This window comes from Protobothrops mucrosquamatus, unplaced genomic scaffold, assembly GCF_001527695.2.
Source record: "Protobothrops mucrosquamatus isolate PMUCROS unplaced genomic scaffold, P.Mucros_1.0 scaffold1885, whole genome shotgun sequence".
Classification (NCBI taxonomy): Eukaryota; Metazoa; Chordata; class Lepidosauria; order Squamata; family Viperidae; genus Protobothrops; species Protobothrops mucrosquamatus.
In genome coordinates this window covers 69,354-123,186 of record NW_015388011.1, presented here as the reverse complement: position 1 = coordinate 123,186, position 53,833 = coordinate 69,354, and the positions used below count along the sequence as shown (strand labels likewise).

At 35.5% G+C, this 53,833-nt stretch overlaps 4 protein-coding genes across 4 annotated transcripts in view; 2 read left to right on the top strand and 2 right to left on the bottom strand.

Annotated features, from left to right (window-relative positions):
• The window catches only part of GRIA4 (glutamate ionotropic receptor AMPA type subunit 4), a gene marked incomplete at its 5' end in the record, with an annotated part of 70,656 nt that extends 68,013 nt beyond the window's left edge, over positions 1-2,643 (top strand). Inside the window, 2 exons of the mRNA XM_029285582.1 lie at positions 1,493-1,633; positions 2,566-2,643. Of these exons, the coding sequence (XP_029141415.1) occupies positions 1,493-1,633; positions 2,566-2,643 (219 nt within the window). The remainder of the gene's footprint in view (positions 1-1,492; positions 1,634-2,565) is intronic.
• A 9,919-nt stretch (positions 2,644-12,562) lies between these two features.
• Positions 12,563-24,075, bottom strand: MSANTD4 (Myb/SANT DNA binding domain containing 4 with coiled-coils). The gene is made up of 4 exons (XM_015823489.1): positions 24,056-24,075; positions 22,955-23,012; positions 15,886-16,374; positions 12,563-13,979 (listed from the first exon to the last, which is right to left on the bottom strand). Exons 3-4 carry the CDS (start codon positions 16,345-16,347, stop codon positions 13,404-13,406), a joined length of 1,038 nt encoding a protein of 345 aa, XP_015678975.1. The 5' UTR covers positions 16,348-16,374; positions 22,955-23,012; positions 24,056-24,075; the 3' UTR covers positions 12,563-13,403.
• Positions 24,076-27,122: 3,047 nt separating this feature from the next.
• KBTBD3 (kelch repeat and BTB domain containing 3) lies at positions 27,123-33,338 on the bottom strand. The gene is made up of 4 exons (XM_015823488.1): positions 33,280-33,338; positions 32,277-32,379; positions 29,390-29,631; positions 27,123-28,937 (listed from the first exon to the last, which is right to left on the bottom strand). The coding sequence occupies exons 3-4, from the start codon at positions 29,611-29,613 to the stop codon at positions 27,317-27,319; spliced, it is 1,845 nt and encodes a 614-aa protein (XP_015678974.1). The 5' UTR covers positions 29,614-29,631; positions 32,277-32,379; positions 33,280-33,338; the 3' UTR covers positions 27,123-27,316.
• A 2,195-nt stretch (positions 33,339-35,533) lies between these two features.
• AASDHPPT (aminoadipate-semialdehyde dehydrogenase-phosphopantetheinyl transferase) lies at positions 35,534-52,156 on the top strand. The gene is made up of 6 exons (XM_015823487.1): positions 35,534-35,729; positions 38,096-38,321; positions 44,639-44,760; positions 46,058-46,219; positions 47,286-47,363; positions 51,991-52,156. Exons 1-6 carry the CDS (start codon positions 35,586-35,588, stop codon positions 52,141-52,143), a joined length of 885 nt encoding a protein of 294 aa, XP_015678973.1. The 5' UTR covers positions 35,534-35,585; the 3' UTR covers positions 52,144-52,156.
• The last annotated feature ends 1,677 nt before the right edge of the window (positions 52,157-53,833 follow it).

Sequence of the window (53,833 nt, the reverse complement as noted above, 5' to 3'; positions counted from 1 at the left end):
GGCTGGCGACCCCAAGGGGGAGGGCCTTCTCTGTGGGAGCACCCACCCTCTGGAACGAACTGCCCCCAGAGATCAGGGTGATCCCTGATCTCCCTTCCTTCCGCCGCGCCCTCAAGACGTGGTTGTTCCAGCTCGCGGGACTGGCCTAAGGGATTTTAAAGGGGTTTTAATTACTTTTAAATTTGACGTATTTAAATATCTCTTTTTAACCAATTTTTAATTAGATGTATATGTTAGTATTTTAATCATTGTCAGCCGCCCTGAGTCCGCAAGGAGAAGGGCGGGATATAAATGCAATTATAAATAAATAAATAAATAAATACATAAATATTTTTCACTGTTGTATGTTATGCACTTGCTCTTTTGCATGTAATAAGCATCCTTGACCAAGATTACCAAGTCAGTGTGTTTTAATAGCTTGGTTCAAGTCTTCTGTTAATATTCCTTTACAATTCAGTTGCAGCCACAACTTTTAAAACATCTCAATACTAACTACCCTTTCTTAGAAGAAAGACTCATCAAACTTAATAGAACTTTTGTTCAAAGAAAAGCAAGTATCACTCCAACCTTATAAAAAAAATCTATATTTGATTAGAAATAACCACTGTTGAATTTGACACTCAACTTACACCCAACGTACACCCAACTAAACAGAATCCTAGCATTCCAAAGTTAGGAAAAGCAATGTTATTTGAGATGGGCTTTAAATTAGTTATTTACAATGGATTGAAATCAGGCTTAGCTTTAAAATAGATTGTGGGAGTTACTGGGACAAGTTATTGATGATTAACTCTAAGTTCCAAAGATTTAATAGATGTATTATTGTAGGATCGTCATTCATAATTTATAGTAGCTGTTATTTTTAAAGAGTTACATTTTTCGTACTTTTGTGAGTCTTAACCAAATGAAAAGTAGAATAAGGGAGAAAATGAAAGATTAACTCCCAATGGCTTCATTGAGAGAAGTAGGGCTATATTTAATTCTTCCTTTAAACAGATGGAGCTGAAAAGAGCTTTGGCTGAAACTTTGTCACTGAAATACACAGAAAATGTGAATATTTTCAAAAGAACCTGGGCCTCTGTAGACAGTAACAGTTTAATACTATACCCACATTCACAAGCTAATTTTTAAGCAAGTGTTTATCTCATATTCTTATTGATTTTACATTTTTAGAAATATAGTAAACAAAAGTATAAGGACTGATTGCTTTAGGAAACTGGGCAACAGAGACACATTTTGCATTTACTAGAGTCTTTTATTAAATTTTATTATAAATCAAATTCCCAGGTTGACATTTGAGAGCTTTATTTGTTTTTAAAAAGACAAATTGCATTATTACTTTTATTATTACTATTACCACATAGTACAATAATGCAGATGTCTACCTACAGAAATTTTTGGTGTTTGCTGTGTATTATCTTCCTGAGGAATAGATTCATTGTAACACTTCCTTTTCTTCCTCTTTTCCTGTTTTTTTTTTCTTGCTTCCCAGCTGACCTTTTCTGAAGCCATACGAAACAAAGCCAGATTATCAATCACAGGAAGCATGGGAGAAAACGGTCGCGTTCTCACTCCAGATTGCCCAAAGGCCGTACACGCTGGAACTGCAATTAGACAAAGTTCAGGATTGGCGGTAATTGAATCAGATCTACCATAAAAACCAAAAAAATAATCGAGTGCCTTAATTAACCTGTGTCAGTGACTGACGGGAATACAGCACGGACTGTAACATGACACGGGAAATGTCCTTGATGAACTTAGAAACAGGCTGAGTATGGGAAGGGCATCAAAACGTGTCGTCAGCAGCCAATGCGTGCATGGTCTCAGTTCGGAAACCCAAACTCAGATTTTATATCAGGAAAAAGTTTGTGTGTATGTATGTCTGTATGTATGTATAGATATGTGATATATATATGTATGCATATTTGTGCATATATATATATATGTGTGTGTGTATACATTTATATGCATATATATACACACATACACACATACATATATACATCTATATAGATATAGATATATATATATAATTCATAATTTAGTTTTGTGGGGGGGAGGGGTTGGGACAGAAATATGAAGAGCAAGAGATTTCTCTCACAAGGACTTGCCAATTTAGCGCATTAAAACTATGAGGAACAGACTTGAGGAAAGACCGTGTGTCTTTCTGTCAGCAAAGTGGGCAGCCAGTGGCTGTAGAAATCAATGAACATGTTAACCTGTGTCTCCAGATGAACAACATTATACAATGGGAAGAATATCCAGCTGTGGAAACAAGTTACTAAACTGTGAGAAGGAAAAAAAACATGTAAATCCTGTGAAAAAAAATTAAAAATACATTTTTTTCTTTGGGAACAAAAGAGGAATATTGAAACATGCTTGCTTTTTAATGGATGTAAATTCAGTAGTGGAGAACACAATTCTTTTTTCTAACCATCTTAGGGAACAATTCATTGCAATAACTGATATAAAATGGCATCACTGTAATAAATTTCAAAGACTTTTTTTTTACATTGTTGGCCCTCCTCTCATTTGCTGTTACCGTCATTCTGTTCCATCATTCAGTGTTCGACGGATTTGCATCTGTCTAACTACAAGAAACCAACAAATACGTTTAGAGAACACCATCAGTCTGCTGTGTAGAATCAAAGAGACTACGGGTCACTCATGTTACCGATATTATTTATAATCTTGTTCTGTGTAAAAAAAACTGTGGTTTTTGTACCCACCAAAAAGGAATAAAATAACAACTGTTCTTTTAATACCTGGAGTGATTTTTCTGACACGAGGAACGCAGTTTGCAATTAAGACAAGTTATATTAACACGAACTTGTGTACTAATGACATGAAGTATGATGAGTATTTTTTTTAAGGATGGAAAAAAAGTAACTTCTTTGAACTTTGCCATTGATTCAGTCCATCACAAGTAAACATACTGAGAAAAGCAATGCTACCAAATATGAACTTTAAGGCATGTATATATGTAGATTGCTCAAGAGAACCTAAGCTGTGACAAGCAAAATATAATTTTATACCTTGCATTCATTATAAAAATTAAACAGATGTTATTCTGCATTTTATTTTACCCATGGCATCCCATTGTTTATTGAGAGAACTGCAAGGAGCTTTGTTTAGTTTTAAAATTCCACTATGAGCAGGAAAAGGCATATTCAGCTATTTCTTTGACTACTGAGCTTTCACTAGACCATAGTTTTGTAATCAGTTTGTTTTAAAACCATTTTTCAGTGTTTCTTGCAATTTTTGCAGCATTCAAGTATGTGAATGGAGGGTTATCAGTCAGAAAGTAAGAAATGTATAAATACTTATTGTTAACAGTTGGGAGCTATTGTGAATCTGGGTCTGGATTTATGTGACATATTCATAATTCAATTCCTTTATTGCTTTCTCACCAAAGCTCCAGAAAATAATCATTATCACTTGAACAACTGTTAAATTAAAATGTGGAATCTGAATTTTAAAAAAGGGACAAAGCTTAGTGATATCATTCATTGCTAGCCAACCAATATCCTATTTACAATTATATTCTGGAATCACTGACCTAGTTTTCCTTATTCTTACTGAATCCAACTGCACATTTATGTATATTTGTATGCATACAATTTTTGTTTTACATTTATGGTAATTTTCTCCTTCTCAACAGAGGCCTAGATAAAGCTTTCCAAAACAAAATTCAAAAATAATCTATATCTTGCTTCTCTTTTTTCTTCTTCTTCAAGTTAAGGATTTTTATTTTATTTATTTACAACTTTTGTAAACTGACTCAGTTCTAAAAGATAGTTTACAACAAAACAGAAGTAAACAAATTTATGAATCAGACTAAGATAACAGTGATACCTATGATGATGCCCACAATCAAATTCAGGTGAAAAGCACACTGAAACAGCAATTTCTACTGCCTTGCAAAATGCAGGAAGAGATACCAAACTAAATCCAGAGGCAGGGTGTTCCATAGCGTCAGTCTTCAACTAAAAAATCCTTTTGCCTAACTTGGACATCATGCACTCTATAAGAACAAAGGAGATGCTCACTCTCCTCTAATAATGAATTATTAGTTTAACTCATTAATATGGCCACCCATTTCATGGATGTGACTCTGAGCATATTAATAGCATATTAAATGCTATTAAATAGCATTTAATAGCATATTAAAGACAATATGAAGAAAGCATATCATCCAAAACAGATGTTCAAACTAGATAGAATTTTTGACATGGCAATACCAAATGTTTCCCAGAATTGTACTCTATAGCAGGGGTCCCCAACCCCCGGTCCATGGACCGGTACCGGGTCACAGCATGCCAGCAACCGGTTCACACAAACAAGCAAAGCCCCATCCGTGGGATGAAAGCAGCACACAAAACCACGCCCCCTCTGGTCCGCGGAAAAATCTCTCTCCATGGAACCAATCCCTGGTGCCCAAAAGGTTGGGGACCTCTGCCCTATAGGACTTGAAAGATAATAAACAGGTCTCGCATTCAGCCTAGAAGGCAAAGAGTGCAATAACCATAAAATTAAGTTTTGGTGAAGTTATCCTGACAATAATATGGCCACCACATTCTGCACCTGCTGCAGCTTCCCAGTCATTTCCAAAGAGCCCCACATGGAATGCATTATGGTTGTTCAACCAATGTGGGAGATGGGATGGAGGTTCTTGCACTTGAAAGAAGATTGATTAAAAGGACTCAGTATCCTTTCAGTCACAAAGAAAGTACTGTTAAGTTAAGGGGTTCCAAATTAAACTTCCTGTGAAAGGAAAGGTAAAATGTGTTTAGCGCTTTTACTAAACAGGGCAAGAAATTAGAAACTGACCTGCCAAAATAATGGAAGTTGACATCTGAATTCTGGCACCTAGCTTAAAATCTTTAACTGAGAATCATGAACCAAAATTTCCACAAGATATACCCCATGCTCCTTAGCCAAATTGGGGAGGGGGGGGAGTATCTCACTTGTTCTTAAAATGGATCCCAATCAAGTACACATCCATTTCTGCAATAAAGTGTCAAATATATAGCAGAAAGACTCATTCAGCAAACTATACCATGCTGTTTTCAGTGATATCTTCATTTTTCTCATGATGTGGGGAGTTTCTCCTGGAAATACCTAATATTCCCAATTATTGTGGGAATTTTACTAATACAATTTTCTTTATGTGAAATCAGTGCTGAGTCAACAACAAAAACTCTTGGAAGCAGAAATGTAAAATTAAAAGGGTAGTAATAAAGTTATGAAGATGATATCCACACAACAGCAAACACTAATGTTTATTGATTTATTCCTCTTTGTAGAACTTGGCTGCTACAACACTCTTTTAAGTATTTTTTTCTACCTAATTTAAGAGATAGATTTTCCAGACATGCTCTGCATTGGGAAAAATATTCAGGGGAGGAATAAAAAAAATCTTCCTAAATATTTAAGGAAGGGGAAATGCTGCAAGCAGAATAAATAATTAGGCAGCTCATCCTCCATTATTTCCCCACATATGCAATGCAGTGAATTATTATATTCCCTCTTACTCTCTGAGGTGCTTGCACTGCAAAGCCGATCATTAATAGTTGTATATTAGCAAGCACCAAGAAAGTTTGAAACCAGAAGCAAACAGATGCTCCATGATTTTATATTTCTGCCTTGCAAAAATATATCTACACTGTCATCTTCCTTGTGTTATATCTTCCTTATATATGCCATTCCTGAGAAGGTTTCCCATATTTTCTATAGTGCAACTTTATACCTGTAGATAGCCCAAAGGTGTTTTTTCAAAAGGCAACTGGACTTTGTTTTTTCCTTGACGATATTTCGCTTCTCATCCAAGAAGCTTCTTCTTCAGAACTGAAGCTTCTTGGATGAGAAGTAAAATATCTTCAAGGAAAAAACAAAGTCCAGTTGCCTTTTGAAAAAACACCTTTAGGACAACCATGACCTGGATGACTGAGAATCTCCAGAGACCCTTGTAGTTAGCAATTACAAAGTTAACTTCGATACAATATTAATAGTGCTCTGAGACTCTCCATAGCACAAGCCTGTCCTTGCTTAGAGAGATTAATTTGTCCATTAAGTCAACTTAAAAAAACATTAATTCAGTAATTGAACAATGCAATCAATGAGAGAGATGTTACAAAATTTGAACGGTGAACTAATACATTTACTGTATGTATCAATCACTGAAAGATTTTTTGTTCTGCTATGATAAACTTCCTTTCCTGCCTACTTGCTACAACATAACTGGTCTTTATCTGTGTATTTTATGTTCTGAGTTTTCCAATCTTTTCTCCACACAGTTTTCATATATGCATTAATTTACTGCATGTCATGTGTTAAGTCCTCATAATGGATTTGATCGAGGAGTGGCATTTTTCACCAGCTTCCCTCTAGCACATAGATAGGCAACCCATGATATGCTAGTTTCCTGCCTTTAAAAACCATTTAACATATGTAGATATAAATAAAATTGTTGGGCCAGATTTTGAAGTTAAAGTATTATGGAGTTTAATGCCCAAATGTTTCTTAAAACCATCAAACCTGTCACTGAGCTTAAAGTCATGTTTCAAAACCAAAAATAAATACCCAGAAGAGCAAAAAACTTTGGGCTCTGCCTATTCCAAATGAAATTTAAAAATGCAGCCCCCAACCACACCTTCTGTATTACAGAGACATGTTGTAGAGAAGATTAGCCGTGCAGGATAAAGGACAGTGATTCAATATAAGTGTTACCATGGAAGTGAGCAGATGTCTTTTTACAACATTTCTGGAGAGATATGAAACATTTTAGGACAAACAGATAAAAACTTAATTACAGTCACAGGCTAAAATACAAGGGAATAACTGGCCCCAATTTACAAAACAAATACACTAAAACAAGATTGTGAGCATCTGGTATAAGCACAGCCATAGTTCAGTTTAGTGATAAATTTGGGCTTACAGTGGTAATCATTATTTGTTTTCAACAGGAAACTTTCCCATAAGGAATAATGTAGTGAGTCACAAGGCACCCAACACCACATTTTAGCTTGTGCATTGAGTACCAAACAAACTGTGAGTACTGGGACAAAATTTTCACAACAAAATGTGTTGAGTACCAAAATGTGGTGAGTTTCAAAGTAGTTGAGTACCAAGGTGTCACCGTATTAGGATAACCAAGGCTTTTTTTTGTCATAGAACGCCCAGAACAGAGTTCCGGCACGTTTTTTAGATGGAACCTTGTAGGGTAGGCAAGGTGGGTTGTATGACATGTGTGAGTTCGGGCACCTTTTTTTTTTTGTTGTTTACAAAAAAAGCACTGAGGATAACTATAACAATACAATGTAAAATTGCTTCTGATTAGGGATATTCTGAAGGCCCTGGTAATTTCCAAGCTTTTATGTTTTGCTATTCTGTATGAAAGAGAGTAGTAAAATTTAGAAACTTAGAAATCTCTTAAGTTTATCCATAATCAAAAGCAATATTACACTGTTATAATTACCGTAATAAAAGGTACCATAAAGCAGGATATGTGCCAAACTACACTTTGCACTCAAACTACAAAGATAAATTCATTCTGTTCCTGAACCTGCCTTCCAATCTCACTTATCAAAGAATATTTAAAGCAAGTGAGTGTAAACATTCTGTAGTATTTAGGAAGTTGCTTAATGTATATTGCTACCTTAGAATTAGAACAACTACCTTAGAATAGTTGTTAACTCGTAACTTGGGGAACAGAAAGCAAACTGATTAACTTCTAACAATCTTTCCTTGAGTGTAATCTTTGTTTACATAGTTAACTGAACAACAGTGGAGGTAATTCATATTAAAATATTTTCTCTTTGATATCACCTTTCAAAATGGATACAAAACTTTCACCAAGATGATTTTTACAGAAAGTCACCTTCAGCCATAAATTGAAGACATTGATCCATGCCCGGGTCTCTACCTGTAATAAACCAGTTTTTATATTATGACACAATGGCCCTGGAAAAAATGTTTTCAAGACATTTACTTGAATGGCTAATACAGAACCCCAGGAATGCACCAAATAAAATTTAAGATTGGGATTTAGCAACGAAAAAGTTTAAATACAAACAGAATGCAATATAATGCAGTATAGAGCAATGAAACATGGAGAAATACAGAAAAATGACATGATTCCTGCAATTGGGCATTCTGAATGTAAGTAGTAGGTGCTAATAAAAAAACACCTACATATAATTAAAACATGCTACCTACTCTATATGTTGTTCATGAACAATCCAGGTAAATCTTTTTGAACATTTAAAGAAAAGCATATTTTTGTTCTGTCAAAATGTCTTTGTAACTATTGTTGTCTATGACAAAAAATCAGGGTTCATAATAATCTATGTAGACCTACTATATTGAGAAAGTTATTTATTTGTTTGTTTATCAAATTTATAGGCTGTCCATCTTACCTCAAGGGAACTCTGGGTGGCTTACAATTCTACTTCATCACTGTATAACAGTTACATTTTGCTTTCACTTGACAGAAACTATATATATGGTAGACCGTGGTACATTTCTTCATATGAATTAATATTAGAGTGACCCATTGTTCTTACAACCAATTCTAAGCAGGCGTACACAGAATACACAGTAATACAGCCACCTGCAGTATTCTTGTAGCATGCTTCTTTATAATTCTAGGTTAGCAAATTTGTCCAGTTGTTCCAGTCCTCCAGATATATCAAGGACGACACTAAAGAGTCTCTTACTTATACCATTTAATTTAAACTGCACATCATGAAACAACATTAAGCCAAACAAAAATTTGAAGTTACACTATTCCTAGTGATTTCATTTCTGTCAGCCACTAGCTATTTTGGAAAAATTTCCCATCAAAACATTTGCCTCTGTCTTGACAACTGTAGCATCAGTTGCCTTCCTAATTTGTGTTTGCTAGGTTTATCTTCTCCACTTGACATTCCCATTGTGTACCATATGGTAATTTCAAAATCAGGGAGTATACTTCAAAATTTGCCATCTCTGGATGAGTCACTGGAGAGAAAAATACAAACTTGCTTTGAGTTACATTAAAGCATTAACTGATTTCTTTGGAAGTTGATGCATAATCATTGACTAGCATTTTCAGTGAATAAGAACTATAAAAAACAATAATCGGTGTCTGTTTTCACCTTTTATACTGGCATCAATATCCTAGCCCTGACCTCTCAATATCAACTACTGCATAAGAATTACTGTATCTTTCAGCTTTTTAAGAAGTATGTGCTTGTACTAGCCCCTAGAACACGGGTGTCAAACTCGCCACGTCATGTGATGTGTTGCGACGTATCGTGACTTTTTTTTCATTGCCAGAGCTGAGGTGGATGTGGCCTCCGTATGACACCAGTTTGACACCTCTGTCCTAGAGCATGTCAATAGATTTAGAAACTGCTGTCTGACAGTCATAATTGCAGGAACATTTTCAATACATTCCATTTTCTTTCAAAATGGACCTGCTTTGTCAATTTTTCAAACATATATATTTTGGTGTACATGCTGCACAAATTGTTCTACTGCCAGAATTAGTAGAAATGTTATCTCTGTTCTTTGAACCTGGCCAGTGGGTGACTTATAAATATGATAAGTAAGCAAATGAATACATGTGCAATCTGCACAAATTTGCAACTGCAGATGCAAGCATACAGTTCCAGGAGCATTGGTGCAATATGTCACTCAAGCAATGGGAAATTGCATTATAAATGATAACAATTAATATATTTTCTATTTTTCTATTTATGTAAATCGCCTTGAGTCGCCGTGTGCAAGTAAGCGGCAATACAAATTTTCTAAATAAATAAATATATTATTACACTCAGGGTGGTCTAGTGGTTAAGGTACCAGGCTAGAAACCAGGAAACTGTTGAGTTCTACTCCTGCCTTAGACATGAAAGCCGGCTGGGTGAGTTTGGGCCAGTCACTCTCTCTCAGTCCAACTAACCCAGGGGTAGGCAATCTTGGCTCTTTTATGACTCGTGGACTTCAACTCCCAGAATTCCTGAGCCAGCATGGCTCAGCATGGAAACCTCTCCCTTTCCCCTCAGCATGGCTGGCTCAGGAATTCTGGGAGTTGAAGTCCACGAGTCATAAAAGAGCCAAGGTTGCCTACCCTTGAACTAACCTCACAGGGTTGTTGTGATGGTGAAAATAGGGAGTGGAAGGAGTATTAGGTATGTTCACTGCCTTGAATTATTTATAAAATTAATAAAGGCAGGATTTTAAAAAAAATCAATAAAATGGCTGATGAACAATATGAACATAAAATGAAGTCCATTTCTAATACATCTTTCCTTTTCCAAAGCAATATTTTCTATAAATTCAATAGTATTTTCTGTAAGGTTTCTCACCAGTATTTTGTTGTCATCTGGATCTTTGAAGTCCAGATATAATAGGCCAAGGATACCCATGCTACTTGTTAACATTTTCTTATTCCACAGATAAGCAGCAAGTTTTTTTCTTTCAGTCTAGAACTATATATATATATATTTCGTTGGAAAATAAAATTTGAGTTCTTTTCAACAAAGGAACTAAGATAACTGGATGCCGGTCTGCTTCTGGGTGCAATTCAAGGAGTCGGTCATCACCTTTAAAGCCCTGCATGACGTGGGTCCACCCTACCTGATGAACCATCTCAACCCAATGGACTGGTCCACACCACTCGCATCGGGGGGGGGGTACACTGCGGGTCTCTTCAACCAAGGAATTTTGGCTGCCAGGTTCCAGAAGAGACTTCTCTCTTATGGCTCCTGCCCTCTGGAACATCTTACCCACTGAGGTAAGATGGCTCCCACCCTTTTGACTTTTCATAAAAGCCTTAAGACATGACTCTGCCAGACGGCTTGGGAACCCAGTGGGAGAGCTTCATACTGGAGGTACTTGGTTAATTAAAGTCAACCCCACCTCCCCATCCCTGTGTGTCTGACTCCCTTCTTTGCCATCTTGTGTCCATGATTTTATATGTTAAATGTTTTTTATCTGCTGTTTTTTTTACAATGGATGATTTTAATGTTTTTCAATATTTCTATGCTGTAAGCAACCCAGAGCCATTGGACACGAGATGGGTGGCAAATAAATTGTACAAATAAATAAAACCACTATCTTTTGACTGAAAATAGATGTATCAGGGCCAAATTATTGACTCAGAAGACATAGAATTTAAACCCTAGAATAGACTGGCATGCCTCTTTCTCTCTTAATTCCTGAATTCTATATGTAGTGCTTTAGGAGCAGCTTGTTAAATTAAGATACTGCGTGGCTGTCAATGTCTTTTTGGATTAATAATTTAATTTAGACTGTAGGAAGTACATCTTATGCATCAAATGTTAACATTCAAAATGTTAAAAAGAGAAAAGAGAAATGCTGTTTCAGGAGGAAGTATTTCATTAAGAAAAGCCATCTCAGTTACAACAGCATTGAAAAAAGGGACCTATGACCAATTTTCAAATTTATGATCGCTGCAACATCCCCATGGTCACATAATCGTAATTTGGACACTTGACAATTGGCTCATGTTTATGAAGATTGCCATGTCCCATTGTCACACGATCACCTTTTGCAACCGTCTGACAAGCAAAGTCAATGAGGAAGCCAGATTCATTTTACAACCATGTTGCTAACTGCAGTGATTCATTTAACATCTGTTGCAAAAAAGGTTGTAAAATGGGGCGAAACTCACTGAACGACTGTCCTGCTTAGCAACAGAAATTTTGAACTCAATTATGATCCTAAGTCCTAACGTTCATGACTGAAATGCTGAAAGTGGTAAATACATGAAGTTCTGATAACAATGGCAAAGAGATGCAAAAATTTGGAAAATCTGAAAGAAAAGCATACTTTTAACCTAACAATAAGTAATTGAGCAGTAAATTTCAGGAGGGAGAGCATTCCAGATTGAAGGGACCACCATTAAGAAGTGTCATCTACTAAGGAATCACAAGAGAATACTCTGGTTTCTGGCTCGTGCAATTTTACCACTCAATCCCATAAAAGTCAAAGCAAACTCTAAACTCTGTTCATTACCTAGTTTTAAATTTTAAACAAATATCCTGAGAAGATTCATCTTATTTTCTTTCAACTTAATGTCCAATGAAATTGGCTTAAGAACATTTTTCTTCACAAAGCAGAACGTTTAAATTCAACCAGTGAGACTTGGGTTAAGGTCTTGATGCTATAAAATCTTTTCCAAATGCAGAAGAGTAAGTGGGTAAGAGTTAGGGATGTGGAAAACATTATGCATGCAGAACAACTGATTGGAAGTGGTCCATGCTCATGCCTGTTTTGGATGCTTTGGGTTTTTAAATCATGATCAATCCAATTTGTCTACTTTGGTTCAAATCAAAACACAATTTTCCATTTTATGACTACTCTAGTAATATTAAATAGAGGGAAACAACAAATCAGAAGTAAAAATTCTATGCTGTCCATTCTCCATTGCAAGATTTGTTTACAGATCAATATTACAAAGATCAGGCAGATTATTTTTTTGTGCAATTGAGTAAGATTGAGTGTTCATTCTTTATTTTTTTAAAAAAAAAATAGTTTACAGGGAATAAATTAATCTGCATCAGACCATTTTATTTCACACTATGAAATAACACTTCTTTCAATAATAAAATAACACTTTATTTGCAAAATAAGAATAATTACATATGATGTAAATAAACTGATAAATCCAAATAATCTATTTAAATCCCAAGAAATATATTCCAACTCAAACACTTGAATATCAAACTGGCTTCCAAAATTATATACTAAAGCTGTAGGTTTGGTCAAGCTTAGACATAAATGTGAAATCTCTTATAATACACTTGAAACTTTTTTTCTCTTTTGCTACAAATGTACTGAGAACAAAAACATTAAGAGCTTTAACCTCTGGCCTTAATTTTTTTAAAGAACATGCCTTACATTAAAGGCATAACTTTTGAAATTAACTTTATTTTTTGTGTAAGGCCTATTTCAAACTCACTTCTTCACTCAGACACAAATTTACATTAAAGGCTCCTATGGGTTTAGAATAACCTTCTCAAAATGACAAGACACAGCCAAGCCTTGATTCTTAATGTGGATGTAAAGTTACACAACAGAGAGTACAAGAAGATATTCACACTTCTTCTGTTTCACCAAAATGTAATTTCACAAATAGCTTCTATTTATACAGGCACAACAACTTACTGAGCACCAATTCCCAGCTTTTTTTAAAAAAAAATGAATACATTAATGCTCAATTATGGCCAAAACAAAAGTACTCTCAAAGTGTAATTACCACAGTAGCAAAGCGGTATCATTGGTAGTGAAATGCTTTGAAGACCAGACTATCCAACACTTTTAACGAAACAAAACAACAATTCTGTTTTTTAAAAAAAAGTACAAACAACACAACATTGGTAATATTTCCTCCAAGTTCACTGCAAATGCCCTTCTCTCTGAATTCGAAGCCGCTCTTTCTCCACTTGCAAGCGTTCTTTTTCAATTTGCAGCTTTTCTGATTCAAACTTCAGGAATTGCAGCCTCTCCTTCTCAAGCTGCAAACGCTCTTTCTCAATTTTCAGTTTTTCCGTTTCTAAATCAAAAGGTTGTAGGACAGGCTTTTCTGCCTGATTTGGATCATTCTCCAAGATAGGTTTTTCACCATGCTGAGCTTCAAGCCTCAGTTTCTCCCGCTCAATTTGTAACCGCTCTTTCTCCAGTTGAAGCCTCTCATGTTCCAGGTCAATGTGCCTCAACCGCTCTTTTTCAATCTGCAGACGCTCCTTCTCAACTTGCAGTCGCTCCGCTTCAATATCCAGGCGTTGTTTTTCCAGCTCTAGCTTCTGCTTCTCCAAGCTAATCAGTAAGTGGGAATCTTCATAAGCCAGCCTAGCTTGAGCAGAACTTAGATTTCCAAATTCTTCAATATGGGTGAAATCAGGAAGGTCACTTTCCTTTTTGGAATCTGGCAAAACGGAGGACAAAATCTCCTCTTCTTCCTCAATAGGAAACTAAGGAAAATAATCAGAAATTTTAATGTGTGAAGCTAAATAGCTATGTCTCTCACTCTAAATAAAGTACATCTACAACTCCCCACTTAAAAGTATTAACTACCTGTGCCTCATAACACCTTGTAAATAAAAGTACATAACCTGTTCAGCCCTGCCTTTTTTTAAAAAAAAAAAATTGATTTTTTTTTCATACATTCAATAGTATTTGCTCAACAAACGTGCTGTCTGAGTTTATATTCGCTAATATCAGCCCTGCCTCCTCTGTTAACATCACCATGTCACTGTACAGACACTGTAGTCATTTGTTTAGCAGTGGCCAAGCCACAGGAAAAAAAAAGACCCATCCCTGTCAGAACATTATACCAAGCAATAAAATGTGATGAATGAAATCTCCAATTAAAAATAAGGTAAATACATTCTGACAGTTCAATCCTAAATATGTCTACATCAATTAGGCAGCTTTAAGAAATTTTCAAAAGAAAAAGGACTTTTTATAAAAAGAGCCAATCATACATTTATTCAGAAAATATCAATTATTCATTTGGAAGGCAGAAAATAGCTGCTGAGTAATAAAGAATTCCTCTATTTAAGAGATTACACAGTTGTTTCTACAGATTGGTGTTGCTCACACAATGAACATCCTAAAACACATGCTGAAACAGGTATGTACTAAGGACTTAATCTCTCCCCAATAGCAAAAGTTTTAAGAGACCAAACAAATCAAAGGGATAAAATTAAAGTAGCTTGTAAGGCAACAAAGAGTCAAAATATATGTGAAATTGGCAATCTGTACCACCAGCAAATTCACCATTAATGTTATCAAAAGGTGGATCACATATTGAAAAAATGTTGAAAAATCACGCTAGAAAAAGTTGTAATAAACAAAGAATATCAGAAAAAATGGGCTAAGTTTTCAGAAAACATGGATATCCAGTGAATCTACATTCTATCTAGGTCATGATAGCTTTCCTGCAAATAAAGCAGCTGATTGATTCACATAAGAAATAGCTAGAAAATTGCCAGCTCAGCATTTAATTATGAAAATACCCCAGGGAGTTTAGGGGCAAAGAGGATTAAGGCAATTTCAGGTTAATTTTGCTTCTTCCTCCAAATATTTTATAATAATAGATACAAAGATTTGGCGTAGTGAAGAATTCCAGTACTTTTAAAAGTTTATGCGTGTATAACCAGAGCACATCCTCCATTTTTCAATTCTGTATGTAAGAGTATTTACACCCTATTATGTAAAACTAGCAATTTTAAAAAGTTAAAAAAGTATATATTGAAAAAATTTACTGTTTGCTTGGATAACAGCATTTTCCCCCTCCTAATTTTTTCATATTAGGACAGGTCTGTTTCTCTTCTTTCCCACATCGAGTGATCCATTGGTTGTAATAGGGAATAACCGACTGATTTGTTGCCCAAGCCAGACATTTCAAGCCTAAAGCAGGACTAGAATTCAGTCTCCTGGTTTTTAGCCTGGTGTCTTGATCACTAGACCAATGGCTCTTGTTTGGACAACAACATATTCTTTCCTCTTGACTGATTGAGAGGGGCAGCTGTTTGCATTAAAAAATTAGAATTAGTGAAGCTTATGGTCAAATAAGATAGTAAGTAATTGGACTTACAGTAGCCTCTTTTAGTTAAAAAATGCACACACCCCCGGATGTTTTATTTTGCTTTTAGCCAAATATTCCTGGGCTTTGATGAATTTGTGAATAAAAAAGGTAACTGTATAATAAATATAAATATTTTTATACATTCTGTCAAACTTGGTACACAAACAGAATAATTAACACAGCTTTCTCATTAAACCGCAGATAAATTGTACTTACAGTGGATATAAAAATCTACACACCCTTAATTAAAATGCCAGGTTTTTGAGACGTATTATAGAATTACTTACTTCAAAACTTTGTGGATCTTCCTCTTCTTCTTCTACTTTCACTTCGGTTAATGACCCCCCTGCTTCTCTGAAGTCTGTGATATTTTGCCATTCAAAATTAGATTCATTTGGAAAACTTATTTTCTCATCAATATCTTCGTTGAGAGAATCATCCAGATCAGAGGAAGGGAGATGAAAGCCAGCTCCAACCAGCTTTATGTTAGTATTCAGTCGCTTTCGTTTCATGAGGGCTCTCCAGTCAAGGTATCGCCTTTTGACTTCTGTCCCGGTCCTTTGTTCTCCTTCACCTACAGCATTCACACATTCTGCAATTTCTTCCCAAGCCTTCCGCTTCATCTCGTTAATAGTCGTATTTAGCTGTTTGGAAAAAAGCACCTCTCTTCTTTTTCGGATTTCTTTAAGCAATGTTTGAGTCTCCTGAACACTGAAATTGCTTTTTCTTTTCCTTTTTAGTTGTTTCATCTTTTCCAGATTTCAATGTACTTCTTTCTGTAGTAAAGGGATTAATACTTAATCATCCTGGAATTCCATTTGCTTATGCATAGTAATTTCTTTCAACTTTTTAGTTTTCTCCCTTTAAATATGAGTAGCAGGAATCAATTTAAATGCTGAAGTATACAGGTACTATATTTACTCAAAAGAAATTTGATTCTAAAATCAGAACCATTAAACAATTGTCATGAATCAAGAGCTCCTTAATTTATTGGAAAAATGCATTTTTAAAAAGAGTATATGATGCCAATAATTAATTTTATATGGCATACTTTCCCTGGAAGACAAAAACAAAAACATTTTTAAAAGTATTGTGCTTCTTATCAAGCACATATTATCAAAGCCAGCAAACTTCAAAACAAAAATATTTTAGGCAATATCAGATGCTTCCTTAAACTTTATTGGCAAACATAATTAAGAATTGAACATTCTAATTTTGTAATTTAATATTGACAATTTTTAAAAACTGAACAACATATTACTATCTCCAGAACAACTGCAATAAAACTGAATTCACAAAATTCTGGAAATGATCTGATTACCTGATTTTAAACAGAATTTGTCATTAATTTATGAAGGCAAATTTATTGGAGCAGATGTTACTGCTTACGGATATATATGTTAATATGACTTCAATAATTTAGTTTTTCAGGATTACTTAAGTAATCATAGAATATTATAACCATAAGAAATCAAATCCACATCAGGAAAAACTTCAATCGCCAAATAAGTCCAACTATACTTTTGAAGCAACAAAATGCAATTATAAAAGCCCAGATCAGCACAATACCACTGAAAAAGAAAAATAAGAAACCAGCATGGCTGCACAAAAATCTCTGACTAACTGAAAGACAAAAAGGACAAATTCAAAAAATGGAAAGAGGAGCCCATAACTAAGGCCGATTATCAGCAGACAGCCAAAACATGCAAAGATGAAGTCAGAAAAGCAAAGGCTCAGAACAAACAAAGACTTGCAACAGAAATCAAGGACAATAAAAAAGTGTCTTTCAACATATAAACAAGAAAAAAGTCAAGGAAACTGTAGGCCCACTAAAGCAGGGGTCCCCAACTCCCAGTCCGTGGACTGGCACTGGTCCATGGCATGCCAGAAGCCAGTCCGTGCAAACAAGCAAAGCCCCATCCGCGGGATGCAGGCAGCACACAAAACCACACCCCTCAGGTCTGCAGAAAAACCTTTCTCCACGGAACTGGTCCCTAGTGCTCAAAAGGTTGGGGACCTCTGCACTAAAGAGAAAAGATGGCAAGAAAATAACAGGCAATGGAGAAAGCAGAACTGCTTAACTCATACTTTGCATCAGTCTTCACACAAAAAGAAACCATAGCCCAACATACCAAAAAACCACTGCAAATACAAACTAGAAACAAAAATTAAAAAAGCAAGAAAATGGTAAAAGAACACCTATCCGACCTTGACGAATATAAATCACCGGGACCTGACAGATTACATCCCAGTTCTGAAGGAACTGACAGATGTTATCTCGAATCCTTGCATCATATCTTTCAAAAATCCTGGAGCACTGGGGAAATACCTGAGGATTGGAAAAGGGCTGATGTGGTTCCCATCTTCAAGAAAGGGGAAAAAAACAGACCCAGGAAACTACAGACCAATCAGTTTAACATCAATACCTGGAAAGATCCTGGAAAAGATAATAAAAAACAGATCTGCAAACAACTAGAAGCAAACAAAGTTATAACCAGTAGCCAGCACAGGTTTGTCAAAAACAGATCATGCCAAACCTATCTTAATTCATTCTTCGATAAAGTGACTAAACTAATAGACCAGCGAAGTACTGGGACGTCTTATACTTAGACTTCAGTAAGGCATTTGATAAGGTAGACCACAATCTACTCCTTGGTAAGCTAGAAAAAGGTGGAATAGACAACATCACCACCAGATGGATCTGTAGCTGGCTGGCAAACCGTACTCAATGAGTAGTTCTCAATAGCATTACATCCACACGGAGAGAAGTAAGCAGCGGGGTACCACAAGGTTCCGTCTTAGGCCCAGTACTCTTCACTATCTTCATAAATGACTGAGATGAGGGAATTGAAAGGGAACTCATCAAATTTGCAGATGAGACCAAACTGATAGGAGTAACCAACACCCCAGAAGACAAACTCAGGATTGAAAAAGATCTTGACAAACTTGAACAATGGGCCCTATCCAACAAAATGAGTTTCAATGTGGAGAAAAGCAAAGTTTTACATTTAGGCAGGAAAAATCAAAGGTACAAGTTCAGATTGGGCGAGACCTGGCTCAAAAAAAAGGAACTGTGAGAGGGACCTTGGAGTCCTAGTGGATGATCACTTGACTATGAGCCAGTAGTGTGCAGCAGCAACCAAAAAAAGCTAATACAATCCTGGGTTGTATAAACAGAAGCATAGAATCAAGATCAGCGAAGTATTAGTACCGCTTTATAAAACCCAGGTAAGATCACACCTGGAATACTGCAGCCAATTTTGGTCACCATATCACAAAAAAGATGTTGAGAGTTTGGAAAAAATTCAGAGAAGAGCAACTAAGATGATTAACGGCCTGGAGACTAAAACATACGAAGAATGGCTATGAGACTTGGGTTTGGTTAGTCTAAAGAAAACAAATAGGGGAGATGTGATAGCAGTATTCTAGTATTTGAGGGGCTGCCACAAAGAAGAGGGGGTCATGTTAATTCACCAAAGCACCAGAGGGAAGGATGAGAAACAATGATTGGAAACTGATCAAAGAGAGAAGCAACCTGGAATTAAGGAGAAACTTCCTGACAGTGAGGATAATTAACCAGTGGAACAGCTTGCTTCCAGAAATCGTGGGCGCTCCATCATTAGAGATTTTTAAGAAGAGACTAGACAGTCACTTGTCTGAGATGGTATAGGTTCTCCTGCTTGAGCAGAGGGCTGGACTAGAAGACCTCCAAATCCTTTCCAGCTCTATTCTATTCCATATTTTATATTATTTTTTCTATCCTGAAAAGAAAATCCTTTTTTAAATCAGGGGCAATCAACCTTTTCAATCCACAGACCAAATTTATTTAACCTTCTGGGCCAATAAAGTGCTGGTCATCCTGCTTTGGATTTAAGAATGTTTTCCAATATATAAGAATGCTGACTATCCAAGGCTGAATAAACTATCATTTTTTTTTCTTACAAAGCATATAGAAAAGCTTCACTGGGTTTCATTATTTAGTTCTGATAAATTTCAGCATCATAACCTTAGCCTGAAAGACCAATTTTCAGGTTTTACATCACACTTGGCAATACATTTCAACTCTCTTGACACTTAACCACCTTATTTAGAAATCAGTTTACTTGGCAGAAGACTCTCAGACACAGCTTGGGTAGAACTATCTCTTTATTGTAAACCAGAATGAACCCATATGCTCTCAGCATGCAGAAAACAATGCCTATTTATAGAACCATGCTCTGGAGTTTAAACACCACTTTTTCGTTATCATTCCAAGATAGTAGATATTTAGCTGCTCTTTCAATAGGTTTGACAAACAATTCTTTTGTTAGCATATTATATCTAGTCTTGACACTGTGTTAGCAGCTTCATTTTTAACAATAAAGACTGCACATTTTAAATTTAACTGATATGTTTTAAAATTTTAATTTTCTTAGCCAAAGAACAAAAATATAGTAATAAATTGGGTAGTATACGAACAGGTTACACACAATTCAGGATTGAACATAAATGTGTAAGCAAAGCAGAAAAAAATAGGCACAAATGGGCAGTACTCTAACTATGCAAATTAGAATGTTTTTTTAAATGACATCTGTAAATATAACTTGCATTATTTGCTTACATATAACTGTGCGATGTCCTTTGATTTAGATTTGAAAAAAGGATTATAAACATTGTTTAATATATAGTTTAAGTTCAGATAATGGAAAGAAAACAATTGCTTTCATTCTGGGCTTCTGAGAAGCATTATATTGAACATTACTCAGGAAAAGATCATTGTCAGAAACTTTTTGGTTCCCCAAATGTTACACTGTGTAGAGGATGGATTAATACAAATGGAGCAAGCCATATTATACACATAGAATTTTTCTTTTCTTCTAAATTTGCGCTAAAGTACTTTTGTCTAAAACAGAAGAAAACTCTGTCAATTTTTAGCCAAAGTCTGATCAGAGTGATCCAGGAAGCTAAAAGAAAAAAGAACCACTTAGACCCAGATTGTATGTTGGCTTGATTCTGAAACTATTTTCTAAAGTTCTTTCATTCCACTTCGAAATAGCATTATGTGGCAATAGACTGATCTAAAATATGTAGCTAAAATATATATGGTTAAAATCCCATTTGGGTGGAAACATATCCAATGGGCTAAGTGCATACCCATTCTGGAAGCACTTGAGGAAAAAAGAGAACTAGACATACACCCATTTTCTCCTTTTACTTTCCAACCTGATGATTTTTATATAAAAGATATTAGTAAAAGTTACTACTACTCTTTTTAAATATAGAAATAAAACATTTTCACATCTATTGAAATTTTTGAGAGCCCCCCCAAAAGTTAATTTTTTGTTTTGCTTTTCATTATACAATACTGATTGTAAGAATCAAAGCAATCAAAATATTATGCCAACAGGACTTATAGAAACACTATTCTGACGGCATTATTATATTATTTATGGTTAAAATCTGAAAAATTAAATTTCAATTCTTTCTACAAGACACTGAACTTATATCTTTTTCTAAGTTAAGAATGTATAAACTACAGCAAGGTAACAATGGACTTTCTGTCCTATATTTTATAGAACATAGTTAATTATTTCCTTTTGGGAAAAAATATACTTGGTTTATTAATACAATTAACTAAACTTTTAAATCTACTGAGTTTTATTCTATAACACAATACCTGTGTTACAGCCAACAAAAATGAAGCCTTCACTTTTTTATTGTCTCAAAATTAGTCTGAAAAAACAAAACAAACAAAAACTTGCTCTAGGCAATTCACTTGTAATTAATTAGTTCTTCTATTTTTCATTTCACAACTGTATCTGGGATGATATGAGGAAGTCTTTCTTCACCCAGTCCATAATGGTATTAAGTGAAATCAGAGCAGTTTTAAAAAGCAGAAACAAATCAGAGACCAAAGGAAAATTCAGCCTCTTTTATAAATTTGCTGCTCCCCACTTCACCAGTGTATCCTGTCATTTACCATCACCTCAGAGTACTGAAGAAAAGATCAATGTGGCATGATAGGAAAGTATCTTCAAGACATATGATTCTGTGTAAAGACTTCCTATGGATGTGCACCATAGTACCTACATTTTGTCAGATGTTATTTGAAGTATTAGTTGTTTGATCTATTTGTTTATTTGCTGGTTAATGCATCAAGCTACAGTGTGGAAAATTGTGAATTCTAGTCCTGCCTTATAGCCATGAAAGCTGGCTGGATGTCTTTGGGTCAGTCACTCTCAGCACAACTCATTTCACAGGCTTGTTGTGGAAAAATAGGAGGAAAGTATGTTGGATATGTTTGCCACCTTGAGTTATTTGTAAAAACAATAAAAGGTGGGATACAAACAAATAATAAATTACATTAATTTTAATAGCATTTTTAATGTGTGTTATTTTTCAATTAAGAGTAGATAAAAGGTAGAACTGGATTTTCTTCTAGAACTCAGGATAGTCTGTAGATTAGCAAATACAGGTCAGTTACTTAAAAACAATGTTTCTTGCTTAAAACCAATTTTCTTCTTTAGCCAAAAATATCTAACTTAACATGAAAAAGATTGGAACTGAAGAACAGATTTTAATATAGAAAAGTAGTAAATGTTTAGTTTTGGTCTATATAAATTTCTAAATTCATAATATTTTAATTCTAAATGTATAGTTTACACTGCTTTAGTTGATGGATTTTAGGTATCCAGTCAAGATAAAAATGAACTCTACATACTTTGGCTGCATCCTATTATTGCAAAATATCTGTAGATTGCTACTTTTGATAATGCATTCCAACATTATCAAAATGAATAAAAACTGTTGCTACAGCTAATCTTTAAAGACTCCTTATTTTATTTCCTCTTTGATATGGGCATCTGTGATTAATAGCTAGCCATAAACTCACTATTTACAGAATTTCTTGCACAACAGCTAATTTTGAATTTAATATTCTGTAAATATATTCAAAGCTCCTTTTCTGGAACACATTTTTACATTTGTGAATATTATCTACCATTATTGTTTGCTATTTTTCTTCTATTGCAAAATCCAGTCATAACTTCCAGGTTATTTAAATCTGTTAATACTCTTGTGCACTGTTAAAATGCTAACAATTTTTCTTCTGTCTTCAATACAGTATGAAAACAGAGCTAAATAAAAACTATAAATCTCTTGAGGAACTTATGATTTGGGGAAAATATTTTCTAGATCAATCTTGAATTCAGTCTCAAGATTTGCCTTAATCGTATCTGAAATTGATCTAAATGCCTACAGGACAAATCTACATTTGAGGGGTTTTAGGCTATTTGAGAATGCTCCAGAAATTAAAACTTACAATAAAATTATAAGTAGATTTAATTTTTTGAAGGGAGAGTGGTAGTGTAGTTTTACCTTTTTGCAAATATTCCTCATAACTGCAAAGATAAGCGAAGACCATAGCATCACACTGCTGTGGAAAAAAAAATCTCTACTAATGAATAACACAACTATTTTATGCTAGAAAATGAAGAGAACAGTAAATAATTTTTAAGAGAAACTGTCTTGTTCAAATGACCCATACATACTCAACTGGCCATTATACTAGCAATTTATTCAAATCATAAAATGCTAAGTCACGTTCAGCACATAACTGGGTCCATCAAAATCTAGGCTTACAATTTGAAACGGAATGATTTAAGAAGTGAACCCAGCAAACCTAAAAGACTGGTTTGCATACTGCAGTAGGATAGTCTACTATTTTTAATTCTGGCTTATAACGAGTTTGGTGAAGGAACCTATTAAAACTCACAAGCCGTAATTTAAAATTGATGGCAATGTGGGCAGCTTATTTGAGAAGCCATGGCTTAGGAAGATAAAAAAAAAAAAAAAAGGTCGAGCAGCTTCTGGCTCAGTCTGTTTGCCTCTTTAATAGCAAACACCTTAGTTCCTTTCTCAAAAGACGCGGTGGTCCCGTCTTCATAGCCCTTGGCCACTCTATTTTTTTTTTATAAATACCTAATATAACCAGAATAAACCTGGTCAGAAATACATTTGTCCAGCATCCCCCCCACCTTAAATGGCACAGTCCAGTCTACCGCCTCAGAATTGTGCCCGTTCTTCCCGCCTTTAAGCAACCTGAGGGAAAGGCAAAGAGAGAGGGAAGGCGTCCACCTTCCCTCTTGAAGTAGAGCGGGTAGCCGCACTTCAGAATGGGAGGGAAGGGAGCATTATCCTGCACGGCGCTGGTCAGGGACTGGGGCACGCACCGGCCTCCCTCCATCCGGCGGACGAATAAGCGACTCCCTAACGGGAATGTCGGGGTCTGCTAACCCGGGGTCGGAAGGGAAGGGGAGCCCCACAGGAAAAACAGCGGCGAGCAGAAACGGGCGAGGAAGGAGGAAGGCGCCGCTTAAACACGAAGCCAACGGCTCCCCTGCTCCCCACAGGCAGACGCGGCTCCTCCCCTTCCTTCCTTCCTTCCCACCCTCCCTCAGTAGCGCAAAAGCTCCTCACCTGCGCGCAACGCTCCCCCTTCGAACGCCGGCCTTTTGACCCACCCCCCTGCCTGCTGACGAGCTCGCCCGTCACTCACCGGCCCAAGCGGCCCGTCGATTGGGCCGAGCCGCGCGCGCGTCAGCTCGCGCGCTCCCCGCAGCTCCCAACCGCCTCCCTCCGGCCCGCCCCTCTTTCCCTCAACTCACGCAACTTTGCTCGGCGCTTTCTCCGCCTCCTTCCCCTGCCCCCTACTACGCCTCTTCGGGCCTCTGCTTATTGGGCGCCAGAGCTGCGTGTCATCCAGAGTGGCCACTCTCATTGGCTGGGGAAAAAAAAAGAAGTCAGAAGCCGGTCGTCGTTTGCGTTTTAATCACCGGCGCCGATCCGTGTTTCGCCTTTGGAGGAAGTTTTAGGGATCTTCCCTGAGGAAACCGCTTGTTTGTGTACTTGCACGCTGAATTGCTGCAAGCTAGGCTCTAAACCAGTGTTTCTCAACCTTGACAATTTTAAGGCATGTGGACTTCAACTCCCAGAATTCCACAGCCAGCAAAGCTGGCTGTGGAATTCTGGGAGTTGAAGTCCACATGCCTTAAAATTGTCAAGGTTGAGAAACACTGCTCTAAACTATGATTCCTAAACCCCAAGAGCTAAGCCCAAACAAACCATATGGTTTAGAACCTTTTATGAGTCAAAAGACTATATACTTGGTGCACCATGCTTCAAGTTAACCCCCCTCATTTGCTGACTTGTGACTTCACTTTCATGTTCTCCATTACAGGTAGTCGTTGCCTACTCTGACTACTTGTTCAACGACAATGAAGTTGTGACAACTGTGAACAAGTGGTAATTTACAACCAGTCCTTGATATTCTGGGCCATTGCAGCATCCCCTTGATCGTGATCTGGGGCTTGGTAACTATCTCACACGTATGACAGTTGCAGCATCCAACAGTCGCCTTTTGATCACTATTTGTGTTGCTTAGTGATGGAGCTGACAATTCCCTCTGTGGCTGCTAAGCGAGGACCACTTGTACAATGTACTTTACAATGTTAATGTAAGGTATATGGATGTAATTTCTCATCACACAAGTGTAAACTCAGTACAATATATTGGATTAGATGGTTAATGCTTTTATTATATAAATGAATGAACATTCCAGTACTCTATCGCTAACATCCAGATTAATGTTAAATCTCACAAAACCCCAACATATTGAATTAAAATACCAGTTATGCTGTTTTAATTTTAGTTGTTTTAAGAAAGGTACACAATGCAACTACCAAAAACTTGTGACATAAACATATCTTATTTCTCAAAATTATCCTGATAAAAATTTTGATCATTTTCAGTTTTGTATTTATCTTTCCAATGATTTCATTTTTGCCTTTCTTAGCAACTTTAAAAAAAATCTTTTAACATCCCCAAATTTGGTTGTTTTTACATTATCAATCTCTTGTATTTAGTGCTCACCACAGAAGTAAGTTAAGTTTAGCTCCATCAAGATCCCATCAGTGAAAATTGATCACATTTGAATAGTGATACTGATTATGGTGGTAGATAACTGAAGCTCAAGATGGTAAGAAGCTATATACATTACACTAACATTCATTACATCATGCAATATCTTTATTGATCATACAATAATTGTATAATTAAAATACGGTTATATGTTCTTAGTGCAAATAAGATATTAATTCACATGCAGTTCTTTAACATATACTATAGCCATCAAGACCAATTGCTTGTGCACAATATGACCTTGTTTTTCTTTTTTGAGCTATAATTCCACCGCTATATGGCTATTGCTTTAAAGGTGGTGAAATTTTCCAAAGTATTTTTTGATGTCATGGAAAAAGAACAAACAACCTATATAACAAGTCCAAATTCTTGGGACCTATCTAATGTAACACTCCTCATCACATTCTAATGGTTTCTATCTTGATTCCTAAATTATTTTGTTGTGCTTGATTCCTTAAAACATGTTTTCTCAGGAGCATGTCCAACTGGGGCCAGCGGCACTTACTCAAGACCATATTTAAGAATAAGATTCCAAGAACAAATTATATTTCTCTTTTATACAATGTATGGTATAATCCTACTTATTTTCAGCACATGGAATGTGCAGTATATGAGCAGCATGGAGAATTGACAGTTCATGGTCTATGTTACAATGACTATATAATTTGAGGAAGAATAGCCTAGCCTTTAGGATAAATTTCACTGATTCAATCAGTTTCCCCAAAAGAAATTGAACTGTAATTTATACTAATACATTTAAAATAAATGGCAATGATTTAGAAGAACTTTAATAGTATTTGATATCAATGAAAGAGAAAATATGTTAAAGTTCAGTAATTACAATTATTTTATGAAATATTCCTTTCTGTCTTCATTATATTGAAAAGACAACTTAGTGATATATAAAAATAATTTGTAATAAATTATTCTTTCTATTGCACCAATTTTCTTCTTTAGATTTAAGATGAAAAATCCTTCAAATCAAGGGCATACTTATTTTAAGAATAAATTCCGGGATGGGGGTTTCAAATTATGACTGTTGCCTCAATAGGAAATTGCTGCAGAAATTATTAATGTAAACAAAGTAGAAAAACAAGGTTATGAAATATATTAATTGTGACTTTATTTGGAAAAATGCAGCTTTATAGCCTCAAAGAAAGGAAAAGTAAACATAACAGCAACAGCCAATTATGTAATGCATGGAGCACAACTCTTGAATTTGCATGTTATGGGTTGTAATGTTTTCTCCCACTATTTAAAGTATGAATCATTCATACACAAACACATACATGTGCACATTTATACTATAATACTAATCTTTTTATTCCTGAAATTAGTAATCTGAAATGTATTCAGCTTATGGATGCCATTTTAAATAAATCTGTATAAGTTGGAAGACAAGTTATCTAGTGCAATTTTTAAATCAGTTCTTGGCCCCCCAAAATTGTTTTTGAAACTGTTCTTAATATTAAAAGTAGCTAACCATTAGGCAGAGCTTATCTAGAGAAGGAAGAAAGGAACCCAATCACTGAGTCAGTTGGCATATAAATCCAATAATTTATTTAATAATTAAATAATAATTTAATTAATAATATTAAACAAAGGCCATCCAAACTCAAAAGATGTATCTTAAGAGAAAATATGGTTTGGTAGATTGAACCCTAATATTTGGTTACCTTAAAATCACATCGTGGCCAAAATGGGCAGCAAACAAATTTAATAAATAAATAATAAAGAGCAAATACATGAGAAATTAGGTACTCATGTATAATTGTTTGTGTCACATTGTTTTTGCAACCATGGATCCCTGAATTTATTAAACTGAATCACCTGACAATGAAACTCAGTAAGGGCCTTTGGCATAGGTGCAACTTCTTCCCATTCAGATCTACTGCTATGGTAGACCTGCACTTCATCAGTTATTTCATCAGGAGCATAATCTCCACCCAGAATGTATATTTTATCTTCTATTCCAACTGCCCCTGCATTAAATCCAGCACACTCAAAAGAGCCTTCTCCTTTCCAGACACAGGTCTCTGGACAAAAGCTATAAACTTTGTAAGTAGAAAGATCACAAATGTATAAAGTGCAGTTCACTGGAATAGCTTTGATTAAAGTTGCATGAAAGAATTGCCCAAATTCTGCTACTAACTGAGACCACTGATCTGTTGCAGCATTATATTTAAAGAAGCAATCAAGAGATGGATTAAAGGCATCTGTAATTTCAACTTCAGAACCAAGCACATATATTACACTGTGACAGGCACTTGCTTCTGGGTAGTAGATGCCCCTTGGTAATGGACTCACAGATTTCCACTCTCTAGACACGGGATTATATGCCTCAACATCCAAAAGGCTTTTGATATTCTGAGATGCCCTTGTCCTCCCTCCTATTACATACAAACGATTTAGAGTCACAACAGATGTATGCATTGTCCTTGGCTTCGTCATGGCAGATACTAATGAAAAGCTATCATTTGCTGGGCAGTAACACCAAGTTTGATCTGTGGCATCATGAAATGTTTCAGCAATATGAAGTCTAATAGTCCGGAAACAGTTACCTTTACATCCACCAGTTATAAATATTTTTTCACCATAACTAGATAAACTTGATCCAGGTAGATCAAATATATTTATGTGCATCAGTTCTTTCCACTGATCAGTTTTAATATTATAGCAAAATGTATGTTGATTAATTTTATTTTCTTCAGTTTTATGAACCAGTATATATTTTTCTGTAGTTGATGGGCGAGGATCTGGGAAGAGCCCACTGAAACTCTGTACATTTTGAATTGCTTCCTTGATTATTACTAAGCAATTAGTAGTTTTAAGTAACTGTTCCTCAGAGAGCAAAATATCCTGCAATGTTTTTTCAGGTAATTGATGTAATCTGATTTTCTTCATCAAATGAAGAAGATATTTATGCCTTGTTTCTAAGTCATGTTTTGTCCACCAAAAGGCAGCTTTCAACACAGATTCTTCATCTGATACGTTCAACTCATCAGCTTCTATACATTTTTGCAGTATCTCAAAATTCATTTCCAAGAAATCATTTGATTGGAGAAGCAAGGAGAAATGGAGCTGGGCATACTTAAGTGTATGCTCAAATAGCTTAGTGGAGCCGTAACTTTCAGAAATGTATAATAGTTGCAAACAGTTAACAAGATCGATATTCTTAATTAGAAAGTCACTGCAAGCTTTTGAAAGAAGTGAAATTTGAAGAAAGGAGGACAGCTGAAAGAACATTTCCACATTATCATTTGTTAACTCAGTTTTTCCAGTATAAGCATAATCTAGAAAAGCCTTCACTGCCTTGGGTGTTAAATTACTTATGGTAACACTCCCATCATCTCTTTCTTTCATGTTAACTTCAAACATGGCCCTGTAATTAAAATATAGAAGATTAACATGTTTTGTCATCATTACCAATATTCATACAATTTCAATCAGGAAAAAAAATCTCAGAACTCAAATGAGATAATCAGTACCATTCTCAGTATACATACTTGCTTTTTTTATGTAGTACAAGCATCATGTTATCTTAATAACAAAGGCACAATCATCTACAGGCATATATGGGAAGTCCCTTTGAATTCAATGGGGCTTCTAAATAGCCTGGAATAAGACTGCAGAAAATGAACAGATACTTTTAAAATCCTTGCAATTTTTCAAGTAACTGAATTATTGATTTTTTTATATATGCAACTTTATGTAATTTGTATAAGTCAGTATCAAAGAATTCTACAGTTTGAATTGCATTGGCTGACCTTTTTAGTTTTTAGTCAATTTGAACAACATACAGTAGTAAAGGAGCCAAGTTAGAAATAGATTTACCTGAAAAAGTCACTACACGCTGCTAGTACACAACGATGGCAGGGAATTGCTTCATCTTTTACAAGTATTTTAAAATCAAAAAATATGTTTTGAGCTCTGAAGCTTTGCAGTACATTTAAGATTCTCTGACCATGATCTTCAGCTACCAAAAAACTGATTTTCTTGTCATGAGCTGAAATTCCATTGCAAGGTGGGGTGTTATTGGGTTTATATTGGTTGTCCATGGCTTCCTTGATCTTTTACTAGTGAAGAGACATAATATACACATTACAAACATAATTATTATTTTCATAACAAATTACTGGGAATAAAAAAAATAGGACTTCATGGTCCTGATGTATTGAGGAGTGCCCTCCATATGAATCACAGTAGTGTAATTACATTTTAAATAATCTAAATTAAAATATGGAAACTCTAATTTCACTGGTACCTAGGCTTTGTCTATATTGCTAATCCAGGGATAAAATAACAAGTAGAGAAGAGGTTCAGTACTGAAATTAGAATGCTTTTATAAGACTTGAATGCCATGGAGAATTACACTATAGCTCACTGATACTGAAATATCTGTATAGCTTTATGACTTAACACATTCCAGTCCAGAAGCATTTTGCTGAAAGAAAAATTAACTAACAACATAATCCTATTTACTATTATTAAGAAATAAACTCCACTGAATTCAGTGGGGCTCCCTGTTAGGTTAATATAAATAGTAATGCAATTTTATTGTTTCTCTGCAAATAGCTAAATATTCTGAAAATCATCTCTATGATCTGATTTTAACTACTTCTGATATACTTTCAGAATATTGAGTTCTAAATATTAGATGTTTATGTTCTTTTCCACCTCTTTGTGACAGTATTCAAGCCCTGTCCAAATCTAAGCCAAGAATGACTATCTCAGTGTAATGATTTAGGCCAAGGATAGGCAACCTTAGCTCTTTTATGGCTGGCTCAGGAATTCTGGGAGTTGAAGTCCATGAGTCATAAAAGAGCCAAGGTTGCCTACTTCTGGTTTAGGCAGTATTAAACCAGAATTCTGAATTGCTGTATTAACATACATGGCTTCTGTATGTTGCCAGATTTAGCCCATCCTGCAATTAAACAAATACCTGACATTTATTTAGTATTAAATAACATTAACCTATTTAACATCTATACGAGGTGACTATATTCTTTTGTGTCCAGATTTAGGGATAGTTGCTGGTGATTTTCTCCAGTCTGTGACAGATAATCAATAAGTTATCTGTATCTGAATCTCCTACACTGTGAATCTCTGGGAAACTAAAAACCTTCTCTGCTAGAGGAATAACTACAAGATAAAAAAACAAGAAATAGAAAAATGGAACTGCACTGGTCCTGTAGTTTTGCAGTAAGCTGAAAAGAAAAAAAAGGACATAGACACTTAAAAAAACCAGTAAAATAATAGCCACATGGTCACAAAATCATATGTTAGAAATTTAGAGAATTATGACTTGGTGTTTATGTTAAATGATTTCTCATTTGACTAATTTCAGTAAAATTTGGCTTCTCATTTAAACTACAGTACATAGCTGATCACTCTTAAATAAATCAATAAAGCAATTATAAATTATAAATCTTTGATCTTCTATTCTGGATCATTAAGCAAAAAAACTAAGACTATGTTCAAACACATATATTAAGCTTTATATTCCTGGTAGCTTAGATCAGTGATGGCGAACCTTTTAGAGACCGAGTGCCCAAACTACAACCCAAAACCCACTTATGTATCATTGGGTGCTGGGTGGGCATGGCCCATTGGGTGGGCGTGGCTGCGGTGGTAACGGCACACTGGGTGGGACTAAAAAGTTCAATCAATCAATTCCAACTTTGCGAAATCTTTTTTTTCCCCGCGAGAAGTTGAAATTGACTGATTGATTGAACCTTTTTTTTTTTGCACATGGCAGCGGAGGCCTAAAGCGAAAAGGTTTTATAAAACCCAGCTGAAGGCCTAGGACTGGGGTGACGGTGCACGTGCCCACAGAGAGGGTTGTGCATGCCACCTGTGCCACACGTGCCATAGGTTCGCCACCACGGACTTAGATGTACCAATTCATAGGAAAAACTAAATGGAGACAAAGATGTGGTGGCCCTACTCAGTAAATAATAAAACAGTCGAATAGAAGTAATCATTGAATATTTCACTTGTTCGCTGCACTTTTTCTCTTTGCACTAGGTCTATGATTGCATCATGTTTGCGTAGTAAATATATATAAATAATATATTTAATGAAAGCAAAATCTTTTAAAATCTTGTTTATCAAGCAAAATCTTGCCATTAATGAGCTATGGAAGCCACAGAAATGTGCCAGAATCTAGCAGGACATATTATTTTCTGTGCTTCTTACTGGGACTTGCAGTTAAATTAATAAAAACTATACCTTCTCTGCTGATGACTCATACTGTAGTTATTGCAGTAAAGAACTCTCTTGTCTGCTAAAACAAAATAGCATAGGACTAAAAGCTTCTTTCAAAAAGAGCTCCAATGATCACTTATTTCCACAGTCACAACACAAGCACACAAAATTAAATGAAGATTTCTGCTATCCATTTTCATAATCAAGGAAATACAGTGAAAATTTAATTTAGTAGTCTCATTTCAGAACTTGGCTAGAATAAGCAACTTTCAAATCTTTGTACATCCACCATTTGATGAGTCATATGAACTCAACAGTTTTGCAGGGATGGGAAGTTTCCCCCTAATCCTTAGAGGACATAAATAATCATTAAAATAAACTTAATAAAAATGTAGCAGTTTTAGCAATAATATCAAATTATATTGTTAAATACTATCCAGGCATTTTCCTTGGGAATGAGCTCTACCACGTTATTCAGTAACCATTACTGCACTGAAATTTTAACTGTTAATACCTTTGAGTTTGCAGTCCTTTTCTGTTTGACTCGAATACGCCCCCTTCAGTCCCTTCTTATAACCGAAATGGATATACACCTGTCTGAATAATATTCCTTGCATCTGAAAAGAACAGCCCATCAAAGCTTATGCAAATAAGGTAGAATAATGAACAATTGCTGGAATAATGATTTGTCTGCATAATTGCTAGAATAATGATGTAATGCATAATCACTGGGAAAATTCTATGTCAGTAATATGTGACTAACCAAATGCACATGGATACTTTGTATGTAGCAAAACCTACCATTGTATGCCCGTGAGAAACGATCCTAATGTATTACAATGTGTATTACAATGTGTAGTCCTTTGTTCCTGAGAAAAGGAAAGTATAAAACTGAAGTTTGAACACGCCCTCTTTGTTCAGAATTGCTTGTCTTTGTTGCTTCTGAACCTGCGCAAATAAACCTCTCTGCTAACACCCTCTGGAATTCGTAAGAGTCCTTTCGTTTTCCACAAGACGTAAGTATCTCGACTTCTAGAGCGTTTTTTTTTCCTAAATCTGCTACCTTCAGAATCCTCTGGACTAAAACTCAAGAAGAATCAAATCAATCCTCTGCGATCTCGAGATTCTAAAAAAGTGTAATTCCAGCAGTCCTGGAAGGCAACCGATTTTGGGGAGGGAAGGAGGTGCAGCTGAGCTTTTGATTTCTAGCCTAATTCTGCTGGAAATAACGGTAGCTTTGCACAACTTACAAATAAAAGTGCGATTTGATTGCCGCCCCCCCCCCCCGCCCCGGTGTCTTGTGTAGTTTTCTTGGCAAGGTTTTTCAGAGTGAATCGGCATTGCCTCCTTCCCAGGGTTAAAGAGAGCGACTGGCACGAAGTCACCCAGCTGGCTTCGTGCGTAAGTGGGGAATAACACTCGGTCTCCCGACTTCTAGCCTAGTACGTGTGGCTGGCTAACGACGTGGGCTTTGCACAACACTCGTTTTTCTAATTTTAAACTGGACCAAGCCTCACCTACGAAGCAGGCCTAACGAATGAACGAATTCTTCCACATTGCAATCGCACCCTAAAAAGGCATCCCCCGCATCTTCTTCCCGACCGCCCCGCGTTTTGTTTTTTTTTCTTAACGGCTTCCACTTTCCACGCCACGCCCACCAGAGGCATCGACTTAAGTTGTTTTTGCGCATGGACAAGTACGCGCGCATGCTCGTTATGGCCTTTGAAGCTTCTTTTCTTAATCAGTGTTTCTCAACCTTGACAATTTTAAGGCATGTGGACTTCAACTCCCAGAATTCCACAGCCAGCTTTGCTGGCTGTGGAATTCTGGGAGTTGAAGTCCACATGCCTTAAAATTGTCAAGGTTGAGAAACACTGTCTTAAATGGACCGCATTTCGGAGGAGAAGAGGCTTCGTACCAGTCCCACAGGCGTAGCATCTTTTGCGAGAATAAATTCACTATAATTCAGAGAAGCCCCATCTCCCATCCCATTTTTTTTTTAAATTCTGGTTGTATCGCGTCACTTTTACCTACCTGCATCCTCCCCGGGAGCTGTAGGAATCATCTGCCACATCGGCCGCATGAAACCCACCGTAGCTCGCCTATAGGCTTCTCTCCTGTCAGTCAAACCACTGTTTCGTTGTTATTCGTACGGGCATATGTCCGTTACTCCTTTAAGCCCGCCTCTTCCCAAGCCGCAATGAGCGCGGTGCCGTTGAGCGCGAGTTTACTCCTTAGTAACCCCGTTAACTCTTTTGTGTCTTATTGCTAAAGGTTATTTTTCCTTATTTGAACGGTGGTAAAATGCTGAACAGAAGTCCGCTCCGAGAGCAGTTATCTTTGAATTTCTAACTCTATGCACCTTGCAGAAGCTTGCAGTCAGCGCTGATTGGCTAGATTTTTTCTCCTGGCGGCGATATTCCAAGCCTCGATTGGTCGTCGCATTTTGCGTTTCCGCCCTCTCCGGCTTCAGGTTCAACGTCGCTTAGAGAAAAAGAGGCTCGCGGTAAGCAGCGTTAGCGCGTGATACTTCTGCTCTGTCCCTTGCTTGCGCCCCCTCCCCTTTTCGTTGTCTTCCAAGTAACCTTGGTTGTGATTGGAGGGAAATCTCCTCTGACTCACTCTAAGCAGCCCATTGATTGGCTGGCTTAGCGGTCTTGGAAGAAAACTCTCATTACCTGCTCAGGTGTGGAAGACCTGTTATCCTCTCCCTACTTTCAGAATCATTCATCTTTGTGCCTGCCAAGCCAAGTCACTTTTCTAAATAATGCTAGGAACAAATTAGAAGAATCATTTTAAAACTCGGACCAGCACTGACATCTTGTCCTCGAAGGGCCAACTTGGTAGGCACGTTTCCCAGATCTATTTGCCTGTTTCTTTATGCCAGGAGTCTCAAAACCTGACAACTTGTGGACTTCAACTCCCAGAATTGCTGGGGAATTCTGGGAGTTGAAGTCTACAAGTCTTAAAATTGCCAGCTTGGGAGACTTTTGCTTTATACCAGTGTTTCTCAACCTTGACAATTTTAAGGCATGTGGACTTCAACTCCCAGAATTCCACAGCCAGCAATGCTGGCTGTGGAATTCTGGGAGTTGAAGTCCACATGCCTTAAAATTGTCAAGGTTGAGCAACACTGCTTTATACCAATATGTGTTTCCCCCATATACAGTGACCATAGGTCATTTATTATGAAGCACAGTCCTTTATTTTAGAAAGCTCCTTTAGATTTATTTTCTTAGTTTTGCTCTTGAATGTCCCCTTTGTATGCAAAGTTATAAACATAAAATGATTTTTTTTAATTTTTATGAATCGTTTTCAGATTTTCCCATTATTTTTTCCAAGCAAATATAGTCACTCTAGCCCAGGGGTAGGCAACCTTGGCTCTTTTATGACTCGTGGACTTCAACTCCCAGAATTCCTGAGCCATGGCTGGCTCAGGAATTCTGGGAGTTGAAGTCCACGAGTCATAAAAGAGCCAAGGTTGCCTACCCCTGCTCTAGCCATGTACTCTTTTACTGCAACTGTACTCTTCTGACACTTTAAAAGTTCATAGAATAATAATTTGCTTGCCTTTAAACTTCTTTTAAACTTCTAAAACACTTTGTGGTCTAGTGAATAACTAGATAAATTTAGTGTTGTAACCACAGGTTTGCATTTGTGATAACCCTATGAGGGAGGGTAGAATAAAGCAATGATAGCTACGCTCTCCAAACCAGAGCCAGAAATTTCAAAAGTTTGGTCAACTTTGCTTCTCTTTTCCAGATGATTGGAATATGTATGCTTGACATCATCACTTTTTAGGGTGTCCTTGGAGCGCCTCACCATGGAAAGTATACGTTGGGCATTTTCATACCGCGCCTGGGCCCCTTGCTGTGAGGAATGGTTGTTGGCCATGCGCCTTGTGCAGCCTGAAGAGAAAAAGCGCATTGAACAGTTTGTTTTTGGTCGGGATGCCAAAGCTGCTATGGTACACTCTTATTCACCCTTTCAAACATACTGTTTGCTTTGGAAATTTTAGAATAGACAAGTACATTAAACCTCTATGATTTAATGCTCATCATTCAGGGCTACACTGGATACCAAGCCAAATATCAGTAGTGTTGCTCTTGCTGCATGAGAGGGGCAACTAGAAATTTTACATGTATGAGATCATCAAACTTCTAGTACCTGTCTCCAGCTTTCCTCTGGCCATTACATAACATAGAAATTTTGGCTGAAAACTTCATGTAGGCTGAGGCACACAGTAGGAGAGGTTTTAGTGGTAGTATTATTTTTAAAAATAGTGTAGTATTCTTCTAGGGTTTTAGTAACATCTCATAGTTTAGTAACAAGCTGAGTCTTCATAAAAGGCTGAAATTATGCTCTACAGATGGAGCTGAAGTTCTGGAGATAACACAAATGCATTTGTATCAATATATTTTATTCAATAATAGTAGGAAATGTAGAATCCAATCATTCAATACATAAATAAATCTAATTTGAAAATTCATTTTGGATGTTTATAGAGAAGTATGTGTCTGGGCACAGACCATAATTAGATTTTTTTCAGTATAACAAAAGTCACCCATTTCATGACAAAATAAGCATTTCATATTTCTCTTGCTTACATAAATTTAATCATTATGAACATAAGTTGACTTCAGTCAGTTAAACTGAAGAAAAGCCAAATGCTTCAAATTCCATTGATGCTTCTACTATTTCATTTTTTAAAAATAGTGTTCTGATAGTATCTAATTCCTAAAAATAGTGATTTTTTGCAGGGACAATCTTTTCACTGTTAGTGTTTTTAATCTTTAAAAACAATCTACTAGAGAATTAAACTTGTTTTCTGTGCCTCACAATCTGTCTCCACATTGAATTTGAAATGAAAGATAAATAGGAAAAAATTACATTGTGTCTTATAACTAAACTAGAGTATCTGTATACACATCAATTTCCTTTAAAAGATAGACTTTTATTTTTCTTAAAATATAGTACTCATTAGTTTGCTATTTATCACTATAGGTCATCCTCTTGAGACTTCATTAAGTAAAGTGTTCACTAAGTGAAACCACATCTATGCTTATGATCGTACTTCAGTTTTCTTTTGCTTTACAAGCCTGTAAAAATCATGAATATAAAGATTGATTATAAAGTTAATTTTTCATTGCCATCATAACTGTGAACAATTGTTGAGTCCGTTTCTAAATGAAGATTACATGTATTTCACTCAACTGAACCCTTCTTAAAAAAGAAAATAGATATTGAAATTGATAGGCCATTGCTTCATATAAGAATCCCAAATGGGTTTAGTTTCAATAATTTATAAAATATTATTCAATATTGAAATGAGGAGCTTGAATACCAATAAGAAATATGAAAAAAGTAGATTTAGGAATATATTTAAGAATGGAACAGGATACAAACTGAGGCTACAAATTCTTTATAAATCTGTTTCATCGCAAATAAAAGAACTATCATGGACAATCATTCTAAATATTATAGTATCCTAGTCAGATTGTCCCATATTAATAAAATAGTCTCTTCAGATTATTGGAGGGAATTCAGATTCATTTTCACTTATGTCATAAAATAAGGAAATAAGTTGATTTACTGTTCTGGAAATTAGAACTCAGCAGTTAGCATCAGAAAAATATTTTTGATCCATCAAATGAGACATTAAAACAAAAATTGTTGGTATGTGATTTTATGATGGCAACTTGTCATATTATAGTCAAGTTTTTGAAAAATTTGGATGGGAAAATTTAGACTGTTTACATGTAAGGGGATGGAGTGTTGCATTATTGGGAAAAATGACATAATAATCGAGTCAGGCAAAGTTAGAATTATCTGCAGATAAGCATATTTGTCAATTTTATAAATATAAATACTGTTAATGGATATATAACATGGGAAATGTGAAAAAGCTCTTATCAAAATATTTAATTTAGTATATGGAGCTGGTACATATAATTGATTCATATATTTCAAAATTAAAAACTATATTTTTAAGTCTCAAATATTGCTTAAAAATGAAGGTCAAGTCTCTACTTTGCCATGAAACTTTCTCTTGTTCTCTTAGCCTAGCCTACTTCATAAGATGATTTTGTCGATAGGAATAGAACAATTTCTTTTTAAGTTCTTGGAAGAAGCACAGAAGTTTTACTAAAATATTGTAGTTGCAATACTGAATCCATTCATTTTACTTTTTAAAAAAAGATAACTGAATTGTCATTTACTGTACTTCATAAGATGTAGTCCAAATGTTTTTCAAGCAAATAATATTTTAGTACATTTTTACTCAGATGGAGCAATTTACATGTTGTGAATGGTTTTGTTCATTTTATTTCGCAGGCTGGCCGCCTGATGATAAGAAAATTGATTGCGGAAAAGCTGAAGATTCCTTGGAACAAAATACAGCTACAAAGGACTTCACAAGGCAAACCTGTCCTTGTAAATGCATTAAGCAGCATCCAATCCAATTTCAGCTTTAATATTTCTCATCAAGGAAATTACACTGTACTTGCAGCGGAACCTGATTGTCAGGTTGGCATTGATATCATGAAGACTACAATGCCAGGTAATGGGACATGACACATCTATGTCCTATCCTAGGATGGGAATGAGAAGGGCTTCTGCCTGCTTAATATTATTTAAATCACAACATTCCATTTTTAAAAAAATGATAGTTATGGATTCTCTTTTCACTTGATTGCACATTATTAGAACTGCTTAAATCTTAGGATTAGAATGGGCAAATGGTTGCTGAAAATATGTAAACAAACCCAGTATATAATTGAAAGTACAAATACAAAAGTGCAATTAAAATTCTTCCACAGCCATGAAACCTACTGAGTAATCTGAGTTGCTTGCAGGATTGTTGTTGTTACGTTGAAAGGGAGAATTGCAGAGGGTACTTTTTGAAGAAAAAATAATAGATGAATTTGAGCATGGCAAGACATAAATTTTACAACATTGAGAGTATAGCTTCCATTGCTTCAGTCATCATGTCAGGTGTTGAAAATCATAGTTGACACATCTGGAGAACAAAAGCCTGCCTTATAATAACAGTATCTGTGATAACAGGTGTCATCACAAGGAAAACCACATGGTGGTGTAGTTGTTCTACCAAACACTTCAGATCTGGTGAAGAGAATAAGATTTCAAAATGCTAGTGCATATCTATGCAGGATTGTCATTTTAGTACCAGACTCCTTAATTTTTGTTCTATAAAGAGGAATGAGTAGCAATCTTTAAAACACAATTTTCAGAGATTCAGATGAGAAAACTGCAGTTCCCAGATTCTCAAGAGACTGATTCTGTCTTTCTCTATAGAATATATAGTCTGTTCTATAGTAGAGAATAGTATGTTTGATATGTCCATTGTGTAGTTTTTCTTTAGAAAACAAGCCACTTGATTACTTGTCCTTTTGAATTAGTTTTCTAGTAATTCTGTCTAATACTGGTATCAACAGTTTCTTTTTATTTACCTATTTTTTGCAAAATCGTGCTTTTTGTCAGCAGTTTTCAATATAATATGTTGTACATTCCCATTAAATGCATTCTTTTTGGATAGAAGACAGGAGGGCTGTATATGTAGGGTGAGATCTGCAAAATGAGTTATGAATTCTGCCAAAATGTTTTCCATACTGCAAAGCTTCCATTAGTTGAAAGCTAATTTATGTATAAGAAATCAGTAACAATGTAAACCGAAATTTTAAACACAAACAAAACATTGTTCAGTCATCCATTTGTGACTCCAGATTAATGCAGGAGGAAGCATCACCCAACCCCACTTTAACTCTACTCTAAATGGAATACCTTCATTTCTCCATGGAATCCTAATTCCACCTGGTTTTAGAATCTGGATGCCACAGTGCAGAATCTTCCTACTTGTTTGCTTTTCACAGTGGTTACATCTGTTGCCAATTGGGCCCGCAATACTTGCTGATGTCGTTCATCCATCTTGTTTTAAGTCTCTTTCATGGACACTTTTTATCAAATGGAATCCATGAGCCGTGGTGGCGCAGTGGTTAGAATGCAGTACTGCAGGCTACTTCTGCTGACTGCCAGCTGCCAGCAGTTCGGCAGTTCGATTCTGACTGGCTCAAAGTTGACTCAGCCTTCCATCCTTCCGAGGTTGGTAAAATGAGGATCCAGATTGTTGGGGGCAATATGCTGGGTAAACCACTTAGAAAAGACTGTAAAGCACTGTGAAGTATATAAGTCTAAGTGCTATTGCTATTCTATGACTTCCTTGGTCCACCTGCCATCAGTTCTTCTTGCTATGTGACAGCCCATTTCCATTTCAGTTCTTTTACTCTCTTGATGATATTGTATACTTTCATTTGTTCTCTAATCCAGAGGTCCCAAAACGTTTGGGGACCAGGGACCGGTTTCATGGAGAAAGGTTTTTCTGCGGACTGGAGAGTGCGTGATTTTGTGGGCTGACTGCATCTCACGGATGGGGTTTTGCTTGTTTGTGCAGACCAGTTGCTGGCATGCTATCACCCAGTACCGGTCCATGGACCAGGGGCTGGAAACCCCTGCTCTAATCCATGTGCAGGTCTTTCCATCCTGTCTTGTAATGCCGAGCATGTATCTTTCTATGGCTCTTTGTGCCACTCATAGCTTTCGTATTGCATTAAAGTATGTTACTAAAAGTGAATTGTTCTATCTATTTCAGATTTTTTTGTTTCCTTTTTTAAAATTTCCTTTTGCAGTATTTTTCTAGTCACAGTAAACCCTTGTGTCTGGTGAAGGAGGGGAAGCTTCTTTATATTGGTTTAGGGCAATTATTGCATTTGAATTATTTTCCATGAGTGGGAATGCATACAAAATTATATTTTTGGCACTGTGAAATATAACATGATTGAAGGCTTTGAACTAGTGCTCAATTTTCTGATAGCATTGAATTGTGCTCCATATTTTATGTCTGCCATTGTAACTTAAAAATGATAAACATTATCACAACAAAGTCAAAGTAATGGTTTTGAGATACGGTACTGTGCTTTTGGCTCTTGGAGAATGCAGTGAAGATTGTACTGGATGTGATGTTAATTTTCGTACCTAAATTATTGCTGTGAGATTACTTGTAAAACTATGGGATTGTAGAATGGGCAATCTTAACTCAATTTCAAAAACATTCAGAAAACAATTTATACCACTGTGATTTTCAGGTGTTAACACATGTAAAAAATAAACACCTTCATTTTTCACATCCTTGATTCAAAGGTCATTCGGCCAGCGGGATTAGAGCGCTAATTTCTAAATCTGTAGCCCTCTAACCATTATTTCATTGGATGGATAAGAACCTTAATAATAAGCAGAATTTGTTATTGGCAAGGTTTTCACATGTGAAGTAGTTGTGAGCTTTCTTGCCCGTGGAATAATAAATTTTCAGAAGCATGGATCAAAGATTAACTGAGATAGTTTTATTTAGAATGGAAACAAAAGTTCAAGAAAGAAGGTCTTGAGTTCTGACTTGATTTGTAAATAATAATATTGCAGAGGAGAAAACAGCTAATCCTGAATTCCAGTGATAATAAATTATGTCAGAGCACATCAGAATATGTATTAATTGGAAATGCTGGGCCTTATGGGAAGCATGGCTTTGTATTGATGCTTTAAAAGAGAAAGATGCAAACTTAAATGCTTTTTATGTGCTTAAAAAAGAACACAATATTTAGAACTCCAGTTTTCCTTGAGGAAGAATTATAAATTCTCACGTTCAAGAACAAGTTTAGATTTTATGACCCAGCAGGTTTTTTTATTTAAAATATTTCAAATGGGGAAATATAATTAATGAATTTTAAGTTGCTGATAAGAAGTTTCACAACATGAACACTGCGAAAATAAAAGGCAATGTTTCCAAATGCTATTTTATTAATAGGAGCATCACAACTCTTATTTTCTTAATCCAAAGGTATCTCTTAGGTTTTAAAACTTAAGAAATTAAAATATGAATGTTATGCTCTCTTTAGTAATACGTTATTTGTCCTCAGCTTAACTTTGTGCAGTCTTCTCCAGATGCTCCAGGACTGAATGTCCTTCGTTCTAAATCTTCTTTCTGGAAATCACTGATTTTGCCACTTTGTTTATAGCAGGCTCATGGCAGGGGGCAGATAGAAATGGTATAAATAGAGAAAGAATCATGACATTCTCTAAACTCTACTCAGCAATTGACTGGAGTAATCAGCATCTTTGTCTTTCTGTATATTTACTTCTCCAACTAATCTAGAGTCAAAGCGGTAATGATTTTCTCTGTTTAAACTTCTATTTTAAAAAAATAATTTGTATTTTAATTTAAATATGGTTTAAAATAGTTTAAATATACTAAAAAAAAGCTATCAGCCTTGACTGTCCTATGGGCAGAAAGGCTAGCTAGCAATAGAGGAAGGAAATAATTTTGAGGAGTCATTACATAAATCCCTGAGTAGAATGAATACAAGTATTTTTTCCATTAATCCACAAATGCTAATTTGGCACTCTGCAGTTGAATTGACACTACAACTCTCAGAAATCCCTGGGACGTGCAGAATTAAGGAAAACTGTACCAGGTAATTCTTAAGATGTTGATTACCTGATTTTCTTTGCCAACAAAAAAAAGAGAAGAAAGTGAAATGTAGTTGTAGCAAACATACAACTCACCAAACAACTGAAACATTGACTTTCTGAAAACAAAAAAAAAATTGTTTCATTGGAAATTGCCATGTTCCCCATCATTTTAATTTTAATGATATGGTATCAGGATAACAACAAAATAAACAACCAGAGGGTTTTCAAGATAGTTATCTGGACAACAAGTCTGCCATTAATTTCACTATGTTTTCATCCTTATAAATTCCAGTTTGAAATTCATAAGGATTAACCTGATGTATTTTGGTGATTTATCAAGTGAACTGATAATCTGTTTTCATTTAATTCTTTCCTACCCCAACAACCATCACCTTTTGCCATTTGCCTCAACTGTGAAAACTTTATGTTGCTTTAAATTGATTCTGCTATTATACTGAGAATTCTCTAATGTATTTTTATAGAATTGTATTACTACTGGCTTTTTTATTAACTTTATTTTAAACCTTTGTCTTCAAAATTCTTTTCTCCCCTCCTGGCTACAAGATAATCTAAAGAAATATATATTTAAAGGAAACTAATTCTGTTTTTTATAGGTATTATCCCCAATTATAACACCAGTTACATATCTTTATTTTTAATTTGTAAAAATAAAAAGTATAATTTATACAGGCCCATTTCATGATTTTTCTTTACTTCTTTTTTTTTTTTAATCCTCATTCTCTTCATTCTTCTCAGCAGTGATGATCTCTCATTTGGACATTTGTTGCTTCTGGAGATCTTCATTTCCCCTTTGTGTGGCCTGCTGGAAAGAAAGTCCAAAAAATTGATGGGTCCAGAAAACTTTTTTTTCTTCAAAAATTCTTAAATTTATCTTAAATTTAATGATTTGTAAAAATCATTCAATCTTTAAAAAAAACACAAGTAGAATATCTAATGAAACTCTATTTTTGACAACAGATGTGAATGGCACCCATAAAAGGCTATTTTAATAGCTATTCCTATTAAAGATTTTAGACTTCTAGCCAGGGCTAATTCAGATATAACACTGACTCGTTACTAAGATTGATAAGTAACAATCAGCCTTAAAAATGTAAGCTGCCTCTGTTCGCTAAAGAAAAATCCGTGTTTTCCTTGCCCTGTTTTCTCTCCCTTAATGATAAAAAGAAAGAAGTTCTTTGGATCTTCTTGGATCAGAACATCAGTCCATCTAGTTTTGCCCTCTGCTTACATGTTGAATGCTCCAGTGTCTTCAAGAAACTCATCAGTGGGAAAACAAAAACATACAGTATATTTCTGTTAGTGGCTCATACGTATATATTGCCAGTTATCAAGTTTGACTTAAAAGTGTTTATAGTTTATTTTACTAGATTTTATCTAATTATTGTTTAAATCTAGTTCTAGCTGTGGTGAGATCTTATAGAAATGATTTTCAGAAATTAATTTATGTAAATTATGTATGTATTTATGTATTAATTTATGTATATTCAGCAGGGAGAAAATAATCTCCCTGCTGAATATAATTAAGAATTCATTGATCCTAACTTTAACCAGAAATTATTCAAAACCAACCCTCAAAAAGAAAGGTTTTAATTGAAAGTGATTATGTTTAAGTCGGCAAATTAATCAGAGTGAAAAGAAAATAACTGTTAAGCCATTTATCCAAAACTCAGATAGTGTTATTTTCTAATTTTTTTAATTAGATCACACATTTATCCCATTGTGAACTTAACTACTGACTTGAACTACAAAAAAAGACTTTTATCAGTAGGCGAGTGTGTTTTCTAAATGTAAATATCCCAGTTTCCATCAATATAATTGTCACGGGCTTGTGTACCTGAGAAAGAACTTTATCTGAAACCCTAAAGACTCACTCTCTATTTGTACTGTTGAAGGTAAACAACTAGATCCAATTCAGTGGCTTGGATTACAAAACATGCTAAGCTATAGAATTTTTTTTGCCTTGATTTATGGAATAAACTACAAGTATCTAGATCAGGGGTAGGCAACCTTGGCTTTTTTATGACTCGTGGACTTCAACTCCCAGAATTCCTCAGCCAGCCATGCTGAGGGGAAAAGGAGAGGTTTCCATGCTTAGCCATGCTGGCTCAGGAATTCTGGGAGTTGAAGTTGCCTACCTCTGATCTAGATTAACACAGCAAGTTACGCCATAAAGTAAGGATTAAAAATCTCAGCATATTAAGTTCATACATTATACTAATATGCTTTATGTAGACCTGACAATGCAGCAAATGATTTCAGCTAGTGTTAATTTCAGTGGTCTCTTACCATTTCCCTATTTTACTGTTTTTTTAATTTCAGGAAGTGGTTCAATTCCCGATTTCTTTCAGCTTATGAAACGGCAGTTCACAGAAGAAGAATGGCAAGTTATCAAGTCCATGAAGAATGAATGGCTTCAGTTGGATATGTTTCATAGGCACTGGGTAATAAAATTTATTGTTTATAGTCAATTAATATAGTCCATGTTCAAGCATGTAAGCATTCCTTTTTTTGAGAACACTTCTTAGAATGTGAAATGTCTATTTTGAAAACTTTCTGGAAGAATTCTACAACAATCCAGAAAACTGGAATTAATCATTTTTTCAGAAAAGGTAATTCTGGCTGTCCCAGTTGTATCTTGGCCTTTGTTCAAAACGTTTAGGGGTAGGTATACTAAAAGATTATTTTCTATTTGATTATTCCAACAATCTTGTTTGACAATTTAAGTTGTAGAAGAGTGATTCACCCAATGATATCAGATTTAATCCAGGTCTTACAAATTTAATTTCCAAATGTTTGATCCATGAAACCAACACAATCTTAACACCCAGTACCTAGGAATACATAGTATATTATATTTTGTTGCTAGTTTCTTCATTATGCCAATGGACCTGAATTTCCAGGACATATTGGTAATTCTTTGACAACTATTTGAGAACTACTTTGGCCAGCTCAAATGAAGATAAATTAGACTATATCGTCTACCTCTTACAAAAAATATATTTGCAAAGAGTAAATGAACCCTTCTATTGATAAAAAAAATAATAGCTGTTCAGATCTTCCTTTCCTTTTCCATCCTAATTTTTTTTCTTTTATCTCTTTTCTATTAGACTGTGAATCTCTTCACAGGAATTACCTTACTTTTCAGTACCTGCACAATGCTTAGAACATATTAGGCATTTCTGTCTGCAATTGTGACTGGGGAGTTGAGCATTGACAGCTTTGGAGGGAAGAAGGGCATAGCCCTTTCATTCCTACCGCTGCCCATTCTTAGAATGTTGCCCATGCTCACGGGAATTAAGCTTCTTCAAAGCTTTCATTGGCCTAATTTATAATAGAGGCTAGCAGCATCCTGAAAGAATACAAAGAAGGTGGAAATAGAAGGAATAGAAAAAAATGTGAAAAGGAGTGGTTAAAAATGAAATCTAAGTCAAGAATTGAAAAGACTATGAAATTATAGTCCAACATACTAAAAAACTGTTAAGTTCAAGACAGCTTTTATAGATTCACAAATAGAAAGTGTCAGGAGTAGTAGTTGTTCCAATTTAATAATTAAAGTTGTCCTTCCACTAATTTCAAAATGATGTATATATAATTACTAAATAAATGTGTAAAGAGAAGGAATAGTGTCTAGCATGACTGGTTTAGTGGGGTAATTAATGCCTAGAAATGATTCAGAAAGATTTACAAACCTATACTTATACACACAATGACCTCTTGTGTTTGAATGTCAAACTTTAGGCATTAAAAGAGAGCTTCATAAAAGCCATTGGTGTTGGAATAGGATTTGACCTTCAAAGGATAGAGTTTAATGTGTCGCCAGTGGAACTGGAAGTAGGAAAAACATACAATGAAACTGTTATACTCTTGGATGGTGAAGAAGAAAAGCAGTGGACATTTGAGGTATGATTTTAATTTACAAGCTATTCCCTAGATCCATCATACATATTGAACTGAAACATAATAGATTTGCATTGATATAAATGATACTGTCTCTAGCATTATTAGCATCTACCTCCTGATTAGCTAAAATCTTTCGCCCTCTTTCACTTTATCCTATAACTTTAGCAGCAACATATTTTTGGCATCAGATATAAATGACTGAGTCTGAAGTATGAAGTTACCATCTGACTTTTGGCACCTTGATGTAACGATTGGGTTGAAGAATGAGCTTTCCTAATGAAATGTAACATTTTCCCAAGACAAATAAAAATAAATAACTGCCACAATTCCTATTACTCATCCCCAATTGAAGCATCTTTTAAACTTCTAACGTTTGTAATCTACATGAGGTTATGACAATAGCGTCAGATTCATTAGATTTTTTTTTAAATGAAGTAATATGGAAGTCACAGAAAAATGCCCTTTTAACTTCTAGGTTATGGAATTCAGTTCTTGTTTTGAAACATGAAATTTGAAAATGAAACAAATGTCATCTTGTATTTTAAATAAGGGTCAAGAAAGAAATTGGACTGCATCTTTACCATCCATACTGTTCTTTGGACGATAATGTTCTTTAGGTGGTATGGTACATGTCCTCGTAGTCATCAGCATCACCAAGTTTTGTTGTTTTACTTGTTAAATGAGAAACGAGGGCAAGTGCAAACAAGCATTTAGTTGAAAAAGGCTAGTTTAGGCTGTAATGTCATCAATCTTCCTGATGAAATCGCATAACTCGCCATGGCCAAGTCACTGTGGCCCACATGCCGCAGGACAATTCACTGTGCAGCAATTCAACAAATATAAAAGTTAAATCAATTTTGATAGAACCATGGTCAATAATAATAAAGAAAACTAATCCAGAAATACAAGAATTACAATAATTTTGATGAAAAGGTGGTCATAATAAAAATAATTGAATGAAACAAATAATACAGCATTGAGGTATCCCGTGGCGAGTTGGCCATAAAGCCCTTCCTGAAGCATGTAAGTCATGCCAAATCTTACTTCTGCTTTATTTGTTACTCAGGAGACCCGGTTAGATGATTGCCACCATATTGCGGTTGCTCTTGGAAGATCAGGAGAATTTGGAAAGTACCACTCTGGGGTAAATTATTCTGCAAATTTTCCTTAATTTTTATAATGTATCTGAAATTAATACTAGTTGAAATTTGTTATTTTCTGCTATATGAGGGAATGTGTTTGTCTGTGGTGGTGGGATTTTGGTTTTCATTATCAGCTCCAGTTAAATATAACAACAACAACAACAACAACAACAATAATAATAATAATAAAGTTGGAAGGGACCTTTGGAGGTCATCTATTCCAACCCCCTGCTCAGGCAGGAAACCCTATATCTGTTGATCATGTTATGTTTGAGCATGTTTTACTCCACAAAGAAGTTGCCATACTACAAAACAATTAAAAAATATTTCATTTTATTTATTTATACCCCGATCAATATTTGAACAAAAAGAGTGCTACTATATATCAAATATTTAAAAATATACAGAAATGCCTAAAATAATAGCATAAAGATGGTACCAGATAATTCTGCAAGACATGGCAACCTTACTGGGGAAAAAATGAAATTTGATCACTGGGGGAAAAATGATAATCTCCTGCACAGAGACACAATTAAGATTTCTAACAATTGGCGATTCCTAACAATTCAATCTGATTGTAATAGATTTCTCTTCTTAGGAAAATCAAAAGCTATTTAATAAGGTGAGTTGAACTAAAGATGTTCCTTAAAGGATTTGTGTCAACCAGTATTGGAGGTAACAGACCCTAAACAAGCCCCTAAAGAGTAAACAGACCAATTTCAGCCAGTTTATTTGTCTCAAAATATCTGTAATATTAAAATAAAATGTCCATTTAAAAGTTATGCCAAATTCTTCAGCAATATTTGTCCTTACATATACTTGAGGATTCTATCTTCAGTAATGTTTTCCTACAAATATTCTTTAAACTCATGTCCATCATTTATATTTCCCTGAATCGTTACTAAATCCTTAGTTTACATTGGCAGCTTTTATCAACTGATAAAGAGCTAAATTTTATCTATCTATCTATCTATCTATCTATCTATCTATCTATCTATCTATCTATCATCAAATTTATATATGACTTGCCCGTCTCACAAAAAGTGACTATGGACTTTAGATTTTTACAAACAAACAAAGTATTTTGTCAGCAATTTCATATGTTGGGTTTTTAAAAACAAGAATAAATTAATTCTGGCTATATTTCCTTTTCTATTATTAATCCCATGAATTTTTTATTTTTTTTACATCTTTTCTGTGCCCTGAATAACATTACTTATCTTGAAAGGGAATAACATGATGAGTACATTTGTGTGTGTACGATTTTATGCTCTTGTTATTTTAAAAACCTGCATTTTTAATATGAAGGCAGACAACTGCAGGCCTTCTGCTTCCCACAGCTCCTTATTTGCAGCCCCCCCCCCCCCCCAGTACATGGAGTTTCTGCAGTTGAAGCTCAGAAGCAAATTACTTTCAGCACTGCAGTTTTTTCTTGTTTTTTCCTATGAAAGTGGAAATGGAAACAGCCTCTTTGAGGAAAACAAATTCCACTACATTCCTTAAAACCCCCAAACTCCCCAAACCAGATGGAAAATCTGCCAATCTGGTAGCACAGCTTTTACCGGATTGGGAGGCTTCGAGGGAAATGGGAACTTATAAAGGGCTCTACACTACCATTCTTATCCTTTACAAAAGAAAAAAAAATCCAAGGGGAAAAAAGGCTGAATTATTATTCCATTACTTCTGCTGTTATGTCATTGCTCTAAACAACCATGGTGATATTATACACAGGGACATCACCAGATGGAGTTATACAGAAATCAAAATGAATACATTATTGGTAGGAAGAGGTTGAAGAACTCACAAAAGGGAACTATGGAATAGATCATCATCTACTTACGTGTAGGTTCCAAGTTAAGCTAAGGAAAAAAAAAAGCGCCAACCAGTTTCCAAAATATGATCCTGCGCATTTACACAGCAGTTTCAAGGAGTACATGAGGATTTGGTTGGTGTGAGCTACCCAGAGTAGCTTAAGATGGGTATAAATCTTTTAAATAAATAAATAAAATAAATTGTTTTTAAGTCCTGAATTGCTCTGATACTATGAAAGAATATTGTCCAGATTCCCAGAAAGGAAGGAGTGCATGCCAGAGGAGCAAAAGTCAGCCCAGTTTAGATATTTTATGTCGGAGAGACTTAAGATGGTCCTCCCTCGTTTTTCCCAGAGTATATGTTTAATGGTGCAAATTAGTCTGTTTTAATGGCAAGATTTCTGTCTATAGGGAAGGAACAATAAAGAAAACTTTCTTAGAAGAGAGGTCAATGTTTCTTTCTTGGTTTTGGAAGCCTGACAGGGAATCAGAAGAACTAGGAAGGGAAATCAAAATTATTAAAGATGAATATACAAAGAAAGTGCCAAAGGCCAAGAAACAAAAGAAATCAAATTAGATGTCACAATAGACAGTGGAAAGACAGCTAAAGACAAGAAAGACAAAGATCTAAGGAACAAACTTGACAAATTATTTCAGAGAGCTGCAAAGGAGACAAGAAGCAGTATTACAACAAATCTGCAAAGGCATCAAAGTTGGTAACAGACACAGAAAAACAAAGAAACTTTTCCAAAAGGACTTTAAGCTCAGAAGGAGGTTCCAGTCTCAAACTGGTATGCTGAAGGATGCCCTTTGATAGATAATAACTGATTCAAAGAAAAATGAAAGGAAGGTGTTGAAATTCCACACAGTAAATATATTGTACAGAATCAACCTCCACGGTACCATAGAAGATAACTCCCTACCTACAAGAACTAGACAAGTGTTAGATAAGTCCTTAAGTTACCAAGATGGAAACTACAGAAATTGATATAATAGCTACAGAACTATGGCAAGCAATAAAAGAAAAATCAGTAAAGGTTCTAACCAAACTATACCTGCACGCTTGGAAAATGACACAGTGGCCATTTGATTAGAAGAGGTCAGTCCAGTGTCAAAGAAAAGGTAACAGGATATGCAAATTATCATACAAAATCCTTATTTTCACATGCTATCAAAATGGAAAAGACCAAAGAACACAAGGCATTTTTCACTGGATAATTGAGAAAGCCCAAAATAACAAAAACAGTGTGTGCTTTGTTGCCTATAGAAAATACTTTGTGTTGATTATGAGGAATATGCTTAGAAAATAAGAAGCTCAGAACATTTCTTTATTCTCATGCAAAACCTATATGCAGGACAGGAGGTCATATTATGGACCTCACATGATGGACTAATGGAGAAGACTGTATCTAGGTTGGCAAAGGAGTGAGAAAGGATTGTATACTCTCCCCTTAACTATTATTTATTCAAATTACATGCAACATATATATTGAGGGAACTGAAATGGAAGAAAATGTAATTTAAAAGCCGGAAGAAGAAATATCAATAATATACTATGCTGATGATACTACTCTGATAGCCCCAAAATTCAAAGCACGTGCAAGCTCAAGATCCACAATGAGCAACTGGGACTAAAAGTAAGAAGATCAAACCAATAGTAACAGATATAACCAGCTTTAGAACTGACAATGAAGATATTGAAGGGGTAGGTAGCTACTACCTTTTAGAATCACCAACCGTAAAAAAGTAATATTTATATATGCCACAGGGTAGTACGCAACAGAGCAGCCGTGAAGATTGCTGATCAAAGATAAGAATTGTGCAAACCATGGTATTCCCTGTGGCACTTTACAGAAGCAAAAGCTGGATTTTGAAGAACCAGGATAGAAAGAGTATTGACACTTTTGAACCTTGGGATCTGAAAAGACTTTAAAAATATCATGGATAGCCAAGCAAACAAATAGATCATTGAACGCATCAACTCACGAGAACTCACTCAAGATACACATTACCAGGCTCAAATGATCGTACTTCAGACACATAAGGGGGAAATCTAGTTCTCTGTCGAAGTTGAAAAAAATGAAAGGAAAGAGAAGAGGATGACCAGCAGCAGAGTGTATTGACTCAATTATAGCAGTTATGAATGCACCGTTGGAAAATCTGAAGGACCAGATCCTCCTGGAAGAAATCCTTGTGGTCAGAAAATAGATTGCAGCCCCTGATTTTTTTAAAAAAAGTTCCCAGCCCTATTTATTGGCCTCTTGGCATTTATTTTCTGTTTGCTTGTGATCCATTTTTCTCGTTTGGGGGATATTTCCATTTCCTTAAAGGAGTACTATTTTTATAATCATTTTCTTGACAGTGAAAATTATTCATATTAAATTCTTGGACTTGGAAAGTACCTTTCTTGATCTATGATGCACATTCTAACTCAATTACTATCAGTGTGTTGATGACTAATCTGCAAGTAATCTAGAGACATTTGACTTCTTGATTTTCCATTTAACTTCTTTTTTTAACAGTTTTTTTACAGCATTGAAATCAGATGTGACTGCTTTGGAATTCTTGAGCAATTTTCCAGTCTACTTATAAATTAAACTTGGTAGCACTATGATCGCTATTTTTACTGAGATGAGCTTTTACATCTTGAATTCTTTAGGATCTGTATCAAATTTGAACATACTGGTTGACCTGAAAATTGTTTATTTGCTTTGTCTTTCATTTCACGTATGCAAAAAATTTATATTTTTAAGAGGAGTAATTCCAGTCTTGCTTCTCAACCAGAAAAATCTTAATTCATTTTTTCCCCTTCTTTTAGATGATTCCCACCAATAAAACTGCATTTACAATACTGACTTTCAATGATTTAGTCGCCTCCGCTATTCCTCTTGCACCAGAAGATCCTGCTTGCTGGGAAAGCTTTTGTTCTAGACAGGAAATGCCAACACGACAGAGTTGTACCCCAAGATGACAGAAGCTGGATTTACTGGGGGGGGGGGGGAATTGAAAGCCTTCAGTGGCTGCAAATTGTTATTTTACCAACAGCTAATTGGTATGGAAATGAATGGCGCGAGGGAGAATACTTGAGGGAAAAAACTTTTTAAAATTGCTTTTCTTGCTGTGTATACATTTGTAAATATTTTCCCATATCTCTCAGATTTGATTTAACTGTTCTGTGGCTTAACTTGTATAAGTGGCTGGTTCTTCTTTCTCTGTAATGAAAGAATTGGTATATTTCCATTGACTCCTACACATGTATCAGGGCATGTATCTATTTTCTCTATTGAATGGCCTATGTAATTGCAGGAGATTCTGCAATACAGGTAAGGGTGCATGTCTACTTCTTCATGAAAGAACTATGCTGATAAGGCATTATGTGATGAACTTCAATTTCCCCAATAATCACCTTTATATCTTATATATTCAAATTTACTACCCAACCATATAATGGAAATGAGTGGGAGAAGAAAAGTGCAAGGCCATGTTAACTATTTCTAACCCAGAATAAGTGGTCTCTAGTTGCCTATCATGACAGAGAAGACCTAAATATGGTGTCCTGTAATATTAAAGGAAATACTTAGACCTTATGCAAGCCTATCTATATAACTTACAGAGTTGCCAAGGTTGGTATATCTAATAAATGTGGATGTGAGAAAGGAAATAAACACAGCAGCTTTTGAGTTATGTACTGTATTTCCAGATAATGATAAGAAGTAATGAAAACAAACTCCTGTATAACATGTGGTTTAATATATCTCCTAGCTATAACAGTAGATGGTTGTCTTGAGTTTTATACCTTCTACTTTCTGGACTATTTCTTTTTCAGAACTGAAATTTCATGTATATGTGTAAAGTATGTTCTGAGTCTGAGAAATGATCCTATCTCCTGGATTGCAGTGGAGCCCTAGACATGTCAACCAGGAAAATAATCTTAGTTGCTTTCACGGCTTAAGTACATGGAGTGTCTGGACCTGGGTTCCACATCCAGTCTCCAAAAAAGATTCAAAGAATAAAGGATATGAAAAATCTGTTATTGAGAATTTAAAAAGTTATTATCAGTCAGAGTAGGCATTGTGAGAGTAGATCTTAAGCCCCCAGTGTGGCATCACTGAACACCATTATACTCCTGAAACTTCTTTAGGTGTTTATCAGACTCAATAATCCATTATTTTTTAAGGTTCTTCTAGTTACAAATAGATGTACAGTACCATTCTCAACCATGTTTTTTTTATTTTCAAAGATGTCCCTTGGCTTTATGTAAAACCAAAGGCTTTTAGGCAAAACCTAAACATGGGGAATGGACTCACCAGTTTGCCTTCTGTTAAATGGAAGTTTTGTTATTCATTCCGCTCACTATGACATCCTTTTTTTTAAGGCTTCATAATACATTCTCAAAATTCTAAATGTACTCAAAGACCCCCAAAAGATATGAGTCAAGATGGACCAATAGAAGACAGCAAGCAAGCTTCAGTGTTCTTCAGTACCATGGAGAGATCCTGGAGAGTAAATGAACTTTCTCTGACATTTTCAGGCCCTTGTGAGCAACATATTAGGAGTTGAACTTTTCTACCATCAAATGCCATCATCTTCAAAAGCCTAAATCTCATAAATTGCTAAAACATTTAGCAAAAATGGGGGGAGGGATTTGGTGCTAATAAGGA

Coding starts and splice junctions, on each gene's coding strand:
- MSANTD4 (XM_015823489.1), bottom strand. CDS start 16,347: ATGAAACAACTAAAAAGGAAAAGAAAAAGCAATTTCAGTGTTCAGGAG. Junction 13,980..15,885: donor AAGATCCACAAAGTTTTGAA/GTAAGTAATTCT, acceptor TATTTTCCTTAG/TTTCCTATTGAGGAAGAAGA.
- KBTBD3 (XM_015823488.1), bottom strand. CDS start 29,613: ATGGACAACCAATATAAACCCAATAACACCCCACCTTGCAATGGAATT. Junction 28,938..29,389: donor GCGTGTAGTGACTTTTTCAG/GTAAATCTATTT, acceptor TTTTAATTACAG/GGCCATGTTTGAAGTTAACA.
- AASDHPPT (XM_015823487.1), top strand. CDS start 35,586: ATGGAAAGTATACGTTGGGCATTTTCATACCGCGCCTGGGCCCCTTGC. Junction 35,730..38,095: donor GGGATGCCAAAGCTGCTATG/GTACACTCTTAT, acceptor TTTATTTCGCAG/GCTGGCCGCCTGATGATAAG. Junction 44,761..46,057: donor ATATGTTTCATAGGCACTGG/GTAATAAAATTT, acceptor GTCAAACTTTAG/GCATTAAAAGAGAGCTTCAT.